Here is a 72089-nt window from a genome sequence, read left to right as displayed (position 1 = left end):
GGTGGCTTACGCTCATTCAGACTTCTTGTATTTCATTTTCTTGATTGTTGTTTATTCAGCTGTTTAATTAACTGCTTTCTTGCCCACAACTTCATGCTACTTTCACTGTGGAAATCCTGCTGCTCGGTCCAGTGTCCTGATGAGAAACAAGTCTTACTGCCAGTTCTTTTCTTTCAATGTGTTTCTGTCTCTTCAGATCGTTTCTCTGATCCCGTTCTTCTTGGGCCGACGTCACCGGTGCTAAATGGTACTGAGGTCAACTTCACCTGCAAGTCGGATGAGGGATTCCCTGTGCCGTGGGTCCAGTGGTTCGTGAACAAGAAACCATTTCAGGACAAGAGCTGAATAAAAAACAAACTGAAAAGAGGCCGCAATCCCAAATACAACCTGACCAGCATCCTGACTCTGACCATGACGGAGAATGTGTCTGTGTCCTGCATGATCGATAACCGGAAGATGGAAGAGAAGAAGACATCACCTGAGAAAGAGTGTGAGTTCTCCTTGTATGTCAGTACAGAACAGCCAGTCACATAAAAAGACCACTTATTGTGACACCCACCTGCAGACTGTGTGTGGCCAGAATTCACTTCAACATAGCGGTGCAAACAGCAGTCAATCTAAATCTCTAAAATCTTAACTAACTTTTTAAATTTAACAACAGTGTAAAAGGGCACTCTGCAGTGTGGCAGCCTTAGCCAGGGCAGACCACCAAAATAATGATTATGGTCAATTATGCTATGAAAAGAAAAACAAATTAAATTAGGTAAGAATAGTAGTGAATAAATAGCATACAAAATAATACACAGTTATGTAAGACAGATACATCATTAATAGAGAATTAGAAAACTTATATATGCAAACATATTTCTAAGTCTACAAAGATAAGTCCAATGATAGGGTTAGGAGGCTGGGGACATCAAAACGTCTAACATCTAACAGAATCAATCTGCAGGGGTTCAGGGAGGACCACGGCCCCGCTGGGCACTCCACCTAACAGAAACGTGCTTCAGGTGTTCCTTGTTGTTTTTGTTTTAGACTTTGTCTTAGAGGATTTAAGGAGTTTTTACAAATTATTCATGGTGTTAGCCTGACGTATCTGTATTGGTAAAGTACTCCAGATTTGAGGTGTATAACAGCAGAAGGCCAACTCACCACTTCTTTTATGTTTGGCTCTGGGAATTATAAGGAGACCTCCATTCAAGGATCTAAGGTTTCAATGTGGAGTGTAGGGGGACAGGCATTCTGAACTATAGTAAGGAGCGGATTGTTGAAGGCTTTATATACCATTAGTAGTATTTTAAAATCAATTCTAAGTTCACAAGTAACCAATCTAATGATGCTGACACTGGTGTACTGTGCACAGATGTTTGGTTTGCTGGTTAAGGTTCTCGCCTCATCATTCTGAACTAAGTGTAGCTGATTGACATCTATCTTAGGTAGTCCAGTTAGGAGTGCATTACAGTAATCTAGTCAACTGAAAACAAAAGCGTGAACACACTTCTCAGCGTCTTGCAGAGTTCAAAGAGATCTGATTATTTAGTGTTCCTTAAACAGAAAAATGCAGTCCTACCAGTCTGGTTAAAGTTAAGGTCAGAATCCATAATTACAGCTAAACTCTTTACTTTCATCTTGACTTTTAATGCTAGGGGATCAAGTTTATTTCTGATACTTCCATTAATTCCATTTTTACAACCAACTAAGATTTCATTTCTTTCCTTATTTAGCTTGTGGAAATTACTGCTCATCCAATCTGTTATGCTAGTAAGACATTGAATCCGAGAGTCCAGAGAATCAGAATCATTAATTGCTATAGAAAGTAAAGCTGTGTGTTATCTGCATAGCTGTAGAAGTTCCCCTTGTGTTTCAATACAATCTGGACTAATGGGAGAACGTAAATTAAAAAACAGTGGGCCTGGAATAGATCCTTGTGGTACACCATAGTCAATATCATGGATCTCTGAACTACAATCACCACAACTGGTTTTCTACTTGTTAAATTAACCAGTTTACATCACTGCTGGACAGGCTTACCCTTTGATATTTACAAAAATGATACAGTCACATATGAATCCAGATGATAAAAAGCAGAAAAATAACAAATGACTTATGACTTCAGAACAAAAAAGAGGACAAAAACTCAAAGTCAAATATGAAGATGGAGTGTCTTTATGTTTTATAGGCTCATTAGTGGCATGTTGGGATCACATTGTGATAACCTGAAGTCCAGTTCTGCTTCTAACGTCAGGCTATTCCTGTATTTACTTTTAAATGAAGGATAAAGACTACCAAACATTGGCCACACTTTCTACTGTTGATAGCTATTAGAACATTAGAACAATCTAGACAAGAACAGGCCACTCAGCCCAACAAAGCTCACAGTCCTATCAAATCAACTCTTGTAAAAACAAATTGAGTCGAATTTTGAAAGTCCCTTAAGTAATACTGTCTACCACTCTACCTGGTCTCTTATTCCAAATGTCTGTGGTTATCTGTGTAAAGAAAAACTTCCTAATGTTTGTGTGAAATTTCCCCTTCACAAGTTTCCAACTGAGTCCCCGTGTTCTTGATGAACTCATTTTAAAGTCACCATCTCGATCCTCTGCACTAATTCCCTTCATCATTTTAAACACTTCAATCATGTCACCTCTTAATCTTCTTTTACTCAAACTGTAAAGGCTCAGCTCTTTTAATCTTTCCTCATAACTCATCCCCTGTAGCCCTGAATCAGCCCAGTAGCTCTTCTCTGGACCTTCTCTAGCACTGCTATGTCCTTTTTGTAGCCTGGAGACCAAAACTGCACACAGGACTCCAGATGAGGCCTCACCAGTGTGTTATAAAGCTTGAGCAGAGCCTCCTGTGACTTGTACTCCACACATCAAGGAGCTATATAACCTGACATTCTGTTAGCCTTCTTAATGGCTTCTGAACACTGTCTGGAAGTCGATAGCTTAGAGTCCACTACAACTCTTAAATCCTTCTCATAAGGTGGACTCTCGATTTTCACATCTACTGTTGTATATTCAAATGGCACATTTGTACCTCCTAACACTCTTAACTTCACTGAATTCTGATAAGGTCTCTTGCACCATCACCCTCTACTTCCAATGTCTCAGACAATCATCCACCTATCTACACACTCCCACTTCTTTTTAATTGTCATCCTCTCAAGTGACATCTTATCAAATGTTTTTAGAAAGTCCAGATACATAAATAATATCATAAGCTCCACTTTGATCATATCCTTTTGTTGCTTCCTCATTTGGCCGCCAATGCCGGTCATCTAAAGACTGAGTTGTATAGCCGGGCTCTGGACACCTGCCTTTAGGAAAGTTTCAGTAAATAAATTACTCTTCATATCATAAGCTGGTGTTTTAGCTGAAGCTTAAGGGTTAAACGGTTCAGAATTTGTTTCTTTGTTTCTTGTCTTTAATTTACAGATCTGATTAAAACTGAGATAGATCCACACAGAGCGAATGGAAAAGCCTGGGCCATAGCGGCGTCAGTGTCAGCGTTGGCAGTGGTGCTGCTGATTGGAAAGATTGTGATGATTAAGAGGATTAGAATGAAACATCATGAAGCATCTGGTATGTCGAAGTGAAACACATGAGCTGCCATTTTCATATTGTTCACCTTCATCATGTGCAGTTCATCACTTGTGTGTCCAAGATGTCTTCATTCTTTCAAGTTCTACGTTTGTGAGGTGAAGTCAGCATAAGTCTGTGGTGTCTGCCTGTCTGCCTTTCTTTCTCCCAGCACTGCTTACTGTGAATGCGGCTTTTGAGAAGGTTACAGGAGTCGTCAGCAGCCACCAGAGGGCATCACAGAGTGTGTGTGGTGTTTCTAGGCTCATGAGGTGACATGGCTGACTTTGTCACATTTCTATCTCTTCTTCACTCAGTTTCCTATTTACTGTTGCTTTTGTGCTTCGAACTTCTCATCTTCAGACTGCGCTTAGCTCAGAACGTTGGCTCTTCTGACTCTCCAGCCATTTGAACACATTTGAATGAATTTTCTTTTAGTAACAAACAAAGACCTGAAAACTGAAATGCTACTGCAGCAGCCAACAGCAAACGAGAAACCACCTGAAGCTGAACATCTCTGAGAATCTGAAAGAAGGTAACTTTAAATTTCGACCTCCAGTTTATTAAAAGACAAACTTTCAGTCTTTGGCTGCACACCTTTGTTTGGAGTGTTCATCTTCTTTCTGTCGATTGTGCTTTTTATATGTTTATGGCTTTTTGGAGATTTAATACTCTGCATGTCAACTCCAGATGGACTTTCCAAACCACTAACTTGGTGTAATAGCAAAAAAATGTGAATTTAGAGCAAAACTACTAAAGGGTATTAAATGAATTGAATTGAATATTAAATTGAATTGTAACACAGCACATTCGTGTTCCTTGTCCTACCATCCACTTAGCCCCACACCTCAAAGTCCACTTTTCTCTAATGAAGCACATTATGTAATGCTGTGCCAAACAAACATGTCCTCCTAGTACCTCTCTAACCCTAGGATGATGCCATGAGTAGGGTCTCTCAAAGTGGGGCACATTTATCTTCCTATGTAAAGCACACAAAATATGAGGAGAAGTCACCAACACAGGCCTTGACCCATCTGACTGAGGGGCTCACTTCTTTGTCTCCCCTCATTCTCTGCTTTTGTGACCCTGAACTCTCATCCTCCTGCCAGTGAGTTGTTGCCCCAGCTGTCCTCCCAACCACAGTTTCATTGTGACTCTGGCACTTTAAATGTCTGCTGTGGTCACTGTCCACTGCCAAGGAGAGACATCTTTGCTACAGAAACACGAGTCCCTCGCCCTCCTAGTACCCAAATTGTTCCTGCACTCCTGTCCCCTCCATAGTCCTCAATGTGCCAGCATCCCAGTACCACTCTTTATTTGTGTTGCCATCTAAAGTGCCATAGAGAAACTACCAGCCTTCTACCTTTAAGGGTGTCATAGTCTGACGTTTCCTGCATTGGGAGCCATGTGGTGCCAGAAGGACTTCTGACTACTTGACAAACCTTCTCTCTATCTCTATGATTTTCTATTGTCCCCTGATAGAAAACATTTCTTGGGCATCCAGTGATGTCCCTTGGCACTGCCCTTCTGCTCATTTCTGCCACCTGTGGATTGTCTGCATAGCTTATAGCTCATAATCTCTCCAACCCCAACCTGTGCCATCTGCATACATCAAGACAGTGTTCAAAAGCCATTAAGAAGGATAACATGATGTCAAGTTATATAGCGCCTTGATGTGTGGAGTACAAGTCACAGGAGGTTCTGCTCAACCTTTATAACACACTGGTGAGGCCTCATCTGGAGTACTGGGGGCAGTTTTGGTTTCCAGGCTACAAAAAGGACATAGCAGCACTAGAGAAGGTCCAGAGAAGAGCGACTAGGCTGATTCCAGGGCTACAGGGGTTGAATTATGAGGAAAGATTAAAAGAGCTGAGCCTTTACATTTTAAGTAAAAGAAGATTAAGAGGTGACATGAGTGACGTGTTTAAAATTATGAAGGGAATTAGTGCAGTGGATCAAGACTGTGACTTTAAAATGAGTTCATCAGGAACTTGGGGACACGGTTGGTAACTTGTTAAGGGTAAATTTTACACAAATATTAGGAAGTTTTTCTTCATGCAGAGAACCACAGACTCATGGAGTGTTAATTCCAAGTAGTCTGGTGGGGTTCAGGACTTTAGGGACCTTCAAATCTCAATGTGGTGCTATTGTGGACATTCAATGGATAAATGGCCTGTTCTTATCACAGGTCACCAACAGGTCTTCCTCTGTATTATGATAGCCTGGTGCCACTTGCACAAATGATGAGCAATTGTAGACCTGGCGTCTCTTGAATGTTTGTGTACTTGAGAACAACTGTGGAAATGAAAGGGAAAAACGTTTAGGACCGAAGTCAGGTGGATTTGTGAGAGTTGGAGTGAAAGCCTCATCACAAAGGAGTTTGCCACAAAATGGTCACAAAATGGCGCTCTCTTCATGCAGCCACTGCCATTCAGAAAGAGCTTGAAGAAAGTCAACATTTGTTGTTTTGTTAACTGATCATTTTTAATTTTGTTTTTCTTGCTTTTTGTAGATTTACTTGTGCTACTTTGTGCTCAGACTATGGTGTTGGCATCAAAGAACTGCATATGAGAAACAGACGAGCCCACAAGTGAATCTGAAGTTCTTTGTCTTAATTTGGACAAACTTGAATTTGCACTCAGCAAGTCGACTGTTTTTAAGAAATGAAGCCAAAACAATAAGAATGTTTTCCGCTGTTCTCCATTCCAGCCGGCTGTGAGTTTTAAAAGCTTCAGCAGTGAAGCCCCTCGTTGATCCCAGCACCTCCGGTCTACATGTCCACATGATGCATGCTGATGTGACGCTACTAAGACATGGGGAAGGGGCTCTGTGCCTTAAAAATGGACACAAGAAGACAAAAAACAATGGAGACATATTCCTTTATATACTTTTATTCAATTTGCAGATGCTTCTATCCTAAGAGACCTACAAACGAGGTCCACACAACAGTGAGAGTCTGTTGTGAAACAAGAGTGAAACATCCTCTAGAGCAGAGGTCCTCAAAGTGTGATCCCCAAGACGTGTGTGTGTCCACCCGGGTCAAGTGATATTTAAATTGGTCAAATGTATTTACTTAGGTATTGGCATTGGTAACAGTCGAAGCTACTAAATCAGAACACTTAGATTTCTGAGTATTGGCTTTAAAATGACCTCCATGATGCACGCAGACTCACTTTCTTGAGGACGGTAACAACTTCTGCCATTTTACTCTCTTTGTCTCTCACAGTCAGCACTCCTCCACCCTCAGTCTCTTTCTTGCAGCCCAGAGGCATCATTGGGGAAGGGGCTTGGGGGGATTTAGCCCCTGATTTCTGGCTTTCAGCCGCTGATCATCAAGAGCCCATCTACCCCTTCCAATGACCTTAGGTGTCCAGCCCCAGATCTTTGAGAATCCAGCCCTGCTTCTTCTCCCTCTTCATTCTGATATGCATAATCTACTCGCTCCACCTCTGCTATTCAACTGCGCTAAAACTGGGGGTGTTATGGCATGGGCATGAATGGCCTGGCATAGGGCCTGGCACACTTCTCTTCACTGATGATGGAACTGCTGACGGCAGTGACAGCGGCCACCACAAGCCTCCAACTACATAATAATAGAAAATGCTGCTATCAAAGATGTATGTCATGTAGCCTACTAACACATGTAATCCCACTCTGCTATCGCTGCTCTTTTTGAATATGAATATTTAATAAAGCAATGTGATAACTGACTATGTGGTGAAGTAACTCAACAACAGTTTAAATTGCTGCAGTTAACTAAATCCCACAATGCACCTGAATGTTACGCCATGCTGATATTTTTTGCTGGCTTTCCTTGAAGTCAGTCGTGCTGGAGTTCCACATTTGTCAGGACTGATTAAGTGGAACAATAAATGAGTGGTGGACCACAAATTAGAGACCAGAGAGAGGAGCCTTCAGGGCTGATCTGATTTCATTTTGGGCCTGCAGAGGCGCCATCAGGACATAAAGTCTAATGTGCTGACAAATGTGTTTAGTATCCTCCAGATGACCTTGTACTACTGGACCAACATCGAGAAGATGTCACAACTAGAAACATCTAAATCTCTGTGCCCGTTTCTATTGCCCACGTAGTTAGCTATTACAGTTTTTCTGAATTGCTTGTCACAGGTGGCTGGGTGCGGTCAGCAATCAGCCGCCTATTTAAGGAGCTGCCTCCCTGCAATCAAGGCTTGAGTCGGGTTAGGAGGAAGACGAGGTCAGTGCAGAGGAGGCGAGGAGAGGCCTGACGTGAGAGAGAGAGAAAGAGAAGAGGCTAGTGAGGAGCCTGTACATTGGGAGACTGTGGGGCTTGGTGGCGGTGCACATAGTGACTTTGTATATAGTAGTATTGTGAATAAACGTGGTGATGAGTGAATCGGTGTCCGCCTGTGTGTGTCCGGGCCGTCCTATTTCACATGCTAAAACAAAAAATCCCATTGTAAGAACTAAACTGTCAACTACCAGAACTCTTTCATCAAATCAATCCCACAGTTGTCAAAATCTTAAACACTATTCATCTGATTTGGACACAATTTGCAAATCTGAATCTCCCATTTACCAAAACTCTAAACACATTCTCAAACACAAAACACATTTAGCAGTGTGGTGCACTTGTACCCAGAATGGTGCACACAGGCTACAGTTAAAGTGAAACACAACTAACACACTGTTTTCATCATTTACACACTACCACTCCAAATTGAAAACACGTGTGTCCAATCAGTGAACCCAATTAGTAAACAGTATATAAGCCCAGTGAAATGCAAATGGCATGAGTGGATCCAACAATGGAGCAATACAATAGAAGAGGAAGAGGAGTCCGTGTCAGAGGTGGAGGGCAAGGACTAAGACCAAGAAGAAGCTCTGTAATTTCAAATGACATTCGAGCAACTGTCATAGATAATGGTTCTGGTGCATGGCATGACTATGAGGGAGGCAGAGCAATGTGTGCAACCAAACCTAAGCAGGTTCTCAGTGGCTACTATAATCTGGACCTTCAGAGAAGAAAACAGGGAAAAAGTATACTTGTCTCAGTAAGGGGACAATGAAAAATAATTTCTCCATGGTACTGTGTTTGAAAACATTTACTGAAAACATAGACGTGTATATATATATATATATATACTAGGGGGCTCCGCCCCCTGCTCGCTTCGCTCGCCAACCCCTGGCGTTGGGACATGACAAAGAGTGAGATGTATGAATTAGATATAGAATAGTGTGCAGGTTTGGATGATGTGCATAGAAATAACAAATAGAGTGTTTGGCATATATTAATGTTTTATTGGAATATTTCTTTGTATACAACATTAGTAGTAAAGATGGTGTGTTGTCCTTGAATGAGTCTTCCTTGGCATGGATCATTTATAATTTTAACTCTAACGTCAGATGAACGTCGAACACGTGAGAAGGCAACATAAAGTTGTCCATGTCCAAAAACGGGTTCAGAGAGGTAGATGCCAACCTTGTCCATGGTTTGTCCGTGTGATTTGTTGATGGTCATGGCAAAGGCAGGTTTAATGGGGAATTGTTGGCGTTTCAATGTAAAAGGTAATTCCAGGTCAGAACTTGTAAGGTCAATTCTAGGAATGAGAACAGTATTGTTAGCATGTGATCCTGTAAGAACTGTCGCTTGAATAACATTGCGTGTCATGGTGTTGACGACTAACCGTGTGCCATTGCATAAACCCTGTTTAGTGTTAAGGTTTCTTAATAGCATGATTATTGTTCCGTTTTTAAGGGCAAGGTTGTGTTGTGGTAATCCGGCTGGGTTAATAGTGTTCAAATATTGTAAGGGGAAATTTATATGTTCATTGTCGTCATCAGAGTCAACTTTGTCAGAGCTTAGAAAGATCTGTGTCTCTCCAGGAAGTAATGAAATGACCTGGTTATTAATGTGATTAACATTAATATTTTTTGGACATAATATAGTGTGTTGTGTTAAAAGGGGTATTTGGTCTAATGTGATTGCTGTTCCAAATATCTCTTTTACTAAGTCGTCTGAGATAAATTCATGGATACACGTGATCGTCTCTGTGCCTGCTGTTTTTTAATTCTTGAAATTGTAGCACTCCATCCTTCCTGTCCAGTTGGAAATAATATGGGGTATGTTAAAGTATCAAGAAGCGGAAATCAAATGTCTATGCGTTGGAATGTAGGTGTGTTGTTTTTATCAGGACGTAAATGTAGAACAATATCTCTGTGAAATGGAGGCTCACCATCTTTACTTTGAAAGACAATTGCCACTTCATTAACGACGGGCAGATTGTATCGTCTTGGATCTTGTTCTTTGTCCTTTATCAAGACCAAAGCAATTGTAGTTGCCGCTATACCTTCTGCATTTGCTTTTGTATTTGCATCCTTTTCAACTTCATGTAGCATTTTTATAGACTTAGCTAATGGGTGATTGTTTATGACATGAGTGACGTTTCTCATTATAAGCTCTGTGCATTGTTTGTTTTCAGGAAGGTTCATGCGTTGATAGATTGCCTCATCTGGATCTAGGATGTAGATTTGTGCATATTTGCGTTGTTGATTCGTTTCAGGGTGCACTGTCCCAATGCGATGTAATATTTGTCCACATATGCGAAAGCAGTATGGGCCATTGCCTTTTGGTGGCCTGATATGTACTCCGGTAGATGCAAAAGCAAATGAACTATTGTAGGATCTAATGCAGTTCATAAAGTGTTTACTTTCAGGCACATCGTTAGTTAGAAGCTTCTTTAGATATTCAGGATATGAATGTAAAGGAGGCAGTCTAATCTGACCTTTTTGACAACAACGTGTAAATTCATTATTTGTATTGCCAGTTGTTTCTTCTGTGAAGTTAAGTGAATGACAATGATTGCAAATGACATTCATTAATCCCAATGAATTTTCCTCAATAGTGGATTCCTTATTGAAGGCGTTTTCAGCCATTTGGCGTAAGCGTTTAACAGGTGTGTGGCGTTGATGTCCGCGATGGGCATGTTTTGCTTTTTGTGTTTGATTGCCTCTTTGTTGCATGTCCATTATTTGTGACGCGCTATTTTTTTCTTTTTTTTTATTCGCCTCCGCTTTGCGCAAAGTCCGTTTCAGTCTACGCCGTGCATTGCTTGTATCGAGCCTTGTCCATTTTTGTATGTCGGTCATTTGAGCTTGGTGCTTTTCGCGTCTTGCTTTTTTGTTTCTGTCAGTTCATTTGCGCGTTGTTCACGTCTCTGTTCATTTATTCTGTCTCTTCGCTCCCTTTTTTGTATGTCTGATACGCGAGCTCTTTCTTTTGAAATCGTGCTTGTTTCGATGCAGCACTTTGACACGCGCGCTGAATGCGTCTACGTTCATTGTGTCTGTCCATTTGGGCACGTCTCTGTAACGGTGTCACTTGTGCTTTGCGTTTTTTGATCCGAGACATATTTTCTCCCGGTGTTTCAGAAGCGCGTTTTATGCGCCGCCGTCTATTTTCTTGTTTCTTTCGTGTTCGTGTGTTTGTTCCCGTTATCCTTTCCGAATCGTTTTGTACCCGTGACCGTGTATTCATGACTTGTTTCTTTCTCAGCATGCGAAATATGGATAAGTAATAAGGAGGATCGCACTCACTGTTAATATGTATCCTTTTCTGCAGTTGAACGGTTAATAGTGCTTTATTGAAAGGACATCCACCTATGCTGACACCTATGCCGACACCTATGCTGCCTAGTGTGAAGGTGTCGACGTTCACTTTAGAATATGTGGCTTTGGGTGTCACTTCTTATGGATGTGTGGGGGGATTGTTGTTGCGCGAGCGTCTTCTTTCTTTTTGTGTTCCTGTGTCTTGTTTGAATCCCCCTCTTTGTGTGTGTCCCGTCCCTTGCTTGTAGGGTCTGTGGGGTGGTTTTGTGTTCTTTTTTTTTGTCTTCCATGGGCTTGTTGAATCCCCCTCTTGGTGTGTGTCCCGTCCCGTCCCGTCCCGTCCCGTGCCTGTAGGGTGGGGGGGGGTGTGTGGTCGTGCCTTGCTGTTGTGCGCTCGTCTGTTCTTTTTTTTTGGTGTGTTTAGTTTCGTGTGCAATGTGTTTCGTGCTTTGCCCGCGTTTGACTACTTTTTTATGTGCCTTTTCCTTTTGACCCTCATCCGCCTCTCTCGCCCTCTTTTGTCCGCCTTTCTCGGCTCCTCAGCCGACTCTCGCGGACTCTTTTTGCGCCTGCGCAGTACGTCTTTTTGCAGCTACGGCCCATGGCCGGATGTGCCTGCGTCCATCATCCGGTTTAGCATTCTCGGTTAGTAATATGGATATATTCTTGTATGTATACAGCCGAAACACGAAACGCAGTTTATAGTATTCCATGCAATTCTTGCCCAGCTGTATACATAGGACAAACGTCAAAAAGAATCTCAACACGTGTACAGGAACATCGCAACGCCGTCAGAAGAAAGGACGCACTATCTTTGATATATGCACATACTAAATCGACAGGACACACATTCAACTGGGACAACGTAAAAGTAAAATTCAAGGCCAGTACAAAAAGCGCCAGAGAGTTGGCCGAGTCTTGGCTATCTGATGAAAACGCCATCAACAGACACTTGGACATAAATCCAGCATATGCCAACTTAAAAAGGACATATACACAATGATTAAACTATACAACCCCCCCCCCCCCCCCTTGATCATACTGACTTAGTCACCAAACACCCACCCACCCCCATCCCCCCCCCACAGAAGTTGTTGCTATATATTGCCTTTGATTCTTGTAAGTCTAAGCATTATCCTCTGATGAAGACCCCTGATAGGGGTTGAAAGCTCAGGAATAAAACTATTTTATGATACGTGATTCGTTTTTTTCTCCCTTCGTGGATCTCCAACTGCATATATATATATATATATATAAAGTATACTTATAACTAAAAGGTAAGTTTTTAGAATTGAAAGACGGCCACATGAGAGTGGAAGATCATGCATGTGCTCAGAACACCAGGAGACACTTATCGTGGATATGGTCCGTCAAAATAATGCAATTCGACTGCGTGAAATACAGCAGCGGATTATAGAAGACAACATACATTTTGAGGGAATAAATAGTGTGAGTCTGTCAACAATTGACCGTGTCCTGCAACGCAACAAGATAAGGATGAAGCAAGTTTATCGGGTACCATTTGAGCGAAACATACATAACATCTGTAAAACACAGTGTAGGGAGGCAGTGTGATGGCTTGGGCGTGCATGTCTGCCAGTGGCACTGGGACACTAGTGTTTATTGACGATGTGACACAGGACAGAAGCAGCCGAATGAATTCTGAGGTGTTCAGAGACATACTGTCTGCTCAAATCCAGCTAAATACAGCAGTCAAATTGATTCATGACACAGATGGACAATGACCCAAAACATACAGCCAAAGCAACCCAGGAGTTTATTAAAGCAAAGAAGTGGAAAATTCTTGAATGGCCAAGCCAGTCACCTGATCTTAACCCAACTGAGCAGGCATTTCACTTGTTGAAGACTAAACTTCAGACAGAAAGGCCCACAAACAAACAGCAACTGAAAGTAAAGGCCTGGCAGAGCATTAAAAAGGAGGAAACCCAACATCTGGTGATGTCCAGGAGGTCAAGACTTCAGGCTGTCATTGCCAGCAAAGGGTTTTCAACCAAATATTAGAAATGAACATTTGATTTCCAGTTATTTCATTTGTCCAATTACTTCTGAGCCCCTGAAATGAAGGGATTGTGTTAAAAAATTGCTTTAGTTGCCTCACATTTTTATGCAATCATTTTGTTCACCCTACTGAATTAAAGCTGAAAGTCTGCACTTCAAGTGCATCTGAGTTGTTTCATTTCAAATTCATTGTGGTGATGTACAGAACCAAAATTAGAAAAAAGTTGTCTCTGTCCAAATATTTATGGACCTAACTGTACCCTCACAGACAGAAAACATAAAACACTAATAAGCACAACATCATTAAGTAAGATCTCCATCCAAAATTGATATATTTTTTTAATATGTTACTGACTCCTAATACTTTTTAGTGATGGCTGAGAAAAAATGGAACCTCACATTTTCATGGAGAATGGAGAGAAAAAAGTTTGATATGATACAAGGCACTGGTAACCAATGCTGTACAATTGCAAACAATGTAAAAAAATGTCAATGCCAAAAAGAAAACAAATCTCCTATAACTCTGTCCCTTAATCCACATGTTTATTATCCAGACTTTTTGATCTATACATTCAGAACACATGACTTTTTACTACAATATTGTGAAACAGATACTTCAGAATTATCATTGAGAGAAGCAATAGCATAAATAATAGCATGACAGGGAAAGCAAATTGCTTTGTGAGTTGTACTTTGGTGGCCCGAACAGGAAAACATTTTATTAGGTACATCACAGTGTAAAAAAAAAAATGAAAATGGTTTTGGATTTGATTTTTTTCCCCAAAGTTTCTGTCTTTCCATCATCAGTTTCGAGCATGAGTCTCGCACATGTTAATTTAAATTTAAATGTGGCGCTGAGGATTTGCACAGCCACAGCCAGATGGCAGAGCAGGAAGACAGCCATAGGTGAAGCTCAGTTTTATCAGTTTGATTGATTTTAGTGTTTCGTTGATTTGTGTTAAAGAACCAGTTTTTGTTACGATTTTCTTTTTTTTTTACAAACCTCAAGATTGTTTCTGTTCGAAGTTATGTTTGATTACATTTAAAATTTAGTAGGACTGATTGATTCCCTTGTTTAGTGGAAGTGGTAGTCCTATGCAATTGCTGCTGGGATTGGGGACTTTATCATTCTTTTATAAGGAGGGCGTTAGCCACAGGAGGAGGTTCATTGTTTCAATTGATCGAGCAGAAAGTGAGTGAGAAGTGAGGTGCGTCAGTCTGACTGGGAGCTGAGCGGCTAAGTGCTTGGCCGTGTGACTCTGATTAGCTCCAGAAGTGTTACCTAATTGGAGTTTTATATTAAAAACGGCTAATACAGAACCCAGCTATTGTATTTTTATTTTGTATTTCAAAGGCTGCTTGTATCTCATGGGACTGAGTTAAAGGTGGGTAAGAGCCTGTGTTTCTTTCTCTTTCATTGTTTTATATATGTATATCTGTTTTTACCAAAAGACACCCTCTGTCACAAACTACTAGTGGCCCAACTACCTGTGACGCAGTGAACATCATAAACAGGAAACATTTTCCTATAATGCTGCACTTTTAACTGAGGATCTCCGTCTCCCCTTCATTCTCTGGTCAAGAGTCCTGTCTTCAATTCATCAGATCCCATGAGGCTAAAAGGTTGTTTCCTGTTTATGATGTGTGTTGATTATTTGTATCAATTTAGATTAGATAAAACTTTATCAATCCCATTTGGAAACTCGAATGCATACAGAAGCAGAATCATAAAGAACAAGACTCACAGGACAGATAATACAGACAATCAATCAATCAATCAATCAATCAATCAATCAATCAAACTTAACAAGTACATCTGCTGAAAGCTTTGAATTACCTGATAGCAGTGGGCAGAAAAGACCCTTAGGGACACTTCTTAGCACACCATGGTGGAATGAGCCTGTGTCTAAAAGTACCAAGAGAGCACCTCCTGGAGGAGATGGAGGGAATTCTTCATGATGGCATCCGATTTTGCCATCATTCTCTTTTCCACAACAGCTTCCAGTGTGTCCAGGGTTTGCCCTGTGATGGAGCAGGCTTTCCTGATAAGTTTGTTCATGCATTGTGCTTCTTTTGTGCTCAGGTTGCTTCCCCAGGAGGCTGCAGTGTAGAATACCACACCGACTACTATGCACTGTGAGAATATTTGCAGCAGCTTGCTGCACACATTAAAACACCTGAGTCTACTCTAGCCCTTCTTGTACAGAGCCACTGTGTTGTCAGACCAGTCCAGTTTGATGTTTATGTGAAACCCCAGGTACTTACAGCTCCCCCTGGATGATAACTGGTCTCAGAGGCTTCTTGGCATGTCTGCAGTCCACCACCAGTTCTTTTGTTTTGCTGATGATGAGTTGCAGGTTGCTGCTCTTGCACCACAAGATGACATCAACCATGACTTTCCTGTACTCAGATTAATTTCCCTTATCAATGCAGTCTATGATGGACAAGTCATATGAAAATTTCTGCAGATGGCAAGCGCTGGTATTGTGTTGGAAGTCTTTTGGATAGAGAATGAACAGGAAGGGAGACAGGGCAGTTCCCTGATGTGCTCCAGTATTACACACCATCATTTCTGACACACAGTTCCCCAGCCATACAAACTGCTGTCTGTTGTTCAAGCAGTCCATGTTCTAGGAGATTGTGGGAGCCTCAAGATTCAAAGCCTTGAGCTTTTTCCCCAGATGATAAGGCAGAATGGTGTTAAAAGCACTGGAAAAGTCAAAGAACACGATCCTGATTGCGATACCAGCTTTGTCCAAGTGGGAGTAGGCTGTGTGGAGCATTTAGATGAGAGCATCCATCCATCCATCCATCCATCCATTATCCAACCCGCTATATCCTAACTACAGGGTCACGGGGTCTGCTGGAGCCAATCCCTCCACACCTCTATATGCCTGATAGGCAAACTGCAGAGGATCCCAATTTTCTTAAACAAGAGAGAGTAGTTGTTTTAGGACCAGCCTCTTAAAGATCTTCATGATGTATGAAATTAGAGCAACCGGTCTGAAGTTCTTGGGAACACTAGAGTACCCTTTCTTTGGCAGTGGGACCACACATGATGTTTTCCACAGCTGGGGAACCTTCTGAAAATACAGGAGAAGGGAGAACAGATGCTGAAGGACCCTACAGAGCTGGCTGGTTCCATCTCACTTGATCAGCAGAGACACACAGTTCCGGGAGTGGAGGGGGGCTGAAGAACACAGGTGTGATGTCACTCTTGGTGACACAGGGTGCATATGGCAGACTTGAAGGCTCTCTTCTTCATATTCTGTAGGGCTTTCAGTTCTTTTGTGATCCATAATTTGTTGTTGGGAAAACAGAGCACTGTCTTTGTGGTGACTGTGCTATCCACACAAAATGTGAAGTAGTATGAGATACAGTGGGCCAATTCCTCAGTGTCCTTGCCATGTGACTCACAAAGCATATCCCAGTCAGCATTTTCAAAGGCATCCTACTGAGCCTCCTCAGCCTCTGTTGTCTACTCCTGCACAGTTCTGGTGGTGGTTGCCAACCTCTGGACAATGGGTTTAAATGCAGACATGAGCTGTACCAAATTATGGTCCAATTGACCTAATTGTGGCAAAGCAACAGAATGAAATAACCTTTTTAACATTGGCATATAACAACTCCAGGGTCCTGCTTTCTCTTGTTGTGCACACCAAAAACCAGCAAAAATTGGTGAGGAAAGAAAAACATGGTTGAAGTCCCACGAAAGTGTGATGAAAGCATTGGGATGAGCACTATAGATTACTTATTGCTGTGTCTGTTATGATTGCAGTGTCTGCCAAGGGGTGGATGTAAACTGCCAGCACAATCGCATGTGAAAATTCTCTTGGTATATGAGGTCGAAAGCTCACAGCAAGCAGCTCAACATTCAGGTTGCAGACCTGTGCTTTAATTATATTGTGCTTGGGGTTGCACCATTTTTCATTCACAAAAACGACAAGTCCGACCGCACAATTTTAAATCCATCCAGTGCAACCGCAATGTCCAATGTTTCAGCTCTAAGCTACGTCTCAGTAAACCACACGAGACTGCGCAGTTTGTTTTCGCTTTGGCTCTGATGAGTTTTCAGAGCTCATCCATTATATTCACCAGTGATCTTACATCTGTATCTACTTCTAATGTTGCAAAGTTGAGCACCTGCTCTTTTCCCCCAACATTTACACTGTAGCTCTGGTGGCCTGGTATTTAGATGCAATGCTCTAGTAGACAAAGGGCGCAGGTCCAGCTGTTGCTGTCACGTGAAAGTGAGTGCGAGTCCTTCCTCACATCTTCAGTTATCTATAAAAAAGTAGTAAACAACAGAAACAACAACAAGGACAAACAAACATGGAGATGCTATGCAGGTGGCTGCTCATTGCAGTGTCAGAAGTAAAATATTTAAGAATATTTTAGCAAAAAAGCATGAGTTCTGCAGTTTTGTGCATACAACTGGATAACTCACATGTACAGTATGCGAAGGCATGTGCCTTGCAGCAGCTTGTTACAACTGCTCCGTGTCTTGTCTACATATTTTAGTGTTTTCTTAGCAATAGTATATAGGGTGTGAGGGACAGCCGGAGGTTCAGTCTGGCCGGGACGTCCCTCAACTAAGAGAGAGAGCCTTTTTAGGACACTACATCCCCCGGGATGCTAGATGGCAGCTCCCCTGGACAGAAATGGTTCCCAGGATTCCCGCAGGGCAGCATGGGACATGGAGTCCGGTTCTTCAGCCCTGTTGGGTGCCGCGTGTGCCGCCAGGGGGAACTCACCAAGAACCCGGGGAATATTATGATGACGCTAACCCAGAAGTACTTAGGAGTCACGAGGTCGGAAACCTCATACTTCCGGGACACCGGAACACCTGAAGAAGGCATTTGACCCGGAAATGGAATACTTCCGGGTCAGAGACTTTAAAAGGACTGTGGGAAACCCCAGCAGACTGAGCCGGAGTTGGGAGGGAGTGTGACAGAGCTGCTGGGAGGAGTGGAGGATTTGTTATTGTGATTATTGATTTATTGGAGTATCGTGGAGTGGAGGTGCTTGGTGCACATTATTATAACAATAAATGCAATTATGTGGACTTTTACCTGGTGTCTGATGTGTCATCTGAGGGTTCAAGGGGACGAGAGCGCCCCATATATTCTACAAGGGTAATTTAGTCTTTGAAAGTGGAACCCTATTTAATGATGAGCTTTGAGAGAGTTTTGATCACATTTTTATTTTTTGTGGCAACTTGTTTGGTTTGCCTGAATGCCACTAATGTTAATGTGGAGAGCAATATTAGTTTACTCATGGGATCAGTTGCTCACACTCAAGCCAGATGCACCAGAGCACTAAAAATCTTTTCAGATATACCTCTGGAGTTAAGGAGAAAGACGAAAACGGGATGCTGTGGAGGAGCAAAATGTCAGGAGAAACAAGCAGGTGGGAATGTGCAACAGGTAAGAAAGAGTGAGACAAAAAGAAGATACAAGCTGTATCTCCCTTCAGTGATTATGGGCAATGTTATCACTTTTGTCTTATGGCACAAAGCTCCATCATGCTGGAAAAGGCATTGTTCATCACCACACTGTTCTTGGATTATTTGGGGCATCCGGAAAAAAGATTGTCCAGAGAAGAAAAGGTGAGCAGTGCTACCTTCAGTCCTGTGTCATGCAAACAATAAAGCATCCTGAGACCATTCATGTATGGGGTTGCCTCTCAGCCATGGGAATGGGCTCACTCACAATTTGGCCTAAGAACACAGCCATAAATAAAAAATGGTACCAAAACATCATGCGAGAGCAACTTCTCTCAACCATCTAAGAACAGTTCGGTGATGAACAATGTCTTTTCCAGCATGATGGAGCACCATGACATAAGGCAAAAGTGATAACTAAGTGGCTTGGGGAACAAAAAATTGCAATTTAGGGTTCATGGCCAGGAAACTCCCCAGACCTTTAACCCTATTGAGAACTTGTGGTCAATCCTCAAGTGGTGGGTGGACAAACAAAACTCACAAGCATTGATTCTGCAAGAATGGACTGCCATCAGTCACGACTTGGCCCAGAAGTTGAGGGACAGCCTGCCAGGGTGTCTTGAAAAAGAAAGAAGGGCCAACACTGCAAATATGGACTCTTTGCATAAACTTCATGCAATTGTCAATAAAAGCCTTTGAAACTTCTGAACTGCTTGTAATTGTACTTCAGTAGACCACAGAAACATCTGACACAAAGATCTAATAACTCTGAAGCAGAAGACTTTGTGAAAACCAACACTTGTGTCGTTCTTAAAACGTTTGGGTACGACTGTACTCAACAATGGAAGCAGAAACACAAATGAATATTTACACATTTCAAATTTTTGTTCAAATTGCAATGTGCTAAATTGTATTTTATGTAATTAATCATCATGATTCATATGAATAATGATGACAAGTACTACAAAACAGCAAGATGTGCAAATTTACACATGCAGACTACAACCCCAATTCCAATGAAGTTGGGACGTTGTGTAAAACGCAAATAAAAACAGAATACAATGATTTGCAAATCCTTTTCAACCTTTATTCAACTGAATACACTACGAAGACAAGATATCGAATGTTCAAACTGATAAACTTTGTTGTTGTTTTGCAAATCTTCACTCATTTTGAATTTGATGCCTGCAACACGTTCCAAAAAAGCTGGGACAGCGGCCTGTTTACCACTGTGTTCTATCACCTTTCCTTTTAACAACACTCAATAAGCGTTTGGGAACTGAGGACACTAATTGTCGAAGCTGTGTAGGTGGAATTCTTTCCCATTCTTGCTTGATGTACAACTTCAGTTGCTCAACAGTCCGGGGTGTCCATTGTCGTATTTTGCGCTCATAATGCGCCACACATTTTCAATGGGAGACAGGTGTGGACTGCAGGCAGGCCAGTCTCGTACCCGCACTCTTTTACTACGAAGCCACGCTGTTGTAACACATGCAGAATGTGGCTTCGCATTGTCCTGCTGAAATAAGCAGGGACGTCCCTGAAAAAAACGTTGCTTGGATGGCAGCATATGTTGCTCCAAAACCTGTATGTACCTTTCAGCATTAATGGTGCCTTCACAGATGTGCAAGTTACCCATGCCATGGGCACTAACACACCCCCATACCATCACAGATGCTGGCTTTTGAACTTTGTGTTGATAACAATCCGGATGGTCCTTTTCCTCTTTGGCCTGGAGGACACGACGTCCATGATTTCCAAAAGCAATTTGAAATGTGGACTCGTCAGACCACAGCACACCTTTCCACTTTGCATCAGTCCATCTTAGATGAGCTTGGGCCCAGAGAAGCCGGCGGCGTTTCTGGGTGTTGTTGATATATGGCTTTCGCTTTGCATGGTAGAGTTTTAACTTGCACTTGTAGATGTAGCGACGAACTGTGTTAACTGACAATGGTTTTCTGAAGTATTCCTCAGCCCACGTGGTAATATCCTTTACAGAATGATGTCAGTTTTTAATGCAGTGCCGCCTGAGGGATCAAAGGTCATGGGCATCCCGTGTTGGTATTCGGCCTTGCCGCTTACGTGCAGAGATTTCTTCAGATTCTCTGAATCTTTTGATGATATTATGGACAGTAGATGATGAAATCCCTAGATTCCTTGCAATTGTACGTTGAGAAACGTTGTTCTTAAACTGCTGGACTATTTGCCCACGCAGTTGTTCACAAAGTGGTGAACCTCGACCCATCCTTGCTTGTGAATGACTGAGCCTTTTGGGGATGCTCCTTTATACCCAATCGTGACAAACACCTGTTTCCAATGAACCTGTTCACCTGTGGAGTGTTCAAAACAGGTGTTTTTTGAACATTCCTTAACTTTCCCAGTCTTTTGCTGCCCCTGTCCCAGCTTTTTCAAACGTGTTGCAGGTATCAAATTCAAAATGAGTGAAGATTTGCAAAACAACAATAAAGTTTATCAGTTTGAACATTCAATATCTTGTCTTCGTAGTGTATTCAATTGAATATAGGTTGAAAAGGATTTGCAAATCATTGTGTTCTGTTTTTATTTACGTTTTACATAAGGGGCTGATGAAGGACATCAGGGAGAACAAAACAGATGGAGGACAAACTGGATAAAATGAATGCGAGCGATTTGTGGAGTTGTAGGCATAGACATACTGGCTATAAACAGATGGACAAGCAGCAGAAGAAGCCAATCAGGGCAGGGCTAATAAGCTGACCTACTGTAGCAGCTCTATACTCTCTTCAAACTACACCTTCAGCATATGCTCTTATTCCTCAGTTCTACAACTCTGCTGCAGCCCAAATAATGCCTGCACTCAACCCTCTTGAATCACATTGTCAAGGATGTAGATGGCACTCTTGCGCAGGCTTACTGCTCACACGCAAAGCTTCAGGTCCTTGATAGCAGTAGCTGTAAGGTTCTCTAGGTACAGTATGTGTCAGCCAATTATATGGACATACACCTTTCAGCCACAAAATGAAAACCATCTTCCTAATACTGTCTAGGTCTCCCTCATGTTGCCAAAACAGCTGTGGCCCATCGAGGCACAGACTCCATAGGACCTCTGAAGGTGGTGTCCTGTGGTATCTGGCACCAAGATGCTAGCAGCAGATCTTTTAAGTCCTATAAGTTGTGAGGTTGGGCTGCCATGGATCGGACTTGTTTTTCCAGCACATTCCACAGTTGCTCGATCAAAATGAGATCTGGGGAATTTGGAGGCCAAGACAACACCTTGAAGTCTTTGTCATGTTCCTCAAATGATGCCTGACCAATTTCTACAGTGTGGTAGTATGCATTAACCTGCTGAAAGATTTCACTGCCACCAGGGAATACCATTGCCATGAAGAAGTGTACGTGATCTGCAACAATGTTTCAGTAAGTGGTATCTGTCTACGTAACAGCCACGTGAAAACCAGGACCCAAGGTTTTCCCTGCTGCACACTGCCCTCTGCCAGCCTGCCTTCTTCCCATAGTGCACCCTGCTGCCACCAACACACACATACCTGGCTGTCCACAAAAGAAAACGTTATTCACCAGACCACCATAATCTCTGGCTAGGCAATGCTTTTAATTCTGATTTAAATGGTCATTTTATTTGGTTTATGGACACATTTGTCTTATTTTTCAATTTGAATATACTGTGCAGTTCCTTCCAGGATCAATAAAGTATCTATCTATGTTGAGCATGGCAAAGGTGCTCTATAAATAAAATGTATTTTACTATGGTGACAGGGGAGAAATAATCGATTGTTTTATCAGCTAGAGACTAGTGTTCTGGCTACAAGCAGAAGCTATCAGTGGTATGCCAATGTAGCAACTGCCCTACCATGAAGATGTTTTCCTCCCACAGATTCCTGCTTTTAAGATCACTGTTTCATAAGTTTCAAGAGGTCATGATGCTATGTGAACCTGTGCCAGCCTTAGGCACTCGAGGTCTAAATGAGGATCACTTCATTACATTTCTCATTTTTAATGCTTTTGTTTAAAGGCTGTTTAAACATTTTGGGGGAGCAGCCGTCCTCGGTCTTTTTCTTGTATAATATTGCACAGTATTTACAATTTATAAAGCAGCAGGATTTCAGACTTAGAAAATGATTTTGCCATTTGTCTCAATCAATTAATACTCAGAAACACCAAACTAGAAAAGCACATCAGTACAGAAAAGCCTGCTAAGTTGAATAGTAAGTGTGTTTGTGCCCATTATAATGTGGGAAGAAGACAACAGATTAATTCAATGTACAGTACGTCTGTGATGGCATACATAACCTTCAAGTGCTCCAGAGATGTTACCTACAAAATTTAGTTTCATTGAATGAGAATCTTCTTGTGTTTTTAGTTTATGAATAAGTTCCACCCAAACAAATGAACTCTCAAAATGTCTTATCCATCATCTCGAGGAAGATATAAATGACAAAGTCTAAATCTCCTAAGGCCACCTTCAAATCTCACTCTTTTCAGGATCTTCCCCATTCACTTCCTTCTAATTGTTGGCTAGATTCTCGCAGAATGCCATTTATCATTTACGAACAAAAATAAGCGGAGTGAGAATGTGTCTCACACTTGGTGTTCTTTTCCAAACAACACAAGCCTGCCTATCTTCAATCGAACATAACATACTGTATATACTGTATAATTGTGGTCATGCCTTACAGTCTTGAAAATCAACAAGATGATGTGTGGTCTACTCATACTAAGATCATCCATTTCACACAACACCCCATTATTTGAGACCATCACCCTTTAATTAAATAATCCTAACCTCCCAACCCCTTGGCATCAGCTGCATTAATACAATGGAGTGAGTGACGCAGATGTCTGAACCTCAGTGAACAAATTTAAGGTAAAAGGGAAAAACAAACTCCCAGTTTTGTTGAGGACAGAAATTCACTTCCTACTAAGTTTATTTGGAAAGGTTCAAATGGAGTTAAGACAAACCAATATAAATTAATCTTTACAATAATAAACATATAAAATGAATGCCATTAGGGTGAGTAAATAATTTTGATTAATCATTAGTTAATAATAATAAATAATAATTCATTACATTTATATAGTGCTTTTCTCAGTACTCAAAGCGCTAAATGTTTTAAAACTAGGGGGCTTCATTCGCCAACCTCTTTCTCCCCCCATCATCGCTATGCGCCATTGTGAAAAGGGGGGCTGAACGTACCCCAATGAGCCACTCCTCCGAAACCGGTGATACAATGGCAAACAAATGCAGTTTTATTACCTTCTCTTTGCTTGATCAGCTGCTGGCTTGCTGCCATTCCACGTGATCTGCACTTCGCTCACCTACAAATCCACCCCCCTGGCCAGCGCTATGTACCATTGTGAAAAGGGGGGCTAAATCAACCCCAAGGAGATGTGGTTGCTCCTCCGAAGCCCCTCTTAAATGGTGATGCAATGGGAAACAAATAACAGTTGTTTTTTTACCTCCTCTTTGCTCGATCAGCTGCTGGCTTGCTGCTGCCACCGCCGTGCCGCGTGATCTGCATTTCATGCGGCGCTTTGAACGTTTAAAAGCCTGTAGAGCAGCTGTCCTCTTGTCTCACTGCATTGTCTCTCTTCTCCCCCTGACATCCTCCAACACTATTTGATCTCTTTTTGCTGTTCCGTTATTTGATATTTTCCGTTTGTTTGCACTAATGTGATCTTTACTCTCATTTTTTTGAAACGTTCGAATTTTCCTACTTCCATTATCACTAACCTGCTCTGCATGTGTATCACGGGACTTGCTTTCAAAGGTTGTAAGTATGATGTGACTTGACCGTCTCACAGGACGAGAAAGTGTCTCTCTGTCTCTCTTCAAAAGATCACGACTCATCGCAGAAAAAAAGTCTCGTATCGTCTTATTTTTTTTTATAATAAATATTCTCTACATTTTAAGATCAATGTGCATTCCTCTTTATTATAACATGTCTTATATTCAGCAAGTAATGTAGCTTTATATTTGATTCATAACTGGTTGTTAGACAATCTCGGTAACAGACCACAAAATAAAAGTGAATCTAATCATTCATTTCTTATTTGCATATACTCTTGCCAGGACGTGAGGTGAAAGAATATACAGTATGCTGTGAGCAAGGACACAAAGATGGAACCAAACCTTGAACAGAGTATTTTTTTTTTGCTGGGCACACTTAAAATGGGCAAATGTTAGATTTGCAGCTAACCTGACTTTCTCACTTTGGGGATCTGCAGTACCCAGAAAAAAACCTCATAGACATAACCATCGATCTCTCCAACTAAGAGGTAGTAGAATGCATATGACTCCCGTACGTTACACATGTATATTTGTATTTTACAACCCCAAATCAGGAACAGTTGGGACAGTATGGAAAATGCAAGTAAAAAAAACAGTGATTCTAAAATTTACTTTAACTTTTATTTCATTGCAGACAGTATGAACTCAAGATTTTATGTTTTGTCTAGTCAACTTCATTTGTTAATATACGTCCATTCCTGCATTAGCTGAATATTTTCTATTACTGTAAAGAATATACTGTATACAGTAAAACAAAATATGTTTGCAGGTCTATGTATGTTGCTTCTAAAAAGTTCTCACCTTGCAAGTCTGATATAAAATGATAATAATAATAAAACAATCTTTGCAGACATTGTAAAATGAGAAAATTACTACTTTTTTCTTAAATTACAAAAATATCACCAGCAATCAGATATCTGTGGTTAGAATAACATAACTTGTCAGGCCTCTCAGTAGTAAATAAAAACAGAAAATGCTCCGTTACAAATTATTCCATTTTTGCTCATTAAATGCAGCATGAAACTTTTGTATCGCATTAACAATGTGATAAAAGATTAACCAATGCAACAAAACAAAGCCTTACGTTTTTAAACTGGTGGACTGGTAAAATGATAGCGTTAAATACAGTAAATTCATTGAATGAAACAGTTAAACTCAAAATACCAATGCAGCATTCTCATAGGAGAAAATGAAAAAAACACTTTTGATACACTAAATTGAGAATTACAGCATTTGAAATTTTATGAAAATATTTTATGATACATTTTGTTGTAAATAATAAATTCAAGGCCTAAGTATATATCCCACTTTCCACTGTTTATGCATCTACGATGTCAAATATACAAGGCTGTTGTTTCACAATTGTAACCTCAGTTCAAAATCTCTGCAGTTTTCACAATGAATGAACTTGTCATTAAATCGGTTTTTCGTCAGCTACAGAATTGTTAAATAAGTTGAGCCAAATTGCTCGTAAAGCACGTGTGATTGGACATACTGTAAATGTATTTGAAACCACATTTTGGATGAACACAGTGTCACAAAGAAACCTGGCAATAGCCGTTTATCTATCTTCTAAACATGTTTGTTTACATCCTACGCTCCTGAGGAACTCAGAAACACATTACGACATTTAAACTGTGGTAGTCAATAAGTGGCGCCCTGCCTAGGGTTTGTTTCCTGCCTTGCGCCCCGTGTTGGTTGGGATTGGCTCCTGCATACTCCTGTGACCCTGTAGTTAGGATATAGCAGGTTGGATAATGGATGGATGGATGGATATAATTATTTTTTTAAGTTGCTTTTTAGGTGGCCCTGGAGACCTGAGGTTCGCTTCCTGGGTCCCCCCTTAGTGGAGTTTGCATGTTCTCCCTGTGTCTGCATGGGTTTTTCCCCACAGTCCAAAGACATGCAGGTTAGGTGCATTGGCGATCCTAAATTGTCCCTAGTGTGTGTGTGTGTGTGTGTGTGTGCCCTGTGGTGGGCTGGTGCCCTGCCCAGGGTTTGTTCCCTGCCTTGTGCCCTGTGGTGGCTGGGATTGGCTCCAGCTGACCCCTGTGGCCCTGTGTTAGGATGTAGCGTGTTGGACTATGGCTGACTGACTGTTTCTTGTCCTAGAGTGTGTATATAAACACAGGGAACTCCAGTTTCTGTGTTACATCTTGTCTGAAGAAGGGGCCTGAGTTGCCTCGAAAGCTTGCATACTGTAATCTTTTTAGTTAGCCAATAAAAGGAGTCATTTTGCTTGACATTTTCACTATATTTATAATGGCTAACATGGTACAACACCCTAGTACTACCTTTGCAAGAAAAGTTTGTGAACTACCTGGATTTCGTCATATGAATTACTTATAAAAATGTGGTCTGATCCACAAAAACACGTCACAATAATCGACTAAAACAAATCTGCTTAAACTAGTAAAACACAATCAATTATACATCTTGTTAATAATGAATACATTGTTTAAGCCTTCACAATCCAGGCTGGAAAAAGTACTTGGGTCCTTGTATTTGGTTAACTGTTAAAACCTCATTTAGTAGCAATAACCTCTGTTACTAAGGCTAATTGATTTCATACAGTATTTAAGGTAAAATAACTATGTAAACAATTACCTTTAAGAGCGATGATTTCTTGTTACCAGGCCACCACCAAACCGGACATTCATAAGCACACTTGCATTTTCAAACACTTTCAAACTTTAGTCAGTCTACTTTACTCATTCCTCGTATGTTGGCACACGCATGCAGTAATTAAAAGTCCTCCAAATCCCAACTGCTCAAAGCTGATCTCCAGCCGTCAAGTGTTGGGACACACAACACACCATGCGGACTCTACCAATAAATCAATCATCTTTGGTAGGAAAGCATTTTAAAACTAGACATTGGCTTTGGTGAGTGGGCATCGATATTAAAATGAATACTGAAGAATCCTGTAGGTGGAATTTAACAGGAAGCTGAAGCATTTAATAAGCAGTTCAACCCCTGCAGGATGAATTCAAATTACTAAGTACAAGCAAAATGTTTCCCTGTTGTCAGATTATCTGAAAACGAGGCTAAATTTACCAAACCTGACGTCTCCCTCATCATTTTGCATGGTGGCAAATAATATAATTTTAAGTAATATAAATTAAAGTAATATTTGTCTCCCTTTGTTCAATGTTTTTCTCTCTCTCTCAAAATAGATAGTTGAAATATCATATTCTTTTTGTTCTTTTTACATCCGAACCTGCTGTGGTAGGCTCCAGATTTCCTGCAATCCTACTCTGTATAAACAGGTTTAGATAATGTAAATGTTGTTCTTAATCTCTGACGCTGTCTCTGTCGCTATATTCCTGTCCGTACTCCTATTACCTGCTCTTGCTCTGCTCATTATGGGTTTACTGTCCTTATGGTGGTCTATTCAAGACTCACCACCCCTAACCCTGACACTACATGCGTGTTGTTCTTTGTTTCCCTCAATATAGCGAGGTGGGGTCTGCACACTCATCCAAGTCTAAGAGCCCTGTTCTTCCTAAGCCCCCATGATTTCCATGACAAAATATTTTAAAAATTATAAAATTGCATAAAATTGTTCATATTCAGTGTCTAGTTTTGATTATTCTTGTTTTTATCAGACAAAAACAAAACCAGACAGTAAACCAGGCAGTGTAGTAAGCTTCCACGAACATTAAACTCATATCCAAATCTGTTAAGTGTACAGTTGTCTGTTTGTGACACAAAACTAACTCCGTAGGCGCTCCATGACATAATTACTAAAACTAAAACTGAAACAAATATATATAAAAATAAAATAGAAATGTCTTTGTGAAATAAAAACTAAATTAAAACTAAAAATACACGATGAAGGAAAACTAAAACTAAACGGAATTAGCAAGTAAGGTCAGAAAAAATATAGAAATAAAAACTAATATAAAAAGGCAAAACTATAATAACCTTAGTATGTGAATATACCATTGTATTTTAATCTTGTATGTGATTTTTTATTTATTTATTATTTGTGTATAGTGCTGTGTGCTAATAAATGGGAAAAACATACTATAGGCATATATTTCTATATAGAACAAGAAAAACAAATTCCATGAGGCTGTATTGTAAATGTGGGCAATGCTTTGAGTCTGTTTTATGTAAAGTGCACTACAGTAAAACAAATGGACACGAGTACAAAGACAAGCTAATATGCATGTGCAGTTTAAACGCTAGCTCCAGGGACACAATGATAAGGTTTAGATTGCGTTTATCAGCGGTGTTTGAACTCTTCATAGCTAAGCCACATATGGTGTCCGTATTTCACATACAGCACTACTGGATATGGAGCAGCTTGCTGTAATTTACCTCTTGACCAGGTGAAGAGTTAACATCCATCCATCCATCCATTATCCAACCTGCTATATCCTAACTACAGGGTCACGGGGGTCTGCTGGAGCCAATAAGAGCTAACATGTCTCCAGAATATGTGTTAAAACCTGATAGGCAGCTGCCTCAGTATTTAATACTAAATGACTGATTTTTTTTTTTTTCAAAGGCAGCAGTCACCGAGGTGATAAAAGTATAGAAATCTGAACACAGGACAGCACCATCAAAGGCCAACAATGAATGAATGTAAGTCAGCCATGAGTGACTCAGAACACTTACAGTGTGCAAGGTTGTTAACAGATATAAAAAGAAGGACTGCTGAGGCGTTGCCACACTGAATTGCTAATGGTTGATGGGAGTCCTGTGGCTTCATAGCTGGTATTCAACAGACTTTTTCTGAGCTACCCTCACAAACACAATTTGTCATATTCATTTCTGAAGTGTATTTTTTTTTGGGTAGATGTGAAGTTAGTATCTGGGGAAAAAAGAAGAACAGCCATTGTACCTACATGAAATAACTTTAATGGCAGTTAATATGGAAATATTCAAAAGTATCACCAATGTGCCTAATGGACCTGGTAATATTACCTAAAGCTTGCTGTTCTTTTGAAATTGTGAAACCAAATTCAAAATCTGTTCAGAAGCTTGAATAACCTTTGTCCTGAGATATTTTGCGCTGTTTGCACCTATATCTGGAAGAAAATACCGATAATTCACCATCATCCCACAAGAAGCTGATATACCACGAGGACTCATATCTGCTTTCCAGTTTAACCTCCACATAGTAGCTCCATTTTGCAGATGAAAATTTGCTGCCTGATTTAAAGCATAGCTACGATGTTTCTCCCCATAGAGAAACCAGCTGCACAATCTCATGAGTATCGGTTTAAGGATATCCATGAGCTGTTCAGAGCGCACCCATTCATTCGTGCTGAGCAGTTTGTGAAGTCTCTCTGGGGCAGGACTCCCAACAAGTCTTTCAATCTCTTGCCACTCGGTGTCCATCAGTATCTTTCTACCTCTTCCATCATTCCTTTGTTGATTCAAAAGACCAAGCAGCCACACTCTAAAGCCAAATATAGGAGACAAGCTTGAAAATTGATCCAAGGAGGGAAATTCACTCTGGAAAATACCAATAAGGAACAAATTAATATTGTAAAATTGATATATTACTATATACAGTTTAGAATAAATGTGAAACTGTAGTTAAGTCAAAAAATACAGTTAGGTTATTAACACATTGCAAGATTCCTTTTTTCATCTTATCTTTGAAGCCAATTATTTCATTGACATGGACACCACAGAAGGTGGCTTCTATTACAATTGTAATATTTGCAAGGGAGGAATCAGTCTAACAAAACACTCCTGATAAACGTTTTTAATTTCATCATTAACAATACCACTTCCAAAATAAAAGTATTTTTATCTTTTTTGTTCTTTACCAATGTTACTTTAGATAGATAGATAGATAGATAGATAGATAGATAGATAGATAGATAGATAGATAGATAGATAGATAGATAGATAGATAGATAGATAGATAGATAGATAGATAGATAGATAGATAGATAGATAGATAGATAGATAGATAGATAGATAGATAGATAGATAGATAGATAGATAGATAGATACTTTATTAATTTCAAGGGGAAATTCACATTAACCTTGTGTTTAGGATCATTGTCCTGTGAAAGACGAACGTCGGTTCAAGCTTCAGTTTCTTTAGCTTGATTGAAACATGTTCTTTTGTACAGTAGTATTTATTTGGACTGTATTTTCCATCCACATTTTCTTCTGTCTTACACAGATGCTCAGTGCCTGTTGTTGAAAAGCAGCCTGTCACGCATGGGCATCAGGGAAAGGTAAGCAATAACCCAGCAAGACAAGAGGCTGCCGTGACTTTGTCCTATTGTACTTCTTCCCTCACCGCTCCGAGAAGCCGCCTGGTAAGAGCACTTAACTTTGCCCCTTCCGGAAGTTGCACTATAAAAGAAGTGCCGACTAAGTAAAAGGTGTCTTTTTGCCAGAAGACCGGAATGAGCCACATGGTGGAGCACATGACTCTCGAAAGTCCTTTAGAAGGAGGAAATCCCTGATCGGGTATAGCACATTGGCACTGTTTATCGTGTATTCTTTATTTTGTTTGCTTCGACTCGATTCAAAGGGACGACCCGTTTGGTGTCCCAACATTTCGACTGTTTCCAGTCTGTCCTTCCACCGCCCGACCACAAGCCCTACAGCATAATTACTTTTTTTTTTTTCCGTTCGAAGTGTGAGCAGTGTTACATTTGCACCACATATATCTCTTTGACATCTGGCTAAAATGCTCTGTCTTGACCTCACTTGATCACAACAGCTTTTCACATATTGCAAATAGGCCACTCTCAAGGCAAACTCCAAATGCTCTTTCACATTTTTACATCTGAGTAATGGTTTCTTTTGAGTCACCCTCTCATACAGACCAGCTCTTGACTGGTGCGCCTTTACTTCAATCTCAGTGACCTACCTCTGTAGCTCACAAGCCTCCTTTTTGTTTGCAAACAGAGTGTTGAGGGGTTAATCTTTTGTAGGCAGAATCATGGTGGTTTGACGTGGCTCTCACTTCTTGAGAACAGAGCCAACAATGTCCAATGAGACATCACATATTTGTTTTTTGCACCCATTTCCTAATTTAAGCATTTGAATTATTTTAACCATAACTCCTTTGCTCTGTGCTTTAGTATTTATGTTTACACCCGACCACTGGCTTCATAACCTGAAACGTTATCCCTTAATTGTGGGGATTTTATCCAGATGGGTATTTTAATCATTCACTGGTGGAGGCGAACCAGAAGACAACTGTCCTTGTTAGAAAACTGTTCCACTATACAGGGTTTTTATCTTCTTCTTAAGATTAAAATCACATAAATAAACCCAATAAATGAAGTGTCTGTGGTTTATAAACACACACACCTATAGGTACACAATGTAAATGGACACTAAGGCACATTGAACTAAAGTCCCTTATTAATTATCCCCTATTTCTGCAGTGATCTCTGTTAAAGGGTGTCCTCAGGCATATGCAGGTGTCTTGCATAATGGAACATATCTGCTGGGCAGACCACAGTTTGTGAGGCTCAAGGACTGTGTCTCGAATATGGATGTGAGGAACACCGGAGTACCACAGGGAACAGTCCTGTCTCCTTTTCTTTTCAATGTAGTTATAACATCAGGCCATGTAATGATAAGAGGGATAAGACAGAGTATAGGCGTCGGGTAGAGAACTTTTGTTTTTTGGTGCAAAAGGAATGGTCTGCAACTTAACACCAGCAAAACCTAGGAACTTATTTTGTGACTTTCACCGCACCAAAGACCCTCTACAGTATGTCTGGTCTCTGTTCAGAAAGTGGATGTGGAAGCGGTGAACTCTTATAATTGCTTGGGGTTCCACATCACTGATGGTTTGGACTGGTCTTGGAACAAAGAGAAATTATATAAGAAAGGGCAAAGCAGGCTCTTTTTTCTTAGGAGAGTGCATTCCTTAATTGTGGGTAATGACATCCTTCACATCTTCTCCAACTCTGTGATGGCCAGTGGGATTTTGTACTCTGTACTGTGCTGAGTCAGTACTTTAAGCCAATGATTATTATTCAGCAAAAGCATGTCAAGAAAAGCCACTGGGGCTCCTTAACTCTTTCAGGGCTGATGTTGACTTTTATCAAAAGGAAGAGTCGACGATGGTAATCAACTGTAAACTGTGACAAAACCAACTGTTACGTTGGAATCTCATTGGTAGAAGGAAAGTTAGATTCATTGGTTTCACCGAGATTCTCTGTGCTCACATGAGTAGCAAGGTGCACACAATGGCAAAAATAGCACTGACATCTGGCGAGAGATCAATACGAAAAGCAAAATACTCCATGGACGATGTCTTGCTTATTATCTCTGAACTGAACCATGACTCAAGTGATCAAAAACAATTGTGAGGTTCCAGCTTCAGCTGATCAGCCCCCAGCTAGTCATGGTACTGACAATGTTCGCCAGGGAGGACCGCCAGTTAACAATGACAAGAGGTAGAATCCAGATTGTATTGCACTACGACTATGACTGCCACCGCTGCCGTCCCAGCCTGGCAGCAAGCCTTCCACTCATTCTTGGCAAGCTGGCAGCTACAGCATGAAGCAACAGACGTTTCATGTTGATCTCTGTGTGAAAGCATCATTTTTTGGAAAAAATATTCAGCCCTCAAAGAGTTAATACCAGCAGAATACGTCACCATAATGCCTCACTGTGACTGTAACAGGTTTTTTTTTCCATTTACTTTTTCTCTTTTTTAGTCATTCTAGTGTGTGTGTGGGTGTGTGTATACTCATTTATTTATAATCCTAAATATCCCTTGGTGACAAAGAAAGAAAGAAAGAAAGATCTATATGTGTGATCAAATTTTTATAATAAAATGAAAAGTCAGTTAGTCAGTCATCATCCAACCCGCTATATCCTAGCACAGGCTCACGGGGGTCTACTGGAGCCAATCCCAGCCAATAGAGGGCACAAGGCAGGAACCAATCCTGGGCAGGGTGCCAACCCCCCGCAGGACACACACACCAAGCACACACTAGGGCCAATTTAGAATCGCCAATCCACCTAACCTGCATGTCTTTGGACCGTGGGAGGAAACCGGAGCGCCCGGAGGAAACCCACGCAGACATGGGGAGAACATGCAAACTCCACGCAGGGAGGACCCGGGAAGCAAACCCAGGTCCCCAGGTCTCCCAACTGCGAGGCAGCAGTGCTACCCACTGTGCCACCATGCCACCCTAATACATTTCATTTTTATGCAATTTGTATTTACCCTGCCATTATTGTAGAGAAAAGCCAAGCAAAATGACACCTTTTATTGGCTAACTAGAAAGATTACAATATGCTAGCTTTCGAGGCAACTCAGGCCCCTTCTTCAGGCAAGATGTCTAAGTCCACTGCCCCTTGCACAAACATGTGCATACTTTTTTATTACTATTGACTGTTACTATTTTGCAATTATAAAATTTGCATTATCTAATTCTTGTAAAAACAATTATAATAAAATTATGAATACCATAGTCACCATTCATTCATTCATTTTTTTGTAAAACTGGCAAATATACGTTGGAAAGAAAGGTGATATTTTCTGTATAATTGGATTTTACTTAATATAACATGAGTGATGGAAACAAATGTACTGCTACAATGTTTTGAGTACAGATAATAGAAATAATACAAAGCAGCCAGATACGACCTCCGGAAGTCCATCAAGAAGGCCAAATGGGACTACAGGGACAAAGTGGAGTCAAGCTACCACAGCTCTGACACCAAGCGCCTGTGGAATGGACTGTGCTGCATCACTGACTATAAAAAGAAAAACACAGTCAGTGTTCATCCCACTGCATGTCTTGCAGACGAGCTCAACACCTTCTATGCTCGTTTTGATGCAGCCAACAAAGAACAGGTGCTATATCCTCAAGGGGGCAGTGAGTCTGTCACTCTGATCCTTGAAACGTCTGACGTGAGAAGGTCCTTCAAAAAGGTCAATCCTCGCAAAGCTCCAGGACAAGATGGCATCCCAGGCCATGCCCTCAGGACGTGTGCTGACCAGCTAGCAGGTGTGTTCACCAACATCTTCAATCTCTCCCTGAGGCAGTCAGTGGTCCCCACTTCCTTCAAGGCATCTACCATCATTCCTGTCCCAAAGAAACCGGTGGTCTCCTGTCTGAATGACTATCGCCCGGTTGCACTGACATTAGTCATCATGAAGTGCTTCGAGCGACTGGTCAAAGGTCACGTCTGCTCCTCCCTCCCCAACATGCTGGATCCTCTCCAATTTGCTTACAGAGCTAACAGATCTACAGAGGATGCCATTGCGCTAACAATAAACACTGCCCTCACCCACCTGGAAAGAGGAAATACATATGTAAGAATGCTGTTCATAGATTACAGCTCGGCATTCAACACCATCATACCGTCAAAACTCGTCCTGAAGCTTGACGACCTTGGTTTGGAGACAACCATCTGCAGATGGATTTTCTCTTTCCTCACAAACAGCCCCCAGGTGGTGAGAGTCGGCAAACACACATCATCATCACTCATTTTAAACACAGGAGCACCGCAGGGCTGTGTGCTTAGCCCCCTCTTGTATTCCTTGTTCACGCACGACTGTGTTGCAAAACACGGCACAAACACCATCATCAAGTTTGCAGACAACATAACCATCATAGGCCTTATCACTGACAACGATGAGACGGCCTACAGAGAGGAGGTGCTGGCATTGAGTAATTGGTGCCTGGATAACAACTTGTCTCTTAACATCAGCAAGACCAAGGAGATGATCGTGGACTATCAGAAACAACAAGGCAGAGAACACCAGGCCATCTACATCAGCGGCGTAGAAGTTGAAAGGGTTAACAGCTTCAAGTTCCTTGGAGTAAACATCACCGAGGATCTCTCATGGACCCTTCACATAGACACTGTGGTCAAGAAAGCTCGCCAGTGGCTCTACTTCCTGAGGAGGCTGAGGAAGTTTGGCATGAATGCCAACATCACCTCAAACTTTTACAGGAGTGTGGTCGAGAGTCTGCTGACGGGCTGCATTACCGTCTGGTATGAGAGCTGCTCTGCCAGCAGCCGGAAATCACTACAGAGTGGTGAAGGCAGCAGAGCACATCACGGGCAAGAGTCTCCCTGCCATTGAAGACATTTACCTCCATCGGTGCTTGCGTAAGACAAGCAGCATCATAAAGGACCACAGCCATCCAGCACGCCAGCTGTTCTCCTTGTTACCATCTGGCAGATGATACAGGAGTCTGGCTGCTCGGACTACAAGACTTAAGAACAGCTTTTACCACCGGGCCATTCAACTCCTCAATAGCAACACCTGAACACTTACATACACTTACATTACATCTAGATAGATAGATAGATAGATACATACCTACATTACATTACATCTACATTACACTACTCACACACACACTGTACCTGCACACACTCGGAATACTGACTGGAACATGCATCTGCACTTTATGGAATAAGCATCTGTACTTATAAAACATTATCTGTGCAATAACTGTCATTTGTACTTGCTGCTCATTCAACTCATATTGCTCTATAACTTCTTTTAAAACATACACATTTTATTTTATATTGCTAGTTTATTTTTAACTTGTAAATTTTTAAATTATTTTGAGCATTATCGGAACTAGGCTGAGTGACTTGTTTTTTCTCGTCATACACATTTCATTGTAATGTTGATCTTGTGTTAACCTATATATGATAAATAATAAATAAATAAATAACATGAAAATCACTGATAAGTTAAAAAGGCTAATATACCAGTAAACCGTGAAGACCAAGATAGTGAAAACAGTATAATAATGATACAAATAATAATAATATGAAATTAATAATAATGATGCTAATACCATATATATTGTCAACATATGTCTTTGTGTGTGGTATATCTTTTAATGGGAAAACTGCTTATGTGTACACTCACTTACCTGAGACTTTTCAGCATAGTTCGTCTCAACAACAATTCTTTTGATCACATCATTATCAAGAAATAACTTCAAGTCTCGAGGACTCAGACAGCATTTCCATAATATATAAATTTATTTTACAGTCCCTCCCTTTCAAAGATCCAAGAGGACAGTGGGAAAAGGATCTCTCACTCAACATCTCAGAAAAGGAGTGGAAGGGTAGCAGTGCGCAGAATTCACTCAAGCTCCATATGTGCAAAGCATACAAGTATCCACCTCTAAATTATATATCGAGCACATCTGTCTCGCTTAAAACTGTCCAAAATGTTTCCAGGGTGAGAGCCATCCTGTGAACACTGCAATCAAGCTCCAGCCTCACTAGGTCACATGTTCTGGGCCTGCGCCAAATTAACATCATTCTGGACCAAAATCTTTAAATGCCTTTCAGACAGCCTTGGGGTCCCAATCCCTGCTAACCCACTAACAGTTGTGTTTGGTGGGCTCACAGAGGGGCTTAAAGTGGAGAAGGACAGACAAACTGTGATCGCCTTTACTACACTATTGGCACGTAGACTTATCTCGCTCAAATGGAAGAATCCTAACTCTCCTCTTTTAAGTCAGCAGGTACCTGATGTTTTATATTATTTGAAATTGGAAAAAAAAATCTAATTCTCAGTTAGAGGATCTGAACAGAACTTTTTCAAAACCTGGCAGGATCTAATCAATAAGATTTTAGAATAAGCTTTTAAATTGAGGAAGCAGCTGCTCTCCCCATTTACTTTTTCTTCTCTATTTAATTTTATCCACTTATTAATTCATCAATTTACTTATTTTTACAAGCTTTAAGTTTTACTCTGCTGGCCATGCTCTCTATCTCAGGGGTGGGTGTGGATTTGTTTTCAATCCTATTTTTGTAAAAATTGATCTATTTGTATGGAATGTTGTGTGATTACAAAACACAATGGCAATTGAAAAGCTGTACAGCCAGGTTTAGAACAAACAGAAACTGATCCACTGTTGAAACCGAGCAACAGTGATGACGACATGAACTGATCATTAGACGCTGGCACTGACAGTGAAACTGACACCTTTTTGATTGATTCTGACTTGCCAACTTCCAGTGATGTTTATGTTTGGTGCACCTTTGGATGGAAAGTACTGACAATACGGTGCTGCTACATCATGTTTCCTGTCACCTGTGGGCCTTTACTTTACCAAAGTTACTGTATAATGATGGACAGTTTGTAAATCTCACCAAAACTGCTTGAGATTTTACTTCAAAGCAAAAGTGATGCATATGTCACTGTACAATCAAACCGTGGTGATATGCCTGGTAACTTTGTTTGTATGGATGCGTCAGAACGTGATGTGGTTCAGTAGCTAGATGGCAAAAAGGCAAAATGACTGCAATCAAGTGGAAGGTCAAGAAAGACATCTGGCTCCTAAACACTGTTCAAAATACAACAAAGTTTAATGTTTGTGTCATGGAAATGGTGCAAGTTATGTCTTATGCTGCTGTAGGCTACAATAGCACAATGGGTGGTGTCAGTCAGGAACTAACATTCTACCCTCTCTTGTGCAAGTCACAGAAAGAAGTTAATAAAAACAAAGTACCTATGTGTGTTGGTGACTTTCAAAACATATCCCACAAAGCACATGTAATAAATCTACATCGGTACAACAGTGGACATTAGACATATCTTTCCAACTGTGACTTTTGGTATGGACGTGTTGCTGTTACACATGATCATTTTTTCTGCTGAAAAAATCCAACGCTTTTGATTTGCTTCTCTGACCCTAAGGAGATTAAAAATGCTATGAATACGTACAGTATATCACAGACACATGCAAACTGAAGGACTGACACACAGATCTTTCCTTGTAACAAATTTATCTCCATCACATAATATTTGTGTTTTTTTGTGATCAAGTTTATATTAGTGAAAAGAAAATGAGGATGGGGGCTCGTTGGGAGACAATTGATCACATCTCCCATTGATAGGGCTGCTGACAAGTCTCACACAGGACTGCCTATTTTAAATACAACAGCCAAACGCATTATTGATTCAGGCCACAAATAACTATAATATAAGATTTAAAAAGTACAATGCCTTAAATTAAAAGACAACAAACCCGGGGGATTTCTAGTCAGAGGTTAAGCCTAAATTTGCAGAAACTGTGCCTACAGAGCCTCTGCTGGAAAGTCGAAAGGGAGACAGCAGAAAAATCCAAGAAATGCATAATGAGAGGAGAGAAACGGATTTTGAAGGAAAGAGCAGATTAGAGAACCATTGTACAGTGGAACCTCGGTTTGTAAGTAACTTGCTTTACAAGTGTTTTCCAAGACGAGCTAAAATTTTTAATACATTTTGACTTGATAAACGAGCGAGGTCTTGCAGTATGAGTAGTATGTACACACTTTGTCTGCTGAGAGTCATGTGATCACAACTGAGCTGATAGTTCTTCTCTCTCTCTCTCTCTCTCTCTCTGCGGGATTGTGGGTAATCGTCTCCTATTCTCCGTCTGAGTCGGCGTGCCTCACTCATATAGTCAACATCTGTACGAGTGTATACTGTTTACTACAGCATTGTGTGCGTGTGTGTGCTGTGACGTATGAGTCCCCGTCTTGCACCAGCTTTATTCAGCTTGAAACAGCAACAGCGCGGTTATTTATTGTAGCGGGATCTGCCGCTCTCCTATACACAGACACAGCAGTCAGGCAGGGCCGTGGACAAGTAGTACCGTGCCCTTCGCATTTCTAATGTTCCTTGTTCCTTGTGTCACCCATCGACGGCAGGCACTTATAGCATGTCCGCGGTCTTTTCGAATTCGCTTTTACGGAGAACTGCTACAGCGCTGGGAGACTGCGATTGCTTTGGGACGCTCTTCCGCATGTCATCCCATTGGGTGGAATCCTGCAAGAGTTTAGAAACTCACTCCCACCAGCCATGATTCTTTCCAAAGGTAAAGTGCAGGTTAATTTGTTTCATGTATTTTTACTTTATATTTTGTATTAATCATTTTTATATGAATAGTTTTGTGTTGTGGAACGAATCATTTGAGTTTCCATTATTTTTTATAGGGAATTTCACTTTGATATACGAGTGCTTTGGACTGCGAGCAATCTTGTGGGATTCCACCCAACGCGACGACACGCGGAAGAGCGTCCCAAAGCAATCGCAGTCTCCCAGCGCTGTAGCAGTTCGCTGTAAAAGTGAATTCGTTTCCAGAACGGATTATGCTTGCAAACTGAGGTTCCACTGTACCAGAGAAATGTATTCCTAGAATACACTGATCAGCCACAACATTAAAATCACTAACAGGTGAAGTGAATAACATGAATTTTCTTGAAACAATGGTACCTGTCAAGGGGTGGGATATGTTAGGCAGAAACTGAACAATCAGTTCTTGAAGGTAATGTGTTGAAAGCAAGAAAAATGGACAAGCATAAGGATATAAGTGACTCTTACGCTAGATGATTGGGTCAGAGCATATCCAATACAGTAGGCCTTGTTGGGTGTTCCTAGTATGCTATAGTTAGAACCTACCAAAAATGATCCAGCAACAAGGTCAATAGCATCCATTGTTCACTGATGCCACATTGATTAGTCCTAACCCACAAAACAAATATCTACTGTATAATCCTATACAAAAATTCTTATAACACTGTTTTTGCTTAAAGGAATGCCTTGTTGTCTTGAACAAGTAATACAGTGCAATATCCAGAACTGTCAAACATGTGGACATGCGGAGCTCATATAAATCATGAACGTGAGGGCTGATTTTTTTTGTCTCTTTTGCTGCTGTACCCTACTCCAATGATACAGCACCCGATCGAATGTAAAATCACCACAGAGCATCATGTTAGATTACAAATAAATTCCTTTAGTGATTGTTATTACAATAAAATGGGAAAGAAAGAAATGTCCGCCTGTTAATGTACACCATCATGTACATACACTGGGAACTGTGATCGCCAACGATTTAATTGAAAAATAATGCTATATTAACTTCCCCTCACTCAGGACACCACTTATGTAACACTTAACCGGAAACTTCCCCTGTGGACTGACAGACAACCCTTGCCACCAATCAGTGTTTTCCTTTAGTTTTTCCATGGTACCTACACTTTCTGTACACTTTTACTTGTCATCACCCCACTGAATATGAGCATGTCATCTCTAATTTAATTTTGCGCGTCACCTTAATTGTGTGCGCGCGGCACATTTAATTGTGCACGTCACTTTATTTAATTGTGCACGTCATGTTATTTAATTGTGCGTTCCACACCTATAAATTTTGTGACTTGCCCTTTGTGGGCAACGTAGCTGATGAGAAATAAAACAGAGATGATGCACTTATGGTCAGAGACTTGATAATCTAAATCAGAGACTGGAGATCAAAAGAAAATCAAACAACCATCCATACAGATAGGGAAGCACTAGGAGGGTAAATAAATGCCCAGCACTCGATCCATCAATGAGACATCAAACATGCTGAAACTACATGTATACAAAACATCCAAGATGGTAAAAGAAAAGGTGAATAAATAAATGAACCCCCTTCACCAAAAAGTATATTTTCAACACTAGGTTTTTAATAGATATTTATAGAGGCATTATGTTAAATAATATTGATGAGAAAGAAATACAAGTACTAAAAAGGACACAAATACAAGCCAGGGCATTATCTCCACATGCATACCTGGAAGCAGAAGCACCCGCCTACAATGTATCATGGGACAAAGTACAAAACACCCACATTTTGTCAATTAAACATCACCACACACATTTTTTAGTATTAAACTGCCAAAGCTATGCCAAGTGGTGTCTGTGTTCTTTTGTTCTCAGCACTCATCCTGATAATACATCCCTACATCCCCACCCCGAAAAGCTACAGACACCCTAATTTAGCTTGAATGAATGTAAAAATACATTTCTTGGCTCACAGCATGTTTTGTTTTTATATATATCTTTTTTTTCATTTGAAATGTTAACATATGTTTTCAAAAAAAACTCAAGGAAAACGTGGTTGTGGGGCAGAAAAACTGCTTCAGTTTATGTTAGTGAAAAGCAAAATAATACATTTCAATCAGCTGGAAGAATTTAATTTTCAGTTCTTTACAAAAGTATCTTTTTGTTCTATTACATGTGCATTCTAGAATTTTGCACTTCTTCTGGAAGCACGACCCGAGTTATGCTGTGACATGAGCAGCTTTCTCTGATTCAGCATAAAACCACTTCGTAAAATCACTTATTCAAAATATTATAGTAAGTCAAAAGAATTTTTGTAATATCTAGTAAATAGTTAATAAATTTACATTATTACTTACATATTTTAAAGATTATGCAGGCAAACTGATGGACTGAGTATAATGCTGTGCACATCACAGGTCCTCTAACATTTTTGCGTTGGATCAGCTTGTGCACCAAAAAGGCTTGCATTGGATTCCCTTTTGTTTTGCCACTTGAGTATTCTGCGAGGCTTCTGCACATATCAGTGTCTGTCTGTTTCCCTAACCATGTTTTGTATCCTTTCATAGTGGGCTGGCAGCTCCTTCTTCATTTCGCTTACAGTTCGGAACAGAACAGGCTCTGTCTTTTGGGCAAGCAGTTTATTTGTAAAGTCTGTGCTTGAACTTGAATAAAATAACCATCAGAGTGCGTCATGTTGTGTTGGCTTCTTCATTCTCCTCCTTCATATGTAATGAGGTAGGATCTAATATATCCATATACAATTTTGGAGAGCAGCAGGCTCTCCCTTGGAAGTGGGAAAGCTCATTGAAAGTGTCCCTTATGACATTATGACAAGTGCTGGTGAGCACACATACATTGACGCTACCCCTCAGCACAAAGAGGAGAATGCTCACTTCCAGCACTGTGGAAAGTTATGTGAGCATATTGTCAGCAGTGATGTTTCTCAAATTGTGTGTGAAAGGCTCACAAGGAGACTATTTGTGAGTGAATGCAGCTTATCTACAGAGTTTTCACAAAAACAACAAACCTGACAATGTACGACTATGCAAATCCAAGACTAAAGTGTCGGTCACCTTTGTGTGTATATGTACCTGTCAAGCATATGTAATTGAATATGTGTGACTGTGTGTGTGTATGTAACTCAAAACATGCTAGCATTTCAATATAGCTGTTAATTAAAATTATACTATAAAGTGCCTTATTTACAGTTAAATAAAACAATGCATTGGGCTTTCCATTTTCACAAAGAAAGGATATCTGAAAACTTTGAGAGTGAGCTGCCGTTTACCGTGGCTCTTTTCACTAATGGCTCATATGCACTGTCCATTATGCATGTTCTCCATTCTCCATGCCGAACTCATGCTGGCTGTGTACTTTGCTTTCAACGATGTATGAAAACATTGCAATGCCATTTCACGTGAGTTTATATTTGTGTTTTGTTTAACTGAAATAACTGGAGTGCCAACAGATTTCAGATTTGCTTTCTTCTTCATCACACATAGTGAACCAATGTAAGTGACTCTAAGTGTGTACACTGCTGCCCTCGGAAGTGATTTACAGCTGCAATCTCATCTGCAGACTTGAATCCCCCACCTTCCCTCATTTAAGAAGCCCCTAAAACATATTACCACCAGTTATTTGCTTTCACTTCAAGTAGTACAGAAAACAAAATTAAAACGTTTCCATTCACTGCCCTGAGCCGCCTAAATGTGCAGCATATAAACATCACGGCTGTTTGCAGTAAGTTAAAATAAAACATGTCTGGCTACGGGTATGGCTAAAAAAAAACAAAAAAACAATCGTAAACATCTAAAAATAACATGAATATACTGTATACTCAAAATGAATTTAATTCCTTCTGATTACCCGTTTCAATCCAAAAGAAGAAATGCAGTTTCCCGTACAACTGAATTTTGCAATGATGATCAACAAAAGCCAAAGTCACTCAGGAGAAAATGCAGGAATTGATCTACAGCAAAAATGTTTGACTCATGTACAACTTGTATTAGCCCCTGGTTAAAAAAATAAATACAAATACTGTATACAGAAAAGTACTTAGATACACAGTATTTCTGATACATTTGATTAACTGGCGGCACTATAAATGTCTTAGAAAATTTCCTGGGTGAAGCCAGCAAGTATTTATAAAATGGTCAGACATCATTGCTGCACTAAGTTCTGCAGAAGACACTGAATTTGCATGGAGTGATTTCTTCATTAGACTACAAAGTTCACATTGAGATTTGCATGATCTACTTGGCAAATCCACATTGTGAGGTTAAATAAAAATTATTTTGCAATACAAGCAGTATAGTATGAGGGGTTTTGGTAGAAGATAGACAAAATAAAAAGAGAGGGCACTGAGGAGTTACCAGATCAGGCATTCATCTGCAACCAGAGCTCTTGTGGTCTCCCCTTAATTTCAGATTGCGTATTTTACTTAATTTCCACATTCCACAGCCGCTCCTGATGGCAAAACAAATTATAGAAAGGCCAGCAGAGCAACACTTGCAAGTGGGAAGTCACTGTCACTTCCAACTGTTTTCATGAATGTGCAGATTTCGACATATACTGCATTTTAACTGTCCATTAGGTGCTTCTATCAAACATATTATGTTTAAGAAATATGAACTACAATCAGGTACAACTCTCCACAACAACTTGTAATATCAACAAACAACATCACTCCACAACAACTAACAATAGTAGATAGATAGATAGATAGATAGATACTTTATTAATCCCAATGGTATATCGATTTTGAAAATTTTACTTCCATTGATTTGAAATCTGGTGTCTATGAAAGCTATTTAAGACACCATAAGCCTATTTGGACTTGTTTTTGATAACCTGATGATACCCACAATGTGGTACTGAAAACACAATTTAGAAAATTAAGTTAATACAGTGCTCAGACATAACTCTACATCTAGCTGCTCACTAGACAGCGAGAATCTACACGCACATGTAACTGAAAATTGTGGATTTCAGAAGATTAGTTACAATATGCAAGCTTTCGAGGCAACTCAGGCCCCTTCTTCAGGCAAGTTTACGTCTTGCCTGAAGAAGGGGCCTGAGTTGCCTTGAAAGCTGGCATATTGTAATCTTTTTAGTTAGCCAATAAAAGGTGTCATTTTGCTTGGCTTTTCTCTACATTCATAATGGCTAACATGGTACAACACCATAGTACTAAAAAAATTAGTTAAAACTGTCAGGTTTTAGTTACACTTTATCTATCACAAGATGCTATGCAAAAAAACAGATAAAAACATGAACTGTTAATATGGTTACTTTGTGACTCCAAAAGATTGAATAATGTCACAAGATACTGTATATTTTCCTATTTTGACAACAGCCTTTCTAATGTAAGCACTTCCATAAATCCTTCTTTACCAACCTGGAGTTCACGGACAACCTGCTTAATGAGGTAATACCCAAGTTCTTCACCTTGAAGTCCAACTTGGGTGGATGAGATGGAGTAGAAGATAGCTGCTTTAATTTTATTTTCATCCTCTGTTATCTCCTGAGAAGTACGCCCTCCAAAAATTGTCTACAAAACAAACTGATTTTAGTAAGAGCAACAATCCATATCTAATTACTGTTTCATCAGCAGATACAATGCAGAACATAAAAACATTGACAGAATGAATGGCTCCTCTCCCTGCTAACACTACGGTGCAATACAAGCATACATTATTTTGAAATTAGTATCCAAGTAAAGTTAAACATAAATCAACCATACAAACATCAGGTCAAACTTTATATGAAGTACAGTCTTCAGTGTTAATCCTGATACAGTACGTTAAAATGTTAAATTTGTAGATGACACCAAAAACAGAAGGAATACTAAGGAAGCAGGAGAAATTTTATAAAAGAATTACACAATCTTCAAAACTGGTGACACATTAGGAAAGTTCAGTTTACCGTAGCGTGAAGTGATTCATGCAAGAAAAAGGAACATTAATTAGAAGTACAAGATGAGTACCCATGAAGAATTACCAGAGACTACAGAAAAAACTCGTAGATCCGGCCCACCTTAAATCCCATCGCACCTCTCCGTCAGCGTCTTTTGTCCTGTAAATGTGCCTATAAAGACAAGCAGCAAGCAGCCTGGTATTCCATCCCCCCATCGCTGCAGAAAATGCACAAAGTTCTCCAAGTTCATATCTTGATTGATTATCTGGGAGTGAAGTGCTGGAGTTTTAGAGTGGAAATAATAGATCGTTATTTGGAACACATGCATTTCATGTGTGTTCCGTTTCTACAATAATCTGTGTAAACACATCGTTAAAACAGAAAACGTTTTTCATATTTTAGTACTAAATGACAAAATGTTGACATAAACTGTATAATGTGTGAAGCCTGAAGTCCAAAAATCAAATAAACACTTTCACAAAAGGCTCAAGGATGATACAGCAGCTTCTGTGGCGTAGCGGTAAGATTTGCCGACTTGTAATCAAGAGTCCCTGACTCAATTCCGACTGCCTCCTATATTTGCCGTTTTCAGTAGTGAGCTGCTCTTATTGTTAATATTATGCAGTACACACATACACTTGGTTTGTGTCTGTAACAGACGCTGTACATTTATAGTACTTGTGAAATTTACCGTTTTATTTTCACTTTTATTCTCTCAGTCACGATACCGATTGGCTAGACAGAGGGGCGGAGCTGGGAAAGATGTGCAGCAGGTTAGGGTAATAAAGGATAAAGATGGAAATGTAGTCACAAATGAGGAGTGTGTGGAGCAGATGGAAGGAGTACTTTGAGAAGCTGATGAATGAAGAGAACGAGAGACAGAACTGGTTGGATGATGTGGAGATAGTAAATCAGGAAGTGCAATGGATTAGCAAGGAGGAAGTAAGGACAGCTATGAAAAGGATGAAGAATGGAAAAGCCATTGGTCCAGATGATATACATGTGGAAGCATGGAGGTGTTTAGGAGAGATAGCAGTGGAGTTTTTAACCATATTGTTTAATGGAATCTTAGAAAGTGAGAGGATGCCTGAGGAGTGGAGAAGAAATGTACTACAACAACAACAACATTTATTTATATAGCACATTTTCATACAAAAAGTAGCTCAAAGTGCTTTACATAATGAAGAGAAGAAAAATAAAAGACAAAATAATAAATTAAAATAAGACAACATTAGTTAACATAGAAAGGAGTAAGGTCCGATGGCCAGGGTGGACAGAAAAAAAAAAAAAAAAACTCCAGAAGGCTGGAGAAAAAAATAAAATCTGTAGTGGTTCCAGGCCACGAGACCGCCCAGTCCCCTCTGGGCAAAAGAATAAGGGGGATGTGCAGGACTGTAGTAACTACAGGGGAATAAAATTGATGAGCCACAGCATGAAGTTATGGGAAAGAGTAGTGGAAGCTCAGTTAAGAAGTGAGGTGATGATTAGTGAGCAGCAGTGTAGTTTCATGTCAAGAAAGAGCACCACAGATGCAATGTTTCCTCTAAGGGTGTTGATGGAGAAGTATAGAGATGCCCAGAAGGAGTTGCATTGCGTCTTTGTGGACCTGGAGAAAGCATATCACAGGGTTCCTCGAGAGGAGATGTGGTATTGTATGAGGAAGTCGGGAGTGGCAGAGAAGTACGTAAGAGTGGTACAGGATATGTATGAGGGAAGTGTGACCGTGGTGAAGTCTGCGGTAGGAGTGATGGAGGTGGGATTACATTAGAGATCGACTCTGAGCCCTTTCTTATTTGCAATGGTGATGGACAGGTTCACAGACCAGATTAGACAGGAGTCCCCGTGGACTATGATGTTTGCTGATGACATTGTGATCTGTAGCGATAGTAGAGAGCAGGTTGAGGATACCCTGGAGAGGTGGAGATATGCTCTAGAGAGGAGAGGAATGAAGGTCAGTAGGAACAAGACAGAATACATGTGTGTGAATGAGAGGGAGGTCAGTGGAATGGTGAGGATGCAGGGAGTAGAGTTGGCGAAGGTGGAGGAGTTTAAATACTTGGGATCAACAGTACAGAGTAATGGGGAATGTGAAAGAGAAGAGAAAAAGAGTGCAGGCAGGGTGGAATGGGTGGAGAAGATTATCAGGCATCTTTTTTGACAGACGGGTATCAGCAAGAGTAAAAGGGAAGGTCTACAGGATGGCAGTGAGACCAGCTATGTTATATGTGTTGGAGACGGTGGCACTGACCAGAAAGCAGGAGACAGAGTTGGAGGTGGTAGAGTTAAAGATGTTAAGAAATTTTTCAGCTAACAACTACATGAAAAAAGTAAGTTATGGTATATTGGTTATTTCTGGACTAGCCTGGCAATACTAACTCATTTATTTGTCATTATTATTACTGTATTACTTCCATAACCTTACCTTCCCATTGTTCCTGATGCAATCAATATTTGCTCACGTACAGTACTAGTATGAGAGACTATCTTACCTGAATATTGTCAGGGATCTCCTCTGTGAGAGCTTCATGTAAAAACACTAAAGGTTCTCCTGGCATTGCTCCACTGGTGAAGGCATGACATCTTCTGTAAGGCCCTACTCTGTGCTTAATGTCAGTCCAATTTCTTACTGGATGAATAGTCTCATATCTGTGGATAAATAAAAGTATTGAGAAAAATACTATCAGTGAAAACATACTCAATACATGTATTTATCTGAATAATAATACAGATGCAGTCAGGTCAGGTCAGGTCAGGTTGGGGAGCATGCACCAGAACAGCACGTAGCCGCACCCACCACATGATGAAACAGCTTGGGATTCTGGTTGGCAACTCCCAAGGCAGACAAGCGGTCCAGTCCCACCCTCCAGAAATGACCTATTTGCCAGAGCCAGGTATTACGTGCGTGTCCGTGGGTGCAGCCGCTCAGGTCCTCAACAATGAGGATCCTGTGAGCCAAACTGTGCCAAATGCCCACTGGGCCGTAACCAGTGCTTCCTCACAATGTGGGTAGTGTGCCTCATTTGGGACTCCGTCAGCAACCACTCATTCGACACAAAGTCAAGCCAAAAGTACCTAAGGATTCTATGAAGAGAAACAGTACCCAGGGAGTCCAGTCTTTATCTCAGGTCACTGGACAGCTTCCATGTCTTCTAACCATGTAGCAAAACTGGAAGCACCAGGACTCTTAAGAATTGGACATTCATCCTTTTGCGAAGATATCGAAAGCACTACACACCCCTTTCCAGCAACCTCATTGAACCCCCCCCCCACCCCCCCCTCCATGTTCTCCCAATCTGTCTACTGACTTCATGGAAAAGTCCCCGGAAACATGAATATCACTGCCGAGGTAAATAAACTTCTTGACAAGGTTGAATCTCTCTCCACAGACAGACACACTGCTGATGGCTGTGCCCAAGAGGTCATTAAAGGTATGGATCTTGGTTTTTAATCAGGACACTAGCTTGCCCAGACACACAGACTCCTCACTCGGTCTCTCGAGTGCCCTGATCAGAGCCTCCTTTGACTCCTTGAACATCACAGCACTGTCAGCAAAGTCAAGATCAGTGAATCTTTCTTCAACAATAGATGGCCCATAGCCACTGGACCCCAAAACCCTGCCCCAGTAAACACAAGCATTGAACAAAGTATGAGAGAGAATACACCCTTGATAAATCCCAGAGTCAACTGGGAAAAATGCAGAGGTTCTGCCTCCACTCTGCACAGCACTCACACTACCAGTCTCAAGTCTCAGGATGTCCCACAGGGCAGTTTGATAAACTCAGTCAAACGCTTAATGAAAATTGACAGAGGCTGAAAAGAAACTCTGCCTATTAGATAGCCTCAAGAACCGTCGCCCCAGAGATGTCCAGCATTTTAGCAGAAGGATCAGCTTTAAAACTAGAAATCCCAGAAGCTTATGGTTTTTTTTTCATTGTCCCCGACCTCCATAAAATTTTCCTAACATACGCCAAGAAGCTTGCACTTGTTATCACTGCGCTAAAAGCCTGGTTTTGTTTTGCAAATGTGTGAGTTAGCAGAATGAAGCTTGCTACACCTCATCCCCATTCAGTCAGATGAAGGCATCACCCTGCTGGAATCCTCACTGCTGAAGTCTGTGTTGAAGCGTTTATCTGGCGATGCGTTTGTAAGGAATTAAATAGGTAATGAAATACCGAGATTTAAAATACATACATTTCATGTGTGTTCCATGCCTACAACAATCTGTGTAACTACAGAATGACAGTGTGTGAGGCAAGAAATGCTGAACGCACCGCTAAAACAGAAACTGTTTTCATATGTTATAGTAATAATAACATCATTTTCACGTTAAGTGATGTGTGAAACCCAAATGTCCAAGAAAAACTTTCACAAAAGGTGTAACAAAACAAGTATGCTTTTACTCAAGAATAAAACCGAAGAAAAAGAAATTGCTCAATTGACATGTTGCAGAAGCCCAACTATCAGTCAGTGCAAAGTAAAAGACATTTGCAGATGTGTGTGTTTGCATGTTTCATTTTCAACCACTTGTCACAGTGGTAACTCTGCTCTCTCCCAGATCTGTGCAGGTAGCGCAGTGGTTAAGCTACCACCTACTAATGGTGAGGTAATTGTTTCAAATCTAGTGTCGTCTCTGTATTTAGCTCTTGGAGTAGTGAGCTGCTGTTATTATTATCATATAACAAAAACATAACAGTTGATGTGAGTCTGTAACATCCTCAGTCATTCGCGGAATTTTCTTTAGAACCTATCTAATAATTATTAGTGGAAACTGCAAATATCCTCCGTAATTTTTATGGCTTTTTCGCGGCAATACTGTAATGTAGAGAGAACAGGAAACGACTGTAGAGGAGATGTGGCTTGGGATGGTGAAAATAGCCAATAGAATTTGAAAATGCGACTCCCAGCAGTCCCTGCAGTGGCTCTGAATGGTCTTCTGCTGAGGGTGCTGGGGCTATTGGGGACAAAGGATGTCAGCGCGGCTTTTAAAAAGAAGGCCGATGACCAAAAGAAAAAAAAAAGGTTTTGTAATTTGTGTTTCAAGTTCCTGTCTCTCTGCCAGCCTTCTGTTGGGTTACCTGTACGTATTCGTTTTGTCCTGGATCATTTCGTGTTTGGCATCTGCACTGTCTGCCGTCTGCCTGTGTACATGAGGACTGTAAGTGTATTCATGGCCATCCTGCAAAGAAGGAAGCGCTCCTGAACCCGTCTTCACCGTTTCAGGAACTACCGGTAGGATTGTCTTTACATTCCCATTCAACGTGCGGATCTATCTATTTTCATCATTACATTTCATCTGTTGCTGTTTTTCATGATTTACTGTGTGTGTTTTGCTGGTGCTTTGTTGTATTTAATGTGTAATCGCTGTAAGGGGAACAGGGGTGCTATTGCTGTTTTCATTACATTCTTTTTTTGCTGTTTGATTACCGGATTGTTTTGTTTTTGTCTCTGTTTGTGAGTGTGTGCAGGTCAGGTCAAGGCTGGGTGCGTCCCTGGAATCTCCACCATAAAAATAAATAAATCGCCGTCTTTCTCTTTGCTGCTGTCTGACTGTGATGCATCTCCAGCTGAGTGTTCTTGTGTCTTCTGTTTTGTTCCTCTTAACCCTTAAACCGCCACAACCAGCTATAGTCGTTTCCCAGTGCCATTTGCGAGCACGCAGGAGCTGATCAGTCAGTGCCGTATATTCATTGAGGAGCCAGCTCAAGACCACAGCCAGCCCCTTGTGAGCAGGGGGGCTGAATGCACCCCTAAAAGACACGTACGCTCCTCAAAAAACCCCTCTTAAAAAACACTGATAGACTACCTTCACATTGCTCCCTTACTTGCTGGGCCTACTTGTGGCTGCTCTGTCGTGTGATACTCTTCTTGCACGACGCTACGCTTACTTAAAAGCCTGAACAGTGCCTGTCCTTTATGGCTGATTGCTTTGTTTCTCTCTCCTACCCCAGACATTCTCTGTGATTCCCGATGATGTTTGTCTATTCTTTAATGGATAACTAACTGCATACTGAGCTTGTTTTACTTCTGAAAGAGACATGTTTGTTTGTTTCAAGTGTTTGAATAAAGCTCCTGTCTCTACAATCTCCTGTGTTTCTGTGCAATTCTGTGACCCAAGTGTGACACCATGCAGCCTCACGGTCTCTGGGATTGAGACATCGTCCGCATTTACCTCTGTGTGTTTGTGTGCTGCCAGTTCAAGCGCAGTTGGCTACGTTATTTACTTAATTTCATCCATGGAGTCAGTTGCAGTTTGTACATATTGTTCCAGTAGTTTTTTAAATAGTTTTTACAGTTCATTAGCAGTGTGTAAAATGATTAGTGTTGCAGTAATTGTGATGCTCTTTGCATGAAAAAAAATGTGTTCCATTAAAATTTCACTTTTTCTTTGTAAATTGTGACGTTTACTTAAAGTGCAGCAAAAAAGTATTTGGCGTCCAGGGATGCATTAACCCCCAAGTATGCGGCAGCTTAAGGGTTAAAGCCCCAAGATGCCACTGAAACACCCCGCACTGTCTAAGGCTTCTGGAAATGAGAACGGACTTGCATGAATTACAGTACATATAGCGGTAACATCTGTGTTTTACATTCTAGCACTGCAAATCTTCATGAATGCATTCAAGCATTAACGAGCATGAGCTTTAAAATACTATACATCTCTCGCAGAGAGTAATAATTACACAAACATTTCCATCCATCCATCCATTTTCCAACCCGCTGAATCCGAACACAGGGTCACGGGGGTCTGCTGGAGCCAATCCCAGCCAACACAGGGCACAAGGCAGGAACCAAACCCAGGCAGGGTGCCAACCCACCGCAGGACACACACAAACACACCCACACACCAAGCACACACTAGGGCCAATTTAGAATCACCAATCCACCTAACCTGCATGTCTTTGGACTGTGGGAGGAAACCGGAGCACCCGGAGGAAACCCACGCAGACACGGGGAGAACATGCAAACTCCACGCAGGGAGGACCCGGGAAGCAAACAAACATTTCTCTGATCAGAATTGGAACCCTCAACTCTACTTGTCCAACTTCCACGTTAATCTGCTCACTTGGGCAAATCATAAAAGCAATGTTTCATTGTTTTGAACAAACTGCAAATGATCTGGCACATTCGTGCCAATGATTATGTACAATTGTCTGCTGTTTCCTACATTATCAATTGCTTATGTCATGTTGACCAAAATGTATTATACTGGTTCTCTGTTGAACAGTGTTACCCCCCAAAAAATCAAGGCATTAGTTCATTGCATAAGTCATTGTAAAATGTTTGAAGCAATTGTCATAATCTGTCAAGCAAATTATCTCAGTCAGTCAGTCAGTCAGTCAGTCAGTCATTACCCAACCTGCTACATCCTAGCACAGGGTCATGGGGGTTTGCAGGAGCCAATCCCAGCCAGCACAGGTCGCAAGGTAGCAACAAATCCCCAGGCAGGACGCCAACCCACCACAGACATTTCTAGTAGACTTTTTTGGTAAATGTGTCCTGAACTGGTGAATTGTTCTCAGGAGAATCTTGAATTTCACTAATGAAGGGGAATGTTGGAAGCATTAGATCAACCAATGGTCAGCCAGTCCTCTAAACAGCTTAGAGGTGCATCTCATGAACCTTCAACTGGCAAGCATATATTGACAGAGCACAGCGCAGTGTTTCAGTTTCTGACAATGGAAGAACAACAAGGAAATGAGCAGGGTCCACAGCCGGGAAGAAGACACAAGTATTTACTTTTAAGAGATAAACGAAGGTTTCTGAGTAAGTTGCATGCTTTTGCAGATAATCCACTGTGTGGCGCTCTTTGAACGAATTGTTTCGACAAATGCACTCACTGTTTTGCAAATGTTAAGGATGACTAAAGAAATGTTCTAAAGTGACTGAGAGAAACTAATATTTATTTCCAAACTTTTACTTTTATATTTTTACCAGTAGTCTTGTTTATAGAATTACGTCCCTTAAGGCTGCAGTTGACATTGTATAATCATTTATTAAGAAAAAGAAACCTGTTATAGGATACAATGAATTAAAGACACAATCGAAAGTACGTTCTCTTACTGCTGGACTTTTAACTATCATGCTGGGTAATTAATGCATAGGCAGTGGGATTCTGAAGTCAATTCTAACTTTCTAGAATTAGGGTTACTACTAGAAACAGGGAGTATGGGGTGTCTTCCTGGTTGTTTATTTTTCCTGTGTGTAATTACATGCAAACTCTTACAATTAACTGCAAAATTCAGTGGTGAAAACTCCCCGAGAATCTGGCATCGTTATAGAACTTTAGTACATCACATTACTGTGACCTGCAACAGCTAATTGAACATTGATACCCTTAGAGTCCAATATACAGAAAAATGATACATCATTTGAATGACTAGGTAGGAAAGAGACACAGCAAGAAAAAAATCACTTCTTTCATTATTTTCAAATTGAAGATTTTGTACTATACCTCGGGCGGCATGGTGGCGCAGTGGTAGTGCTGCCGCCTCGCAGTAAGGAGACCCGTCTGGGTTTGCTTCCCAGGTCCTCCCTGCGTGGAGTCTGCATGTTCTCCCCGTGTCTGCGTGGGTTTCCTCCCACAGTCCAAAGACATGCAGGTCAGGTGCATTGGCGATTCTAAATTGTCCCCAGTGTGTGTGTGTGTGTGCCCTGCGGTGGGCTGGCACTCTGCCCGGGGTTTGTTCCCTGCCTTGTGCCCTGTGTTGGCTGAGATTGGCTCCAGCAGACCCCCGTGACCCTGTGGTTAGGATAATGGATGGATACTATACCTCAGTTTCCACACATATCCTTTTGTATCTAGAGAAACTACTATTAAATAAACCTAATTCATAATCTTTGATCCAGAATAGCAGTGGGAGGAGATGTCTATATTTATAACAGCTAGTGAATGTAAAGCTCTCCTTCACACACTATATTCTCATTCTTTTGTCCTACACAGGCAGTTCCCCGGGTTACGTACGAGATATGGACTGTAGGTTTGTACTTAAGTTGAATTTGTATGTGAGTCAGAACAGGTCCATTACTTTAATAAATGCTATTGTTGACCGACTGTAACCAAGTGCTGTGCCAATGAATGATGGAGTGTCACCTCTCTCTGACCTTTTTATTATTTCTACTTTATTTTCCATGGTGATGGTTTTTCTCTTCTTTTCTGTATCACCAGCACTTACATCAGATTTGTGTTTCAGAGACATTGTTGAAGGGTGAAGACAAAAGGTTAAGATGAGCTCTTCTGCACAGCACTGTCCACGCTATCACAGCATGAAGGCACCAGTCGTCAACACGTCTGATGTACTGACAAGAGACAACTTCTTACTACGTGCGTGACAGTACAAGCAGGCTTACTATGGAGAATGACTGGGGGCGGCGAGGGCAGGGTTCACCACCCCTCCACCACACAGTCACCTCCACTACAGTATACTGCCTGCAGCGTCCGCCCACTGAGAATGAACACGGTGCGGCCAAAGGCGGGTAGTGAATCACCCCCATTAAACAGGCAGCCACCCGAGGCACACTACAATGTTACCCCCCGCCGCCCCATTCACCCTCAATGGCCTCCATTCAGCCACAACTGGGGCACCACTTGCAGCTTTACCAGCCGCTCACCGAGAACGAATGGGGCAACCGTGTGTGGTAGGCAGGCAATGAAATGCCCCCCTCCGCTCCATCCAGCCTGCGTCCAGTCAGGAGCAGTAGCTGTGGCGGTGTAGTGGGTGGGCAGTGAACTGCCCCATTAAGCCTCCATCCTGCACACGAGTGATAGCTGCGGCCCCAGTGACTATGGACCACGGGCCACCGCTTGCCACCCGAGGGACACTACACTGTGCGAGCAGTGAAATCACCCCCCTCCAGCCACCGCTTGTAGCGTCCCCAGGCCGAAGATGATGGAGCGGCAGTTACTGAGGAGCATGAGTCGCAGCTGCGGCCCCGTTCATAAGTCGTAGGTCGGATGACCGTAACCTGGGGACTACCTGTATAAGGATTAATATAATTTAAAATTGTACAATGCACACAGCACTGCAAAGCTCAACTTTCTAAAAGTTACCCAAGAATAGAATCCACCTTTGAGAGTAGATACCATGCAATGGCCTTCCTTGGCCACATATATATTTTTTGTTTTAGCTCAGTCCTCTACTCAGACTTTACTGGACATTTCTTTTACTGTGTTGTCAGAGGACTTGATACTTCAGAACACTGACTCTCTTGTTGCCCTCTTTGGAATAATCCATTACAAAATTTCTGTTTCACTGCTTTGGCTTGAAACAACACTAAGAATTCATGTTACTTTTTCCTAACCGTTTCAGTCTAAACCTTTTATGAAGCTCAAATCATGTTGTTCTGCTGGATTCAAAATCGACACAAGCAGGGTATATGCAGTATATCTGTTTACTGCAATGTATGTCTTTGCAACTGCAATATAGTGTGGAATATACCTGGACACAGACAGGCAGACACGTTTAAATTACCCCACACATGTTTATTTAGGGTGTCCATTATACAATCCATCACTACTCACAAGCCCCAATACCCCACAGTCCAGGCCTTATCACAATGCCTTCTTTCTCTGTCTTCAGACCGCCTCCTTCTCTCCTCCAGAGACCTCATCCTTTCTTCCACCCAACTCAAGTCCATATCTGAAGGGAGGCGGCCCCTTTAAATAAGCACCCAGATGTGCTCCAGGTGTGTTCCCAGCAATATCCTACCGACATGCCCCAGTGTGGCGGAAGTGCCGGCTGTCTCCCCAGAAGCACTCCCGGGTGTCCCTGTTCCTCTTCCCCCAAGCACTTCCTGGTGTGGCGGAAGTGCTGCGGTCCAGGGTCCTCCAGGTATTGGGGGTCTCCCTGGCGGTGACCACGGGCCCCTACAGGGTCGAGCTTCCCAGTTCTGTACCCGTGGTCGCCCCCTCAAGGTCTGGAGGAGGAATGAGCCCTCCTCCTGTCTTCCTGGGCGTCCCAGCCGGGCATGACCACAATAGCAATGTAAAAGCACAACATTTTTATTGTACAGCTCCTCTCCAGAGACTCGGCATCTCTTTCCCTAAAGTGGCCCTAAAAAAGAACCTTGATAAATAGGTGGCTATAAAGGCTAAGCGGCCATTTGCCAAACAAACCATGCGAAAAAAAACTGATACTTACTGACTAATTTTCTGGAGCAGCTCACAAGGGGATTTCCATGTGATTCTCTCAAGTTTCAGCAATCCAACAGAAAACCACTCCGATAGCATGCGCTTCAAAGTGCCATTCAGGCCCTAGAAAAAAGGAGGGGGGGGGGGGTCTTAATTTTTTTAGTATTTCTACTAAAAATAATTTTATACTATTTATCTCAGATAAATGCTGGAAAGACAACCTTCTACTTTTTAAGCGGATTTAGTAGTATCAGGCCAATATGTGCACACAATATGACCTGTCTTTACCTGAACATTTTTAGCTCCTACAATTCAAATTGAAATTCAAAACTACAGTATACTGGTTTTAGGCAATAAGTGATTTACTTGTCAAAGGCCTTCAGTAAACCGGAGCTCTGTTTAAACATCTAATTTGACAGAACAATCCGCAGCACTAATACAATCATTAAGCACTGCTTTGAAGCAAGTGGCCTGTGTGCATCACGGTGTCTAAAAGCTCAACTGTACGTAGTTCATGCCAGTGATTCAGTGTGTAATGTTTGAAACTCCTTCCTTTATTCATCGAATGAACTTACTGCCTTTAAAGGAGAACCACCATAAATTTACACTCGTACTTATATAGTAACAAATGCATTCTAAAAAAATCCAACTGTCCATGGCAAACAACAATCTTTATCTAGCTTACATGATTGGAAAAAAATCATCATCATCATCCGGATTTCATGTCCATTGTACATATCAAAGTGGATTTATTTTCAAAAATATGTAAACACAAAAATTTTAAAATGTAAATATCTAATTATTACTGTATGCTCTGTTAAAACGAGGAGACCCTGTGCACATAAAATAAACCTTGAGACAAAGCTCCATAAACATCAGCCACAGCATGAAAACCACTAGACCATTGATTACCTCATGACAATGGCACATGTCAAGAGTGGGATATAATAGGCAGCAAGTGAACAGTCAGTTCTTGAAAGTGAAGCGTCAGATGTAGGAAAAATGGGCAAATGTAAGAATCTGAGCGCAGAGCCAAATTGGGACGTCTAGATGACTGGGGTAGAGCATCTCCAAAATGGCAGATCTTGTGGGATATTCTCAGTATGCAGTAGTTCGAACCTACCAAAAGTGGTCTGATGTAAGACAACCGGTGAACCACTCAGAGGGTCATGGTTGCCAAGGCTCATTGATGCCCACGGGGAGCAAAGACTAGCCAGTATGGTTCAGTCCCAAAGAAGAGCTACTGTAGCACAGATTGCTGAAAAACTTCATGCTGGCTGTGAGAGAAAGGTGTCAGAACACATAGTGTGTATCAGCTTGCTGATTATTGGGCTGCATAGCCACAGACTGGTCAAACTACCCAGGCTCTCACCACTGAACATTCCTTAAAACAGGCACGTGAGCATCACAACTTGGCCATGAAACAATGGAAGCAGGTGGCCTGGTCTGATGAATATTTATTTTTTAGATCATGTGGACTGCCAGGTGCAGATGTTCTTGTTTGCTTTTCTGGGAAAGAGATGGCAGCAGGATGCAAAATGGGGAGAAGTCAAGCTGGCAGATGTAGTGTGATGCTGTGGGCAATCTTCTGCTGGGAAACCTTGGGTCCTGACATTCATGTAGATGTAACTATGACACACACCACCTACCTAAAGATTGTTGTTGACCGTGCATAACTCTCTATGGCAACAGTATTCCACGAGTGCAATGGCCTCTTTCAGCAGGATAAAGCACACTTCCACACTACAAAAATTGTTCAAGATCTCAATCCGATGGCGCATCTGTGGAATGTGCTGGAAAAACAAGTCTGATCCATAGAGGTCCCACCTCACAACTTTCAGGACTTAATGGGTCTACTGCTAATATCTTTGTGCCAGATACCATAGGACATCTTCAGAGGTCATGTGGAGTCCATGCCTTGGTGGGCAGCATGAGGGAGACCTATGCAATATTAGGCAGGTGGTTTTAATTTTGTGGCTGATGGGGAGTACAGTACATTAAACAAAGTATGTGGATGGTGATTGTTCCTACAGTTTTACCAAATAGCCGCACTTCCATTTACTAACAAGACACAAACGAAGCGATAATAATGCTAATCTTTATCTAGGTGAAGTGCTCTTTGCTGCTTTGTCATATTTGTTTATCTCTAAATAGAAGCCCTTGTAAAATTAAATTCCCAAACTAAACTTCAGATTAATGTAGCTGCATAATCTACTGTAGTTTACATGACGATTAGTTCGAAACTCACGGCATTTATAATACCATTAATAAAAAATCTCCTCAGTTTACAAAACCATGTATGGCTGAATCGCACACAATCTAATAAAAAGGAAGACTCCACTGTAGCTAAATATACAGTATGACCGTGAATCACCATCAGAAGAAAACATAATCATGTGTGGTGTTCAGAATACTACTGTGAACTTGCTTCAGTATTATCTGTTGTAGGGAAAAAGTAAACCCTGTTGGACTCTGTGTCCGCTACAAGTAAACAAGTACTTAATAAAGCAAGCTGTTGTGCTAATTATCTCACATAAACTGTCATATTACAGATAGACTTGATTGTGTTATGAAATTAATACGGTTTCAGGATTGCATTTTTTACTTGTGGCTGCGATTTTTAATGTATTGGTAATATTTTAGAGTAATACAATTTACTTCTTCAACTAAGATGGAGATAAATGATTCATTAATGATTTTGTTTTCTGTATTGTTCAATGAAGATACCACAGTTGTGCAGTGAAATGATCAATGTCTAAGCCTTCAGTAGTATAACAAAGAACTTTCTCTTAAGGACACAGGTTTAAACTTTATCACAGTTTAACATATTAAAACACTACAACAACTTAACAATGTCAGCCCTGCTGACTGCTTTGAAGGGCATGTTGAGACAATACTCACTAAGAAAGTATTAATAAAGAATTATTGCTTGAAAGTTTTTTATTGGCACTTCTTGATATAATTCAAATCACACACCCTAAAATTTGTAAAATTAATAAATACCAGCAACATGCCAGATTAACATGCTTACAATAAACACGATATGCACAATGTGTTTAGACATTTTTCCATCTATAAGCCTATATCAGCTTGTTGGATATCCCACTCCAAAACCTTTGGCATTAATATGGACTTCCCAAACCCCCCCCCTTTGACTATAATAGCGTCCATTTTGCTGGGAAGGCTTTCCACAAGGTTTTAGGAGAAATCAGAAAAGCGTTTGTGAGGCCAGGCACTTTTGGTGGACAAGAAGATGTGTCTTTCAATTGGTGCCTGAATTCATCCCAAAATGGTGTTCAAAAGGGTTGTGGTCAGGACTCCGTGAAGGTCACTCAAGTTCCATCCATCCATCCATCCATTGTCTCCCGCTTATCCGAGGTCGGGTCGCAGGGGCAGCAGCTTGAGCAGAGATGCCCAGACTTCCCTCTCCCCGGCCACTTCTTCTAGATCTTCCGGGAGAATCCCAAGGCGTTCCCAGGCCAGTCGAGAGACATAGTCCCTCCAGCGTGTCCTGGGTCTTCCCCGGGGCCTCCTCCCGGTTAGACGTGCCCGGAACACCTCACCAGGGAGGCGTCCAGGAGGCATCCTGATCAGATGCCCGAGCCACCTCATCTGACTCCTCTCGATGCGGAGGAGCAGCGGCTCTACTCTGAGCACCTCCCAGATGACTGAGCTTCTACACCAAACTTGTCAAATCATGTCTTTATGGATCTGGCATTGTGAATAGGGGCACAATCAGGCTGGAACAGAACAGCGTCTTCCCCTGTAGAAGAAGAATGTTCTCTTGCGCACCTTGTACTCTGTGTGTTTTGTAACTGAACTTCAAAAGCAATGCTTGAAACCCTGCCAAGTAAGAAAGCCTGATTTATGAACTGACAAAAAATATGTTACGCAAGGGCTTAGGAAAGTGGTTTCTATATGATTCAAACTGCCTTTTCTGTTTAGCTCCTCAAAGTGAAATGGCTCAGGGAAAAAAGGCCACAAGACTGCAAAGTTCAAGACGTCTGACCTGTGAACAGTCTTGGGGACATAGATAATGCTTAGCTCAGACATATCGCTCAACTTTAGAATTTTGATGATAAGGATGTTTTTCTGTCTCTCCAATCATGAGATTAAGGGGTATTTAAGCACCCCCCCAGCTGTCAATCGGGTGTTCAGACGAGCCCTTTGACAGTGGACTGCGCTCTCTGAATGCTTACTTCCTGCGACTCCAGCTTCTCATAACAATAAAGAGAACTAACGAGAAAAACCGCCTGTTGTCAAATCTGCATTTATTTCGACCACACCCCAAACTGTGCTACAAAGTTAGAAGTGCATAACTGTCTACAATTTCTGTATGTTGTAGCATTAATAGTCTCACTCTTAACTGGAATCAAGGGGCCTAGGCCAAATGCTGAAAAACAGCACCAGCTCATTAGCTCTCTTCCATCACAAAAGCCACTATGCAGTTTTCCTTATATCTGCCAAACCAAATTCATCTCTCACACTTGCAGATCGTTATGCATGATTCATCACTTCAGAGGGCACCTTTACACTTTATCCAGAGTACAAAGGCAGATTGAAAGTATTGTGTACAGTTGCTCGGCCATGGAAACCCATAAATGGTTCTTGCACTGATGTACCTCCCAGAGGTTGTTTGAAACTCTATCATGAATGATGCAACAGAGGATGGGAGCTTTTTATACACACTAGCCGTGTGCGCCCAAATACGTTGTGAATGTTAAAGTTGTCTGTGAAGGGCTCCCTGTTTAAACACGGCTGCCAGTCATGAACTGGGCCCTTTGTCGCACAGCATTATGATTTTTTATTAGGGAAACAAAATTACAAAACAAAACCCTTGGACATTGATTCGATAGGAACGGCCTACTCGGAATCACCGTCCGAATAGTAATTATGTGGTGGTGGAGGAGCATTTCTGCTTCTCTCTGTTCACAGTCCGTCTCGTTTTCACAACGCTGTTGTTTCCTCTCACGATCTCTTCTCAACCTTTCTTTTCTCTCCTCATTTTAATTTTTTGTAGAAGTGGGTGAACATTTGATTTGGACGAAGTGCTGCCAACAACAGTCGATAGAAACACAAAACACCACGGTCTCGACAACGAAGCAGGTGCCGACGCCAGATCTAAACACAAAGAGCGGTATCGACAGTGTTTGTAAACAAAAGTAACAACCAAGGCAGTGTCAGGGGAACATGAATTCGTGGACAAACAAAGATCAAGATCCAAATGAAGAATGCAAAGGGCAGCACTTCCGCCACACCAGGAAGTGCTGCTCCCGGAAGGACGTCATCAGCCACCTGGAGCACATCCGGGCGGGAATAAAAGGGGCCGCCTTCCTACAATTGGGGCGCTTGAGTCGGGAGTGGGAGCAGGACGAAGCTCCCATAAGGAGAGGAAAGACGGCCACGGACATTGAGAGAGAAGTCTGGATTAGGGGTAATTGGTGCTGAGTGCACTGTGTGCTGTTTGGGACTGTGTTTTGTGGTTTAATAAACGTGAGTGTTTTATAAAGATGTGGTTTCCGACTGTTGATGTCTCACAGCATAAACTTCAACTTATCATTCAATCAACATAAATGATTGTGGGCCCGAAACTGGACTTCACTGAGGACGTGTATACTGTACATCCCTAATCATAAAATGTGCTGAAACACTCACCCAGAAAGCCATGTCTTTTAGTTATTACCATTGCACTAAAAAGCAATTACTACTAGACATACAGTATAAAGAGTTTATTTCCTGCTGTATTTACTCTGGTTAAGCACAGTCTCTGATTTATATACAGTATGCTTCTTCCTGATCTCAAAATTAGTTTTACTATATAATTTTTCCAAGATATATTAATCAGCATGAGTGCAGTTCTGCATTGTCAAGTTGTTTTATATATGTATTTTTTCTGCAGTATATTATTCTGTATGACTGCATATAATGTTGGGATGGTGTCAGGTGTAATACATGATTGTGTTAACTGTATTTACTTTTGCTATATTTTTGGATGTAACACCAGGCAAATTCCTAGCAAATGTGTTGATTGGCAATAAAGTTCACTTCAGTTCTATTTCAGTGGCTCCAGTGAGCCAGACCATCTTCTAGCTTCAACACAGTGTACCATACGAGCTCCTTTTTGTGACTCTACATGGCCTCCAACCAGGCTATTTGATCAAATGTCACTATGTCATCACAAACAGAGCACCTCCAGTACTATTCTATACACACATGGGCCTAATGCATCCATACAATTAATTTCAATTTCATGTGTTGGGGTGTTCATGAGAGTTGCTAGCGACACGCTAACATCCCATCCAGGGATGGTTCCGCCTTTGTTTCTGATGCTTTGTCACCATAAGATCAGGCCTCCACAATCCAATACAGGATTAGGAATGTTTTGATAAATGAAGGAAGAGATTTCAGCTGTATACATATAAACATTTAAATAAAGGGAGGGGATGCTGGCGCACGCATGTTGCTACCGCTCCTCCCTGTTAACAACACTTTTCATTAAAATTTGCGATAAATTTGCACTTCTTACACTTCTTTCACTTTTTTATTGTATACTAGTCAACCCGCGGCATAGCATACGCCACATAATTATGAATGCCCGGTGCATTGTTTAACTGCCTTGTAGCTCAGTGGTAGTGTTGCTGCTTTGCAGTACAGAGACTGTGGAAGATTTTGGGTTTGCTTCCCAGTTCCTCCGTGTGTGGATAGCGCTTTGAATACTGAGAACACCGGTATATCAATGTAATGTAGTATTATTATTCTTATGTGTCCAGCGCTCTCTCTCACGCGCGCGCGCGCCTGTATGTATGTGTGTGTGTGTGTCACTCGCTTGCTGCACGTGTTCCTGCAGGCATACCAGTAAGTGAATGAAAAGATGGAACTCTGGAGAGAGCAACATACAACTGTCCGTGACTGTCTTCGTGTTAAAGTAAATGGCAAATTGTCCGCAGCAAACATACTGTTTTACACGCTGCATACCAACCCGCGGTGTAGTATACGCCGCATAATCACGTTGCTTTTTTAATGTTTTTTAAGCAGAGGGAAAAAAATGAACATTTGCAAAATCTGTAACGCTGCTTTCAGTAAGTACAATGTACACGCGTTTAATTTGTCGGCCACTTTTTGCCAGCCGTCTTTTCTGGTTTGGGCTGCTTTTGCAGTGTTACCGCTTGTGCATATTAAATCTTGAAATCCTTCGAGTAACTAATTAACTAACTAACACTCACCCACCCACACACACACACAGCTTGTGTGAAAAAAATGCGCCTGTTCTTTCATCATTTTGTTGCAGCCTATCAAAGACTTGCTGATCATGTTTTCTAGACTCAATATATATTGGCTTTTCACTCAGCGCGGGGGCGCGCATTCATCTCGGATTATTACATCCAACTAATCTGCTATACGGCTGCGTTTGAAAAACCGACTTATCCCGGATGAGTTTCACCGGCATTAATGATTAGGAATCTGGTTGGAAGAAAACCCTGCAGCCACAGGGGTTCACCAGGATCGAGATTGGGAAACACTGCTGAACACAGACGAAACCGACTCAGGTGAGGAGTTGGGACGGGCAAAGTGGTTGCAGCTATTTATTATTCAGTGTTGTTTGCCTGGGTGTCCGATCTGCTCGACGGGATCAGAAATAAAAGGAAAACAATGCGAAGGCAATGTCACAGGTGTTCCTGTGGTATAGCGGGTCTACAGCTCCCCTTCAAAAGGCCATTTTAAAATAAATAATCACCGCGCTCACAGCCTAGCAAGGGGCGTAGAAGTGTTGCTGAAAGTCAGCCATGTTGCGAAGTTTGAGAGCAACAGTTTCGTTAATGACATTTTTCCAGAAAAACCCGACTGATAGAAACAAAGTTACCTGATGCAGGAATTTCTATAACATTGAAAGAAGTGTTGTTTCCATGAAATACATTTGAAGCGGTAGCCATGGAGGGCAAAAGAACAGTCAACGTGGCTCACAGCTGGATTTGGACCGCAGCACAGAGCAAAGCGAGTGAGTATGTGTTTGATGAGTTGTTCTAGTTGGCGGGCAGTGCTCTGAAGTGCGTTCCCGATCACGTGGGAGGAGGGGTAGAGTTTCTGGGCGGGGCTTCGTTGTTCCTTTCTCATGATTTTCGATGGTGGACGCGGTCGGGTGTCGTAACCGAAAAGAATAATGAAAAGTCAACGTGGCTCAGAGGTGCATGTGGACTCCTAGCACAGACAAAAGGGACTAACTGGGTGGTCGGTGAGTTTTTGCGTCCGGGCACATGAGCAGGCAGTGTGAATGCCTATAGAGCGAGGGTAGACGCGGGCCGGTGAAAAAGGAGTGTTGGTGGGCGAGGAAACGTCTTCTGTGTTCCTGCAGGACCATCTAAGAAGACGCATGTTTGTCGCGGATGCGGTGGACGCCGGTCGGAGAATAAGGAGTGTTGGTGGGCAAGGAAACATTTTCTGTGTTCCTGCAGGACCATCTAAGAAGACGCATGTTTGTCGCGGATACGAATTGCTGTATGTAGCGTGTAAAACAGTTTGCTATGGTGCATGCGGTCGTGCGTTGTAACCGAAAAGTCAACGTGGCTCAGATGTGCATGTGTACTGTAGCACAGATGAACATAAATGACGGCGTTTTTTCCGAGTCGTTGCATCCGAGTTGGTGGGCGTGGCTCTGCGAGTTGTCGTCATATCCAATGGTCTTAGAGTTGGTGGGCGTGGCTCCTTCCTGCGTGCGCCATGGGCGTCTTACTTGTCGGTGGCTTAGTGAATCCACGCCCCTTCCTGCGTGCTTTCCATGGGTGGCTACTTGTCGGCGGCTTAGTGAATTATATATATAGATATAGTTCATGAATGCATCTGACTCAAACTGCACTGATTTGGGTTTATTTTTTGAGACTTTATGGATTTTGCCTTGACTGGGTTCACAGCCTCAGTGACAACTGAATCTTTCTGTGATTCATGGGACAAGTCTTATGAACATTTCTTTGCACTGTGGTGATCTAGGAGCTGAGGATGGTCTGTCTTCTTGATTATAATGGATATACTGGTTTGCTCTCGGTTACTTCTATGCATACTTAATGACTAAGAAGTGATCTGATTTACACCCATCTGACTTGTGGCTCTGTGGCGATCATGCCTGTAATACCCAGCGTCATATGTATGTGGCTGTGCATTGGAACCTCCAAATTCTGGTATCTTCATGTGCATCTTGTAATATTTCCCTTCTTGCTACTGCCGCTCATCTGCGCAACCCCATCCCACCGTCAATATTTTCATTACTAAAAGCTGTAGCCCAGGCCTATGTGTGAAATACTGGATGTCATCAACTGAACGTTATATGTGACAGCCAAGAAATTTGACATTTTTGAATAACTTTTGAGTTTGAGACAATCGTGATTATTCTTAAACCTTTGTCGTGCAACATTTAAGTAGATTGCAAAGACCTAACTTAGATCGACATAAAACAAACTGTCTTTGAGTCGTCGTCTTTTTTATTTTTGATAAATATCAAATACTATTACTACTACTACTAATAATAAATGGTGTCAGCTGCAGTTGGCATTCAGCAGGGAATCATCCCGAGGTGATCTCCTCATTAAACATACAGTATTTATTGTCTTGTACATACAGTTGAATTATATTGTTACTTACATGTCTCTCCAGAACAGTGATAATATAATAAAACACAAAAAATATTCATAGAATACAATGTACAGTAGAGATATATATTCAGGTATATTTCAGATATTTATACATAGCCTTTTTCTTACAGTATTTGTTACTACGATTGGCTCTTCAGTAACTCCACAACTAGAACACTTTCTCTGAAGCCATTCTGAGGGCCACTGGTTCTTTACTATTTGCAAGAAGGAAGCAGAAAGAAAAACAGCCGTGCAGGATGGCCGAGTGTGGAATAATCTTAGGTACCCTGGACAGAAGGCAGCTGGTGCCAGTAATATTTTGTGGCTTTTACCACCCTCTGCAGTGTGCCCTACCAGGATGTGATGACTCCAGACAGCACCTGTGAGACGTCTCAGGAGGGCATTGGTGAACTTGGCAAGAAACAAAACGTGCTGTTGGCACTACAGTGTCAAATGCTAAGCTATTGTCTATAGACGTATACCTCGGTAAGAGCAGCTTTTACATTACCCAGATGTGCCAAGATGATATGGAGGGTAAGACTTCACTGCTGTACCAGTAGGCATCATGGAGATGGTGAAGGGGAGCAAAGTTCTGTGCTGAGTTCAAAGTTAGTAAGAAGTCTGAGTGAGTGTAGTGAGTTCTAAAATGAGTTATCACATACGACACACAGACTGTTATGGACATGAACAGGAGGAATAAACAGATGAGCACATTTTAAACATTATAAGAGATGTCAATCATGAAACTCACATATATTCACTCTCTCATATATACCTACACACACACACACACACACACACACACACACACACACACACACACACACACACACACACACACTATATATATATAGTATATATATTAATAATCCTGATTTGTGACATGGCATTGTTTCCTACAGTGGTTCTCATATTCACTCCCAGGGGTTGTAGATTTTTGTCCCAACTCATTTTTGCTTTAATTCAACTCCTATCTTGAACTTGCAAACCAACAGTCTCAGTCTTGAAAGTTAAAGTGATGTCTCAAAACGCAAAGCTCATTGTTAGAACTACCACATAGGGGAGTGTAACCTGTGGGCAGGGCCGGATTTATATGAAAAGAGGCCCTAGGCTATTCTACTTATGAGGCCCTTTCACCTTCCATTTTTAAGTTTGTAAATTACATGAGAGATAATAAAATTTTGCTAACAATTTGAATGTAGGCCCCTCTTGATCTTGAGGTCCTAGGCTGAAGCCTAGTTAGCGTATAGGAAAATCCGGCCCTGCCTGTGGGGGGCATTTTAACACCCAAACCCCGGACACAACCACACACATGCAAGTTCCAGGTTCAAATATGAATATATTTTAAATTAATAAGGCACACAATCCCAGTCAGGACAGCCATCCGTGTCCGCCATCCACTATACGGGTCTTTTGAGTAGACAAGGAACTCCTGAACCAGGTCAGAAAGCCAGTCCATCCCCACCTGTCTTTACAGGGGAAATTGTGAAGTTTAACAAAATTTAAACAAACCTAACAATCTAACTGGTAGAACAGCAGCAAGTGATGGGAACTTTTTTTTTTTACCTCGTATCTCATCAAGATATTAGAGCAAATCCTTCCAACAAGGAGGACATGACTTCTTCAGTATCTTCATCGTCTCCCCTTTGGTCTAATTTTCCAGTTGTGTGTGTTCCTTCATCCTCGTCCATATCCAGAATTCTTGGCCTGAGTTTTGTCCCAACAAGTTGGTGACAAGCAGTCAGGATGTTTTTGATCAATGAAGACTTTTTTGTGAAAAAGAAAAACAATACAGAGTGTGACGTATTTTATTAGGAATATCAACACTAAATGAACTCCACGTTCACTCAGAGTACAGTCATATTGGCTTATGAAATAAACACGCCAATATGACCACAGCATGGCACAGGAATGCTTAGCTCGATTGATTTCTCTTCTTTTCACCTCTACTGTACTCGCTGTATTCATGAGGTGGAGTGAAAAATAAAATAATAAACTCCAGTGTACAACCACAGCAGTTCATCTTCAAGAGAGTGTCGTGTCTAATTAGAAACCATTCAGAAAGGGCACAAATAATTCAAAAGGACTAAGTGCTCTGACGTGAGAAAAGCTTCCATTTATATTTACTGATACATTGGTGTAAGACAATGTGTACGTCTACAGGAATTGTACTGAAGTGAGTACCTGAAAGACAAAGAGAGTCCAATTAACACAATGTAGTCACCTGTGAAGGCCAAAGTCATCATTTCAAATCACAGGTCAATTCATTGTTCCCAGTGTAGTAAGCACACTTTAAAAACTACTAAAACACTCACCTAAACATATTGTAATAGAAATGCTACAAGTAAAAAGTGAAACATAATGGAAAGGGTTTACCTGAAGCAAACAATCACTCATTCTAGACTGACTGATGACTGAATGACATCGAAAAGGAAAAAGAATCCTCACCTTTAAAGGATGTCCTGTGTTTGAGCCGTAAGAATCATGTCACTACACTCAGTGCCTGGCAGGGCTGTGCCTTTGTGCCAACCACACTGTCCATACTACTAGGCACTGCAAAACAGATTATTAAATATTATGCATTTCTGCAAATCAATTATGTAGCATTTCAATAATCTGAGTACATTACAATTTGCTAACAACGACACTTAACCATAAATATGCTGACCTGCACATTCAGTTCATGCTACCTCATGCCACAGATGAAACTGATCTTTGAAGAACAAGGACAACTGTCAAAAAGTGACACTCCACAAAAACAACCTATGAAGCCATTCATTGCCTAACCATTAAGAACAGTAAAGTCAATTTGATAATATTCATTGTACTGGCATAAATAATTCAGTCAACATTTTCAAAAATACATACATTTTATGAATAACGTTTCTTTTATTAATTTTATGAATAACTTTAAAATTCATAACTTTTATGGACAGAATTTCTAGGCGCAGCCAGGGTGTTGAGGGGGTCCGGTTTGGTGGACTCAGGATTGGGTCACGCTTTTTGCAGATGATGTTGTCCTGTTTGCTTCATCAGGCCGTGATCTTCAGCTCTCTCTGGATCGGTTCGCAGCTGAGTGTGAAGCGGCTGGGATGAGAATCAGCACCTCCAAATCCGAGACCATGGTCCTCAGCCGGAAAAGGGTGGAGTGCCCTCTCAGGGTTGGTAGCAAGATCCTGCCCCAAGTGGAGGAGTTCAAGTATCTCGGGGTCTTGTTCACGAGTGAGGGAAGAATGGAGCGTGAGATCGACAGGCGGATTGGTGCGGCATCCGCAGTAATGCGGGCATTGCATCGGTCTGTCGTGGTGAAAAAGGAGCTGAGCCATAAAGCAAAGCTCTCAATTTATCAGTTGATCTATGTTCCTACCCTCACCTATGGTCATGAGCTATGGGTAGTGACCGAAAGAACGAGATCGCGAATACAAGCGGCTGAAATGAGTTTCCTCCGCAGGGTGTCTGGGCTTTCCCTTAAAGATAGGGTGAGAAGCTCAGTCATCCAGGAGGGGCTCAGAGTAGAGCCGCTGCTCCTCCGCATCGAGAGGAGTCAGATGAGGTGGCTCGGGCATCTGATCAGGATGCCTCCTGGACGCCTCCCTGGTGAGGTGTTCCGGGCACGTCTAACCGGGAGGAGGCCCCGGGGAAGACCCTGGACACGTTGGAGGGACTATGTCTCTCGACTGGCCTGGGAACGCCTCGGGATTCTCCCAGAAGAGCTAGAAGAAGTGGCCGGGGAGAGAGAAGTTTGGGAATCTCTGCTCCAGCTGCTGCCCCCGCGACCCGACCTCGGATAAGCGGAAGAGGATGGATGGATGGATGGATGGATGGATGGATGGATGGACATGCATTTTATATAAAAGTTTGGGTATTTATAGGTGAAAACTCTTTACTTTCTACTGTATTCCAGTTCAATAGTCTCATACCACATTATACTTTTAGAAAATATATTTTACATGATCACATATTGGTTAAGGATACACAATATTAAACTCTTGAGAAATGTGTGAGTGAGTGAGAAAAGGAGAGAAAGGCAGCATATGCTTCAGTAATAGAAAAGGAGGAGCAGAGAGGAAAAGGTCCTTGCTGTTCCCTATCTTGTCTGGAATTACTGGAAGCAGAAATAATTGCCATTTAATAAATCAGTTAGAGCACACAAACCCCTCATGTTTAAGACCACTATTCTCTGCTCCCATAATGCCACTGACACGACGCAGGGCTGAAGAAAGACACAACTCACTGGAGACCTGCTGTGTGACCTGCTGGCCAAAGTCTTCTTGTGAAGTTCTAATACATAAAATGAGTGCCAGAGAACTTTTCAACTGAGAATTAGGAAGCACTACCTGTGGTACACAAAATGGCCTTCATTTCGCGTGGAAAATGAAGACGGCCGTCTTAGCTGGAAGAAAACAAATTCAGAAATACTGTAAGCTGACAAATTCTGATCACTGTTCTTCCCTTAAAAAAAGCTTGAAAAGTTACACACCTTTAATGCTGGCTTTGTGAAGTAAGAGAAGACACCTAAGAAATGTAAATTAGGAAATTGCGATAAATTCTATGAATAAAAAATAGCAGGCTATTTGTTTAAATCAGAGAAAACTTTATAATAAAAGATACAGCCAATGATTCTTTTAAACGTTTATGAAAATATATAATATGTGGCCAGTCAATTGTAGGTAATGTAATTCCACGTTTACATTCCTTAAAATTAAAATATTTGTACTATGATCTTTGTCATATCCTACTAAATATTTTAAAAGAGAAAATTGTGTTAGTAAACAGTGATAAATTAATTAATCTAAAATTAATCAAAGCAAGCTTTTCAAAAGGTGGAAAGGTACACAGTATACTATTTAGTCAAATTAAATCTTGTTGTTAATGTGGAGATCTCGCTGCATACAATTGTGTTAAAAGTGTCAAATGATCCAAGTTTACAAGTTCTGAGAGCTGCACGTCCCTCCACGGACCACCGCTGTCCTTCTGTGGCTTTAGAGGTGGCTGACGAGGCCTACAGAATCTGACAAGCAAACTCCTGGAGGCTCCTCTGTGGACTTCAATATACGTCTGTGTCTTTGGTGAATATGAAATAGATATAAAGTTCTTAAAAGTGACAAACATGCACGAGAACAAACGTTTCACTTTATTTCAATTGAAAAAAAACAAACTTCTGAAGCAGTATTTTTGAAGAATGCAGGAGAGGTCAGCATGAGACGTTGAATATTGTTTTAAGAGTTTAAACAAACTATACTATCATTGAAAGAATTTTACAAATTAATAATAATAATAATAAATAACTGGCTGTTCTTTTCCCCTATATTGTTTAGATTCTAATTTGAACTTTCTTGAACAGGAGGTAATTGATTGAATATTGCTGTAACACTTGACCTTTGTAGCTACTTGTTACAATTTAATAAATATATATACAGAACTATGGAAAAACATCTAAAATGACCTAAGTGTATTCAAAATTTTGACTAGTAACATTACTATACGAGAAAAACTAATATATCCACTATTAACTGTGTTTGTCTTTCTGAAATATATTTTAGTATCTACACTACCAGGTCACAGAAAGGTTTTGCTTCTGATTAACTAGCATATGTGATATACAGGACAATTATAGGGCAGGGCAATTCTAAGTACTTAATCGGGCTTACAGATATTTGATTACAATCCGTTACACTTAGCTATGGTCAATTATACTCAACAATGGACAATTACATATAATGATAGTTATTATAAAAAATAATTGACAGCTGAATCTGTCGATTTACTACGTCGAATTGAGTTTTCCAAACAGCACTGCTGCAATACGCTACACAAACGGACCTGCTTGTTGTTTAATATTTTCTAAGAGCGCTTAGTATTCCACGGCACCTGAAAGTCGATTCAACTCACATCTTTAATACACTCTGGTATAATTCGTACCCTACCAGTAAAGTATGATATCATCTAATATTAATAAAATTTGCAGCAAACTCAATGCCATCTTGATTTCAAACTCTGTCTTATTCGTCTTTCCTCAAAAAGCTTTCCTAAAGATTTATTCAAAGTCCACCATTCCTTCAAGCGCCAACAAAAACAATGATTGGCGTATCGAAACTGACATCAAAGGGCATTCCATGACTGGCATTAGGGGTGTTCCGTGATATGAAGGGCATTCCGTGTCTAACGTCATAGGTATTGCGGGCACAGACATATATACAG

General features: G+C 41.2%; 3 protein-coding genes across 10 annotated transcripts in view; 2 read left to right on the top strand and 1 right to left on the bottom strand.

The window, feature by feature from the left end:
- The window catches only part of LOC114641388 (ICOS ligand-like), a 17163-nt gene extending 13579 nt beyond the window's left edge, over window positions 1–3584 (top strand). The window contains exons 4-5 of the mRNA XM_028790444.2: window positions 197–490; window positions 3438–3584. Of these exons, the coding sequence (XP_028646277.2) occupies window positions 197–345 (149 nt within the window). The 3' untranslated portion in view covers window positions 346–490; window positions 3438–3584. The remainder of the gene's footprint in view (window positions 1–196; window positions 491–3437) is intronic.
- LOC114641379 (ICOS ligand-like) overlaps window positions 1–7291 on the top strand; it is a 263459-nt gene extending 256168 nt beyond the window's left edge. For 4 of the 8 annotated variants that reach the window (XM_051925900.1, XM_028790435.2, XM_051925898.1 and 1 more), the window contains 2 exons: window positions 4020–4116; window positions 6094–7291. In XM_051925900.1, the coding sequence (XP_051781860.1) occupies window positions 4020–4102 (83 nt within the window). In that variant the 3' untranslated portion in view covers window positions 4103–4116; window positions 6094–7291. The remainder of the gene's footprint in view (window positions 1–4019; window positions 4117–6093) is intronic. The other 4 variants (XM_051925904.1, XM_051925906.1, XM_051925899.1 and 1 more) reach the window with 3 other exon arrangements.
- A 22001-nt stretch (window positions 7292–29292) lies between these two features.
- LOC114641366 (malonyl-CoA decarboxylase, mitochondrial-like) lies at window positions 29293–61935 on the bottom strand. The gene is made up of 5 exons (XM_051926734.1): window positions 61924–61935; window positions 56279–56391; window positions 47633–47789; window positions 44626–44778; window positions 29293–29884 (listed from the first exon to the last, which is right to left on the bottom strand). Exons 1-5 carry the CDS (start codon window positions 61933–61935, stop codon window positions 29351–29353), a joined length of 969 nt encoding a protein of 322 aa, XP_051782694.1. The 3' UTR covers window positions 29293–29350.
- Window positions 61936–72089: the final 10154 nt, after the last annotated feature.

The sequence above is a fragment of the Erpetoichthys calabaricus genome, chromosome 4, assembly GCF_900747795.2.
Source record: "Erpetoichthys calabaricus chromosome 4, fErpCal1.3, whole genome shotgun sequence".
Lineage (NCBI taxonomy): Eukaryota > Metazoa > Chordata > Cladistia > Polypteriformes > Polypteridae > Erpetoichthys > Erpetoichthys calabaricus.
This window is presented reverse-complemented; position numbering and strand designations above follow the sequence as displayed.

Bases quoted from the DNA above. Each gene is read 5' to 3' on its own strand.
- LOC114641366 (XM_051926734.1), bottom strand. The intron at 44,779-47,632 runs GTAAGATAGTCT...TTTGTTTTGTAG, and splicing joins AGATCCCTGACAATATTCAG to ACAATTTTTGGAGGGCGTAC. The intron at 29,885-44,625 runs GTTGGTAAAGAA...GGTATTTTCCAG, and splicing joins AGGTTGTCCGTGAACTCCAG to AGTGAATTTCCCTCCTTGGA.